The sequence below is a fragment of the Anopheles gambiae genome, chromosome 3 (genome assembly GCF_943734735.2).
Source record: "Anopheles gambiae chromosome 3, idAnoGambNW_F1_1, whole genome shotgun sequence".
In the NCBI taxonomy this organism is placed as follows: Eukaryota; Metazoa; Arthropoda; class Insecta; order Diptera; family Culicidae; genus Anopheles; species Anopheles gambiae.
In genome coordinates, this window is record NC_064602.1 from 74,292,490 (window position 1) to 74,364,578 (window position 72,089).

Here is a 72,089-nt window from a genome sequence, read left to right on the forward strand (position 1 = left end):
TGTTTTTTCGTTCCACTTTTTCATAATCCACTGGAGTGCACTTCAGTGTGGAATAAAATTATTTATAAATATGCAACCATATTATCGCATCAACCACTTGAAAAGCAACAGGCAACAACGTATAACAAAGTGTCGTGGAAATAGTTCCGATTTCCGGCATGTTTGTCGAATGGTTACAATGTTTCGGTTGTAGCGTTAGATTTATGTCAGCCGCTCGATGCTTGATTGCCTTTGGCCATCTTCGGCCAACAATGTTCGCTTAAGCGCTGTAACACAACATTGTAGCAATCAAAGCGCACGAGAGTTTTGCACACGTATGTTAGTGTGAAAACAGTGGTAGGCGAAAAAAAAAACAAAAAAAGACAAGGTCCCATTTGTGCCTGCATTTTTCACACAAAAAAACACAAAGAGCACACAATCGAACTGCGGCTGCGGAAGTGGTGCAAACCGCATCGTCGTAGCATCGGGAAACAATCGTGGTGGCGGTGACGGGCCCAACATAAATTAACTGTCCCATCAAACGCACGCAACGCGTACATCCGCACTGCCCGGGCAGTGTCTTTGATTTACGAGTGCATTCCCATGGAACATGGAGCCTGCGTTTGTTTTTTTTTTGCAATTTGTGTTAAAAAGACTCATCCTCGCGATTCATTTTCGACTGGAACTGGAGAAAGAGAGAGAGAGGAGCCGGAAAAATATAAAAATCGAATATTGATTAAAAGTCACATTCGTCATGCATCTACACGGGGGGAGCAGGGCAGGGCGGAAAGAGGGGAACAATAATTTTTCGCCAGCACAATTATTGTGTGCAACCCCAATTTCCGGAACCTTCCTCCCTTTAAAAACCTGTCAAACTAGTGGTTCGAAAAAGGCCTGCAAATTAACGTGAACAGTCAGCATTGGGTAAACGTTCAACCGGAATGGGAAGCCAATTTGCATGACTTTCTTTCCTGTAGGCAGAAACACATGCAAAGAGACACTATTTTTTTTGTAAAATTTTATTCCGCCGGATATTTCATTTGTTTCATTTGCTGTCGGTCTCACGGTAAGTAATATGATTTATTCGGTTTCGGACTGTACGGACATGGGATTGGAACATCCTGCCTATGCCATTCGCGGGTGTGAGTCTCGCTTTGTTGGTATAATTTATTCCGAAGGCATATTTAATAATTTTATCTCGCTTTTTCTCCCGTTCTGCTTTATCTAGTTGCTTCTACCGTACAAATTACAACAACGGGAAGGTGATTCGAGAAGGAACGTTAAAACGGAACGGCAGACGGCATTCCATCATCAAGAATGATGACAGTTTATGCATGAAAATTCAAAAGACGCAACGCCATTCTTTTCAGCGAGCGGGTCCTTTTTTTTTGGGAGTCCCAGCCACCTCGTATCCACCTTCTATTGGACCTCAGGAGGGTTAAAAAAATGGTAATTTCATGTACTGAACACCACACTACCACCACAACCCAACACGTTCGGGAGAGGGAAATGGCAGCGTCTGCGTGTGTGTGTGTGTCTGCTCGTTGATAATATTTAACATTTACTGCAAAAATTGAGCCCCCGGGTTCGCGTCTTTCTCGAACGAACACGAGCATGGCAAGGCAAAGGTTGTAATTTTGCAATATCTCAAGGTCCTGGTGCGCACTGGTTACAGATTTTCGGTCCGTGTTGTAACATAGGGGTGTGCGTTGTAGTAACGTGGCGCGGTTTCAGTTTAAGCAGGGGAGGCCCAGGCCAAAGCTACTTGGTATGCGATGCATTGGCGCGACAAAATTAGGAAACATAGAATACGAAATTATGATATCCAGCATGTACCAGGGAATAGTAGTAGCAGCAGCACGGACATCCCCCAAAACATCACGCGATGTGGTGTGTCGCTCTTTCCAGGGCAACATTGCACTCCTCCTCCGCTCCTTCTCATAGCGAGGCGCAATGTATGGGGTATGGCGGGATGGCTGGTGAAAATTGCGATACATTGCATGGCCTGAGGGCAAGAAAAACAAATTCAGCTTGTTTTTGTAGTCGGAAGAGGGGAGGTGGGGGTTGATTTTTCCTGCTGACAAGGTTTTTAAAATACTGCCCTTTTCTTCTCTGCTGCTGCTGTGTGCGATGTAAGGTTAGGTTTATCTTCTGTGTTACAATGGATGTTGGTGAAAAAGCGTAACGAGGGATTAACTGGAAATCTGGGCATTGCTTGTATTCAAGAATAGAGAAGCTATTTTTTGTGTAAATTTAGATTGGATGATTTCGGGTAAGATCTTTGTTGTAGTTTAACAATGGAAGAGGGGTTATTTTTTGTTATTCATGCTACGAAGTTTTAGCTTCATCTAATGAGTGATCGTGACTTATTGGCGTCCGCTCAGAAGCGTATCAAAATTGCTTATTAAAGAAGCAATTTGTAATTTTGAATCACAATGTCAAACCATTTCCAACCAGCTTTAAACGAAAGCTTTCCATGGAAAAGATAAATTTCCCTACCACACAGGGAACTTTTGCCCACTTTCAATGCTGTGTGTGTGTGTGTGCGTAGTAAAACAATTTTCAAAAACTTTGTCGTACTTGCTCCCCCGGTATCGTCGTTTCGTTTTGCGTCTCGCGGAAAATTCGTTGGGTGACAGCATCGACAGACGACTTGGAAAAGTCGTCAAAGTTTTGTGCCCAGACCAAGTGCACACGGCACGCTGTATGCTGCTGGACCACTTTCTTTGCTTGATTGCTGGTTTCTTCCTCTGCTTTTGCGTTGAATAAAGGCTGTTGGACATATTAAATGAATCCTCTGTCCACTGGGCTAGTGATGATGCAAGTATGTGTGTTGAAGCTGGTCACATACACTCACACACAATGTAAGGAATGTATTATTTTACGCAAATAGTAGTCATTTGCAGTTTAAGATGTGAGCACGAGCATTGTTGAAATAATGTATGCAGCTAAAATAAAACTTATCGTAAAATATTCAGTGGTAAGGATAGAACACGAGTAAAAAAATAATCAATTTACAAATGAAGTTTCACAATAGGTTGTTTCCTTCTACCTACTTACCGTAACTACTGTGGTGAGTCAGTGTTGGGTTTGGCTATCAGTGATTTATTAGGGTTTTCCATAGCAGAACAGTTCTGGCTGGATTTCCTCTCAAATGTAGGTTTAAGTTATGAATTATACTTATTTCGAGCATTTTGATTGCATTATACGCTTCAAAACCACTTTTAACAAACATTTTTCTAAAAAAATGCATATTGCATACTTTCAGGCGCTTTCAAAAGCTGAAAAGGTTACTAGATTAAGCGACCTCTGTTGGCAATCTTTATAAACAGAACGTACAATATGAATATACCAAGGAATCACGCTGTAGTTTTCTGTACTGCAGAATACTGCCAATGGTCCTTAATCTTACCCTAGTACGAGTCATCAGAAGAAGCAGTTTAAGATATTGGTCAAAACTTTTAAAAATCGTCAACTGATATTGATCTATTGCTTCAGGTCTGTGTAGTACATTTTCACATAAATGTGTGCGTAACATGCATGTAATGAGCATTAGGGATGTTTTTCTTTTGGGATTTTTGGGTTTAAATTGCTTATGAATATTTGTACTCAAAATCATACAAATCTGCACTACTTAATTCAGCGTTTTGTATCTACAATCCGAGCTTTCAATTAAACTGCATCGATTTCACCAGTTCAATCGACCATCGTCGGAAACCTAGAGGCATCGCAGCCGCCGTGCCGTAATAAGTGTTTTCATAATTGATCATTTTCAATAGTTATCACGTAATTACACAATAAATCCATTACGCACGATTCCCAGAACCCTGTTTACCTTTCATTACCGGTAGCTGTTGCGATTGATAGGAGGCAGATGCAAGCGGTTCCACAAAAGCGTGTGGAAACCATTTTCCAATGTTCGGAATGTTTCTTCGGTCAGTTTGCTTCGAAACCACACAACTATGCCACACACACATAAACACAGCGTTGGACACATTGCTCGGGTGACATTTGCAAAAGGTGACCGAACATTCCACGACTTGGACAAACAATATGCGCCCTTGGCTGGCCGTTTGGAAGGCGGGAAGGATAATTAATGCAACGTCGGGTCTTTGCATTTGCATAATTAAAGGTGTCCGTGTCGTGCCGGGATGCGTCTTGATGATCAAAGAAAATGGTACACACCGTCTGTGTTGGCGAACGCAAGGGCATATCCTGGTTCGGTGTCAAGAAACGAGTTAGGGTGGCGAAGGGTTAGGGGACGCGAGCGAATTCATAACAGCGAAACTATTTGAAGATGGTTTTGATGGAGCGGTGGGAAACGGGAAGCCTGTGCCCAAGGGGTGGGTAAATACTGCAATCCGAACGATAATACAACTATCTGTGCTATTTTAGCAGCAACCCGAAGTGTGGATTCTTCGATACCGTAAACTAATGCAGTATCATTATGCTTAGAGTGGAGTGGTTAGATTGAGGACAAACAGGATGAAAGATACATAGCAATATAGGCGACATGGTTTCGAGAAGAGTGTGTGTGTGTATGTGCATGCCGAACGCTCAGAAGTGGGACGTTTGATTCACAAATCTTCCGGGTAATCTTCATTTCCGGTAAAAGGGATTACGCCATCGAGACCTGCAGCAGTTGGAAGAAAGAGTCGGCAAAGCAAAGGGACCAACGGTCCCAGTTGGCATCGGGTTGGCAAGATGGGGTTGGAAAAATTGCGTCCAATTCCAAACCACTCACCAGTAATCGCAGGTGGAGGCTGAATGTTCGCCAAATCCTTTCCGAAACAAATGGCACATTCAGCTTGGCCGAGTGAACGCACCTGGAAATCTGGTCCCTCGAAGCTATGATTCACGAGAATACTAGCAAGAGAGAGAGAGAGAGAGAGAGAGAGAGAGACTGAGAGAGCATCTAACCTCATCTCTTTTCAAACAAATCGGTTGGTTTAGGCAATTTTGACCGAACCATCTACGGGTTCGTGTCGGACGGGTCCGGTGTGCCTTTTGCGCAATTGGCATCACAATTCTTCCTACACTTCACAGCGGCGCGAAGGGCGGGAATGGGAAGGCGCACCAGGGAATGTGTAGATTATGTGTTTTATGCCACCGTTTATACGTTTCCGGCAATAAAACCACATAAAGTTATACTTTTTATCTTCGGATTGCAGCTCCTTTGGACCAGACAGAACTCATCGTCCCACCTGCCTTCTCAACTCGTCGTCAGCATCATCATCATCATCATCGTTGCTCTGCCGACCCCAGCTCGGGCACGGGTATGGTATGATATGGTTAAAGGTGTGGGGCAAATTATTCGCAGGTTTGTAACCGGATCCTAGGGTTGGTTACCTTCTTGATGCCAGATGGTAGAAGACGAACGATGCGTCGGCTGGGTCCACCCTCGGCCAAGTCCCCCAAAGAGCAGGGAGGATAAGGTAAAGATATGGTTACCTTTTCTTGGGACTAAAATTCAGTGAGTACGGACGTCTTGCTGCCTTTATTTCATATTTCTAATAAGAAAAAGAACTTGAAAAGGTGTGTTGTGATATATAAGTTGAATAAAATTTGGTCAGTTTGAGTTGAAAAATTTAGATTAAATTATAGAAAAAGAAATTTCACAAAAACTGCAACATGTTTCGATAATAGTTTTCATTTTATTTTTCCATTGTTGGTTTTTGTACAAAATGACAGTTATGTTTTTTTTTGGTTTCTTCAATTTTTATTCTATTTTATTTATTTGCTGTTTTATTTTGGGTTTTAGTGGACTTCTTGTTTTAGTTTTATTCATGTTAGAAAAACGCATTTTACTTCAAATGATTGGATCCACTATTGGCAGTTTAAACTCAAAGTTTCTCATCCTTGTACATCGAAACCGATACCTGTTTTTTTCATGCAAAGCCTACAATAACTTCTTCTCATTCGAGTATCAATAGAACTCAGCTGAATGTACATCTGCTTGTTACATTTTTCAAACTAACTCCAACACAACAAATTACTTACCGTAAAAAAGTAAAATACCAATCGAGAACCGGGCCGAAAACAGAACTTAAAGTCCCACCGGTCGCCCTTTAAGGACGCTGCCCGAAACAGGAGCCCGTATGTGTGTGTGTGTTTTTGTGTATCTGTATGTGTGTTATCTACTCGTTTTGTGGGGGGTTATCTGCTCGCCGTTGAGCTCCCCGAAATTTAATTCACAGTATAATATCGGTCAGTTTTGTTCTCGTGGTTTGTTTGTTTTTTTTTTTTTATTAGTATTAGTTTTGGCTTTGTTTTGTTGCATTTTCTTCGCTTGCTCCCTCCTTCTAACCTCAACGCTTTTGCGCTTTATTTACAACGGGCTGTCGCCCTGCAAGGTTCGCGTTTTTCGGGGAAACACCTCTAACAATCCTTCCTCAATCCTTGTTTTGTGTGGTTTTCCCGCGCCACGTTCGCGAGTGTGTTAACTTATTCATGGACTCTGGACTCTGGAGTAGTGTTGGAGGAGTGTTTTGTTTTGTGTCTTTTCTCTAGTAGATGTAGATAGTGGGAAATAGCAATTAGTGTGGAAACGATAGGGATGATGTGTTGATCATGTGTTTTATGGTAATTTTTCTTACTTCCCTTTAACCGATCATTATCTCGATCACGATCGTTGCTAGTGAGGCGAAATGGAGTGGTGCAGTAGTAACTTATCGCTAGATGATGACGATGATGACACAGGTTTATACTACAGAGTGGAACTGATAAGCGATAAATGACAACAACAATGTCTTACTGCGGGTGGCATGTACAGGGATGCTGGGGGCTCAGAGAGCCCCACCAAACGCCCACCTTGCTAGACTGTAGTGCAGTGTTTAGGTTAGGATAGGAAAGATACCGCTCTGTTCGTTAAGGGATAGTGTACAGTTTACAGTAAGCATTTTAACAAGCCAGTAATTAGTGTGCTCCATTTCGTTGGGAAGAAAGAGAGACAGATGGAGAGAGACTGTAGATGAGGGAGCATAGAGAGCATCCGTCTTGTTAGTATTTCTCTTTCTCTTGCCCGTCTGGTGGAAGAGATTAGTGTGCCGCTAGCAAGTTTGCAATTAAAAGAGTCCATCGTACCATTTGTTCGGCCTCTAGAAAACTTCAGCATATTTTTACTCTTTGCCTTTTGCCTCCAAATTGTGTGGAAATATTGGCACCATTCCTGTAGATACGTGCCCGCTCACGGTATTCCTCTACTACCCCGCTTGTATCACTATGTTAACAAAACGATGTTCAAACGTTTTATTCTCTTCGTCTCTCGAATCTCCTTTTTAGTTTCTTTATAAACCAATCAATGCTTGTATGTATTCCCATTTATTTTACCTTAACTAGCACCTAATTCCCTAAAAGTTGTTTGTTTCTTTTGTTATCTCTTTCTTCCTTGATGTTTGATCTTACATGCGAAACTAGTAGGTCTGTCTTTACACAACAACGATGACGCATACGAAACGGATGCCAACCGTTATGGACACAAGTGATACAAAACAATGCTTAACTTAGGTGACGATTTGTTATCCGTTTGATGGGAGGGGGCCGTGGGAGTTAGGTTTGTTTGGCTAATATGTACAGGTTAGTGCGTCACTGCGTTTTTGTTTCTTTTGTTCTGAACAGCCACATCTCATTTCAGCCTACAATGAGCCGAAATTGAGCCAACGTTTTGGCACCAAAAAACAAAGAAATTGAAAGGAACTGTAACGAAGAACCGCAATTGAAGCACCATTATATCTTTGCTCATTTTTTGCATCAACTTGTATCATTGTCAACATCACTCTCTCTGTATCTCTCACTTTTGGTTGGGTTCTCTCAACCAGCTCATAAAATCACGGGGGGCGCGCATTTGGTAAATATATTTCGATCAAAAACTTTACTCCATTAGGTCCATTTCCAGCTCGTTTAAGGTGTTTGTTTTTCGTTCTACGCACTTTTGTGTACATTAAATGTTGGTTTGCAATAAGTTGCACCTGTTACAATGTAGTATTGGTTGGTGGAAAATGATCACCCAACGTTCCCAAAGTTCCCAGTCAGAAGGACATGGTGTACATTGTGGTTCTGGTTCGGATGTGTATAGCTCGATCGTTTCCGTGTGTGCACGTTGCGAGTGACAGAGAGATCGCCACGGGAAGGCGCACATGTACAAATGGTCTCATCTATTAGAGCTCTTTGCAACAATCAGTAGATTGACAATAACGGGAGAGGGAGAATAGCAAGGTGAAAGTTTGAAGTTTTAGAGAGATCGGTCAGGATTTAGAGCTGATACAAGAGTAAGAGACGTACGAGACGTTGATGACCCTTGATGGTCTTCAATTTAAATACCAAAAAGAGTTGCCCAAAAACTACTGGAAACGTTACAAACAGCTTCTTTAAACAACCTTTCCTCATTATATCGCACAGAGTAAGTTGTCGAAAGGGACGTTAGACGTTAGTTTGTGAAACAAGAGAGCCATCAAATTAAATTGAAAGTTACAGTTACCGCATAAGATTAGAGTTAGATCACTAGTGGACTTACTATAGACAATAATAAGGACTGCTGCTGACTGCCATCACGATGAGTGGCAAACTGCTCGCGGCAAGAACGGCCGCATGAAGCACCCATCCACGGCCACCCGCACTGCCACCCGTGCCGAAGATAGGGAAGTGTATCTCTTCCGGCTCCATCAGCTCCTCGTCATCGTCCAGCCCGTTCCCCGGCACGGTGTTGATCGTGTTGGTGTTGATCTTGTATCCCGAGCTGCCCCCGGTAACGGTGGTGCCCGAACCGGAGGATGACGAAACAGAGGAGGAAAGGGAGAAGGGACTACCGAAGGTACCGGAACCGGCACCGGACGCACCCGATCCCATCTGCTTGTGTTTGAGCGTGTAGTTGACTTTGAAGACCGCTTCCGCGACGCCGCCGGGCGAGGAAACGATGAAGTAGAACGTTCGAGGGACCTTCTCGTGCATGTGCACGTAGGTCAGACGTGCCTCCTTGCAGAATGGTGTCGGTAAGTCCTGGTTTTTGTTTTGGGAGGGAGGAAGAATGCAAAGCAATCAGAAGGATACAGTACTCGTCAGAGAAATTGAGGGAAATCTCTGACTTGGAATGAACGATCGAGATGGCACACTTTGAGTTGATTTGCAACGTCCTTCACGTCCAGCACTGATCCGGCGGGTCACGTTTGCAATCAACCGAAAGTGGATTTAAGAGTTTCGAGGTCGAAGTTTTAGACAATCTGCTCTGTTTGCGCTACTCCCTGGCCTGTTTGTGGTGATTAATTTGAACGTTTCTAAACGGCTACTTACGATGAAACCATAGGCGAGCACGTCCGTCCCGTACTGGTTGCCGGGCGTGTAGACCCGATCGCCGTGCAGCCAGCGGGCCGCATACGCCGGCGGGTTGGCACAGAACTCCACCGACAGATGGAGCGGCGAGCCCGGGTAGGCGACGGGTGTCATGTTGCGGGCACTTACACTTGGAGCTCCTGTAATTAGGCCAAAAAACAAAAAAAAAAATAGAGAGAAAGAACAGTTGAAAACTCCATTTTAACTTTATCGCTTGTACAAATGAAATGTATTTTAATATTATTGTTTTGCTTCTTTTTTCTCCCTTTCAGTCTAGCATGTCAGCACGCCAGACGGGGTGGAATGTTCCTCGCTCGCGAATGTCCAACGGGGTGGAATGTCCAACCGAAAGTAATGACTTCCATTAAATGAGACAACTCTCGAGGGACGTATTAAATGAAAAAAGTGGTCAACTGGACCGTCCCAACCGAAGAAAGATACATTAAATTTACAAAAGTACTCAGAGAAAAAGAGAGAAAGGATCTACGAACGATATTAGAATATGCGCATCCTGGGACCTTCCATGAATCATTCGAGGCCAAAAAACGGGGGGGCTGTAGGCGGCGACCGATTTGCCAGAAATAATGTTTTAATGCAACACCGGGACGATTGCATAAATTTCACCCGAAAGGTGTGTTATTAAACCCGGCCGCTTTTATCTTACTTGGTGAAACGAGGGGAGGGTAATGGTGGACTACAAGCGAAACACGGCACGCTAACTAGTGCCATTAGCGTGGTAAACGGTTTTGTACGAATTCCGATTTCCAGAATGCTGACAATTTGCCCTTACCAGGAATCCCGGTGTTGCGCTGTTAAATGTTTTATCCTTTTTTTTTCGTTTTGTTCGTTTGGTTGTTGCGGGCGCGTGTGTAATAACTCCATTTGAAATGGAAAGAGTGCAACAAGGGAGGGTGGAGGAACAAACCACCACTCGTCGGTCAACCAAAGCTGTCAAATTCATTTATTCAACAACGATCATAAATATTCAATTCGCGCTCGGTTTGACATCGCGCGGTAAACCGCCGCGAGTTTTGCGTGATGGAGTGTGCTGGAGTGCAGCGTTTTGACAAAAAAGAAATAAGAGAAAGAAAATGGGGAAAAAATTATACCAGCAAACCCGAGAAACATTTGCTAGCTATGTATGTGGCGGTGCATTGCAATTTTAATGATTGTATTGAGTAGAGCGCATTGTGTATTGTCGAGCTATACAAGAGGCGTATAAGTCAATGGCAATGATTGGCGAAGGGGCTTTTTTGTTGTTGGGAAAGTGCATGAAATTCTTATGCGCACTCCGGTGCTCCATCGAATGCATCGGCTTCTGGGGTTTGAAATTTTAATCCACTTGGTATCGGAGGTGGTGTACGCTAGACCTCTCCATTCGGTTTATTGTGTATTGTTGTTAAGCACTCTAAGCTTTTGAGATATTTTTAAACCTTTTTTGGTTGTCTCTGTCTAGTTTCATGTCAGCAGCACACACACAAATGGAAGAAAAGCGCACTCTACATTGATGGCAGAAAGCAAATATATCATGTGTCAAACGTGGAATGTGACAGGAAGGGCCCACATGTCCTCAATGTCCTCGCACACACGCACACACACACTCTCAAAAAATACACACCTCGAAATTGTGTTAAAGCAAACACTTCGCAGCGACGATTCGATTTGTCAAATTTGCTCACCGTCTGTTTGCTCTAAGCTCGCACACAGAGTATTGGTGCAAGCGAACACACGCGTACCAGCTAGCATGGGTGGTGGAAAACTTCCCCAAAAAAATGCCACCTTCTGCACATCTCGACATCTAAATGCGTTTGTGTCCAATGGGTTCAATCATTGGGTAAAAAACGCAACAAAACAGCGCAAGAAATCCCAAACACATTACGGACATTGGAATGAAATTGTCTGTGGCGCGTTAAACAATAGTGCGTGCGTGCTTCTGCCCGGTCAAGCGCTGTGTCGAATCGTTTTTTTTGTGCCTGTGTGTGTGTGTGTGTGTGTGTGTGTGTGTGTGTGTGTGTGTGTGTGTGTGTTATCTTCGCCCCAGTTTTGCCACCCACTCCCGCTCTGGTGATTCAATTTTCTCCTTCAATGTTGACTTTACTATGTGAAATGGAAATTGAATTTCGCACAACAAAAGCCGAGCCCAGGGTGTTGTGGTGGATTATTTGCTGGCAACATCAGGGCAACATAGGCATAAAACAATGGCATGTGTGTCCAAGAGCGGTGCGCGTGTGTGCGTGATATATTTATTTTAATCTTTATTTTATTTGTCAAGCTTTTGTTTGGGTGGATGGTCTTTGCTCAGCGGAATGATGAACATAAAAAACTGGCCTTTATTTGGTTTTGCTGTCAACGATTCAACGATTCTGGCACGTATTTGCATCTAATTTCATTTGATGAATACGCCACAAAGAGCTATAAGTTTGGCTGAATTCCTTGTTTTTTTTAGGTTCTTTTTATTAAGTTTTGCGGTGGTAATATATATTTTTGTGAATTATTATGCTTCTTCTCTATGTTTTTTTTAAAATATATTTTCTTTGTTACTCACGATATTTTGAGTGTTTATTATGTTATGTGTGTGATATCCTCTTTTTAACTCTTTCATATGTTTGTGGTTATCTTCTAATTTGAAGACTGATCACCATCTGTGACATTCATCGTAAGTTACATCAGCAAAGTTGCTATTTCCTGAGCCTGAGAAGCAAACAATCTAAACAACAAAACAATACAAATCCCTTTTATCACAACAGTGCCGCTCGAAAGCAAACGCCAGCGCTTAAAACAAACGCACCCCAAACACATCCACTTGGGTGCCGTTGTGTCTGATTTGTAACCGCAAAACTAATTTACCACCAAGCGTTTGGTACCGCTGCACCGAACGGACGGGCCACGAGAAAGTGCTAGTAAATAAATACGAACAGTGCCAGTACCCGCGGAACGTGAACAAATTCGGACACCGTTTTGCACCGTTCTGCTGCACCCAGCCAGGCCGGGCATGTTCAGCCGGGCACACATCCTGTTGAACATTTGCCCACAACTTTCCACCGAAAACACCACCGTCGGGGGTACTGTACTGCACCGAAACGTTCGGGCGCAGGTGACGACGGCTGGTGAAACATTCACTCGCATGTCAGCGACAGTCGCTTCAGACTCGCCGGTGCCACACGCACGCCCGCGTGTGCGGAGATGTAGCAGCCCGCTACAGCGCCGGATATCCGACTGCGAAGCAATGGCATACTGCCGCCATTCGTCAGGACGCATCCCAAAGCCATCCGGCCGTGGCGATGGCGGCACACAAGGCACAACAACGGAAAACGGAACTCTGCCACAACGTAAACAACGCGGTTTGCAAGTGTGCGCCTTTGCCGGGGTGCTTTGGAGCGCAAAATTCAGCAGCTGGAAGGTCGGTTGGGCCGGTTGGCAGCCACCAGTTAGCAAGGGCGGGTGCGGGATGCTGGGAGGGCTTCAGGGAGGGAAGTTGTAAAGCAGAGTTTCAATTATCGTAATGGTGTGCAGATTCGAGAGCGATTGAAAGTGAACATTTCGGGCGACACTTTCGAGAGTTTCGAGTTGGGAGCTTTTTTCGAGGGACGGCCAAAATTTGGATAGCGTGAAACAGCGTACTTTGGACTGTGAAGGGGAACTCGTTTTTCCCGGTCGTAATTGTATCCTCATGAGATGGATGGAGGTAAAAGTTTAAATGGTCTCGCCGAGAGCGTTTGCAAGTGTGTTGAAAACTTTGCGAACGTAGCCTGACTCCGGCTAAAATAGATGGCTTGGGGTAGTTTAATGGGACTACAAGGATGTAATTTACTGCAGTTTTTAAATCCGGATGATTTTAATTATAGATTATTGGATGTAGTAGTACGATTTAAATGGATGGATACATACAGAGTTTTTCTTACCATTTGAACTTTGTTCATAGTGAGTTAAATGTCAGATCATTAAAGATAAAATGTTTGCTCAACATCTCAACATCACAGAAATAGCTAGAGCAAAACTCTACAACTAAGGATATTAGGATTTTAGGTATATATAAGGTAAAAGTATCCTCATTCCCAGCAGCAATGAATCGTTTAAACTTAAATTACTTACAGGAAATAATCAACCCAAGTAACATTTTAAATCTTATCATAGTTTTAACGATGTTGTTAAGGTTATTCCATTAAGCCTCCCTTTTTCATTTGAATGTCTTGTATGACCTAATAAGACTATAATAAACTCTCTTAAGACTGATAGGGCCCATCTACAGAACTCTGTTGAGACATTTCTAGACCTTTAAGATGTGAGGCGTAAATAAATTATCAAAATTACAGCTTATTGCTATGGATATGTTCTTGAGACGGAAAAAAAGTAATGATTCTGAAGTCATAATAATGGTTGAGAATTATTTGATAATTATGATGTTGTCTTCATTTTTTTCTGATTTTGAAATCGCTCGCGTAAGAGCAGATATCCATGCCAAGAAAATTTCACTTTTGAAATACAATATAATAATTTAAAAAATATCAAATGGCCTTAATAATCAGCAACTTTTTAGTATGAAAATAAATTATTTCAAAAATATAGTTTTCATTGAAACGCCCTCAATTTGCACAAAAAGCTTTTACAAGGCCGTGGCATCTTAAAAAATGACGGGTAAAACTTTTGGAAAATTGCCATTTTTCTATTTGCCTTGTAAAATATGAATTGGTTTATAAACATGACTGACTCATTTTGGATACACAAATCAATAATCGTAAGCATTAAAATGGATTCCATTGGCTTAAGATCAAGAGGACTTTCTTGATCACAAGTTCAGTTGATTTGTAGTGCTGTTTGTGTGGCTAAGATAGTTTAAACAGCACATAGCTTTAGTAAGCACTTGTACAGACTAACAAGTTTTAAGACTCTCCACGTACATGTAGTGTCCGAGATACTGATTCTGGTATATGCAAATTTACACAATCGTGGGTTTCTGAATTTGACAGTTCTTTGCACACATTTGATTGATTTGATACAATATCAGTTAATAGCAACATGATTGAATAATAACCACTCACTGCAAGCAAAAGGAAAAGAAACTTAAATATATAATGGCTAAAACTGCTTCTTCACAATTTGCGTTAATAGCGTATCTCACATACAGCCTGTATAGTTTGTTCCAAGTTCCCTTCATTCAAGACTTAACGCATTTTATAAGATCATTTGATCTTGGTGTCCCAGTCTCAAATAACGAGTCTTAAAATATGCTTACGAATACGTTTACTGGATGGTTAAAGCCAGACATCTTTTAAATCTTATAAGACAGTCTTATAATCGCCTTCAGAACGTTTTAACACCTTTAAAGACTGTTAAGCATCTTTAAAAGACATGTTAAAACTATGTGACTCCTATTATAGTTTTAACAGACAGTCTTATAATCGCCTTCAGAACGTTTTAAAGTTTCAACAACTTTGAAGACTGTTAAGCATCTTCAAAATACATGTTAAAACTATGTGGCTCAGTACACTCATAGTAAAGCATTCTTTAGACATGTTTAAGTGTAAAAGCTATAGGAAATGTTTCTTGGGAACTCTGACATAGATTATTAAGGAAGAATGCTAAATTCATAACCTACAGATGTAAGATACTACAGGACTTTGTCGAAATGCTTCAATTGCCAATGATCGGAATTTGACATTCTCAATTTAATGTACGTCCCAATCATTGCAGACACGTACTTAAAATAGGACCAATCAATGGCACAGCGACAAAGGAATGGAAAAAAATCTTGCAGGGCAATTTCTCATCCATAAGTCAATTATTTGCTTGAATAGCTCTTCCGAAATAGCTTTTGTTTCAGATTTCCAGCAGTTTCCCTTGGAGTTTCAATAAAAAATTACATCCTGAAGAGAACCACCATCGTTCGAAATGGCTCTTGTGCGTGTATGTGTGGATGAGTCCGTCCCATTGTGATTGCAAATTATGGTCGATTTTATAATTTATTATTTAACCGTCAACCGTCAAACGTTTTGACATTTGCTGCACAGTGGCATCGGTATAGCTTGCTCCAATAAGCTCGCCAGCCCGGCTTCATTTTTTACGATCCATCAAATTACGACCCGTCCAACCGATTCTCGGCGTCGTTTATGGCGGCGGATGGATTGAAGTAATTTGGAGCTGAATAATTGAAGCATTAATTTTTGAACACGAAGAAGACGCTAGAACTTGAACTGTGATTGGAGCAACCGCTTCCAGGCACATTGATTAGTGTTTGTGTGAGTATGTGTCTGTTTGTGAGCAAGGAAACTTCCCAATCAATTGCCTATAAACGGCTACATTAATCAAGCAGATAGGACAAATTGTATTAATATTGCAGCAAATTGTTCGCGCTCGCAGCGCAATGTGACCAAGATAGCAGCAGCAGCACCACCACCAGACTCGAGGCTCTTCGATGAATAAAACAGTAGCGAGAAATCAGTTCTTGTTGGGTGGCAGCTAGCACCGAGTTCGGTAAATAATTGTGTCTATTATCGAAATTGAAGGCATGCAGGAGAGTACACACACGCGATCGCGCTTTAGCTCAGCTCTTACCTTTGACGGCAATGGAGACGGTTTGCAGCACTTCGAGCTTTTTGCGATTGTTTGCATTCTGGCCAACGCATTTGTACGTCCCGGCGTCCTGGTACACGACATCCTTGAGGGAAAACTGCCCCGTGGGTGTGTAGATACCGGCCCCGAGCCCTTTCAGCCGGGCCGTCATTGGATCCAGATGGGACCAGCAACCGAGCGAACCTGGAGGAGTGCAAGCGAGAGATGGTAAGCGGGAACATGGGGCCAGTCATTTAGCTAGTAATTGTGTGCTACAAACCTTGTGGACACTGCAGGGTCACGGAGCCACCGAGCTCAACTTCCATCTGACCAGCTTTGAAGGGATTGGTTCCGGTTTGATCTGTGCCAGCGGCGCCCGGCTGGGAGACGGCTCCGTTGGGGGATCCTCCCGGAAGAGAGCTCCCGGGCGATGGCATCGAGACGGACGATGAGGAAGACGACGAGGAGGAGGAGGCGGAGGACGAGGAGGAACTGGAGGAAGACGGTGACATTGGAAGATCCTGCTCGACCGGTTCGGATGTTACGTCGACTGGTTCGTCTGAGAAATGGGAGAATTGATTGTTAGAATTCAATGTGTTGGAAGAAATTCCAGAGTATTTGCGGAAGTTTGTACATAACATTTAATCGAATTTAGGCTGGTGTACGGCAAAAATAATACGAAATTCTAATTGTGATTGTTACTTTCCTATCAGAAACTATCGACGAGGTCTTGAAGACTTCAAACAATTCAACAATGAATGAAAATTCTAATTGTGATTGTTACTTTCCTATCAGAAACTATCAACGAGGTCTTGAAGACTTCAAACAATTCCGGAAATGTATCCAAGAAAAAAGACACCCGGTTTCGCAACCCATCAATTGGATGCAATCGAGAAGCTACTTTTCATGAGTAAACCGGAGGGGCAAAACTACAAACAAAAAACACGAACAATCGTACATGCAAAATATTGGAAACGAAACGAAAGACAAAACCGACAACCGCTACTCACATCGCACGCTGAGATAATATCCGATGCTCGAGTACTGAAAGTTGAGATGCCTCGAGGTGCACTTGTACCAGCCGGAGTGTTCGCGCCGGATCGAGCTAAAGTTGAGAAAGCCGTCGCCCGTCTGCGGCACCGGCGGATCACCATCGTCCTTCTGCCACAGCGGCGTGCTCGGTGGGTTCGAATCGACATCGCACTTGAGCGAAACTTCGATCCCTTCCCGCAGCGGATAGCCGAACCCGGGCGTGCGCGTGATGGCGAACGAGGGAGTGTCTGGAGTAAGGAGATAAAAAGGGGTGGAAGTGGCGTAAAGTTAGCAAAAGGGAAAATTGCATGTTGCCCCTGCATCAAACGAGCAGTGGCGGTAGGGCTAATGAAAAATTCCACTCACACTGCACATCGAGCAGGATCGATGCGTTTTGGCGCACTTTCAGCGTCGGATGCTCCATGATGCAGAGGATGCGGGCGTTGTGGTGCACCCGGAAGACGGCGGGCAGCTTCACCTCCGACACGGCGCCGGCATTGATCTTGTACGGTTCCTTATCCTGCTGGGAAGGGAGCATCAACGAAAAAAAAAGAAAATGAAACTTTTGGACCAGCCCTGCAAGGCACGGGTACGGTGTCGAACAAGCGAAATTGAAAATACTTTCCCTGTGTGTTCTCTGTTCTCTCTTCACATTGCTCACTCTTTGTCTATGTTGCTCTGTGCTGACTAATTTCCATTTCACATCCATCATGCATCAGACACAAGCACGACTTAATTCAGGCGACAAGCTCACTGTACAAGCCTACGCCACTACACACACTCAGCGTTTCTTACAACCCCTTTTAGTCTATAGACTCACCTTATCCTTCTGGATCTCCTGCAGCTCCAGTACTTCGCTGGAAATTTTCTGTGCATGCCGGTCGATGCCGGGGCTGAGCAGCACCTCCCACGTGAGGGTGGGCTTCGGGTTGCCGCCCTCGCTGACGCAGGCAAGCGCTAGCTCGGAGTTTTCCTTCACCGGGATGAACATGTTGCCCGCATCGAGCCGGCGGGAATCGATCAGCAGGTACGGTTCCTTCGGTGGATCTGCAACAAATGATAGGTTCGGGTGAGCGGTCCGTGTCGTGCGTCAATGCCGCGCTGTGATTGAAGTGTCCCAAGTGGGAAAGAAATGCTACCACTACTACTACCACTACTACTACCACAACTACAGTGCAATCTCCTGCGTGCCTTGCGTGGGCAGGAATGCTAAATTTATGTTACCATTTGTTGGCAACGGAACGGAGGGCGTTTGCCGTGTGCAAACTTTGTCCCTCGTTCCTGATTGATGGCAGAGATAGATTGTGTGCACGGTATTTGTGTGTGTATGTGTTTGTGTGGACCAATATATCTCTAACATCAAATGGATCGTTGCAGCTACGGCAATGGTTTCCTTCGACCGAGCAATCTTCGTCTGTTCTGCTCTCATGTCAAGTGCGACATTTGATGGCGCTTCGAGGAGCGTCTTTTCGAAAAATAAATTGAATATATAGTTTATCACAAGAGCATCACGCTTGAATAGTAAGTTATCACGAACTGCAGGCGCACTCTTTCCCCTTAAGATCGAACGGAATGCAGCGTAGAACTTACCCAGCACGATCAGCTTTATCGGCCGGCCGTTGAAGAAGAAGCCGCGCGCATTCTCCGCCTCACACTGCCACACGCCATCGTCCTCCAGCATCACGTTCGCGATGGTCAGCCCGCCGAGCGGCTCCCGCACGAACCGGATGTCCGCGGTGCGTGACTTTTTGTCCATCACGTGCACTATCTGGCCATCCTTGAGCCACACGCTCGAGGTGACGTCGGCATCGACCTCACAGTTCAGCCGGACCGTTTCGTGCTGGTCGGCGTACACCACCACCACGTTGTCCTCCTCCACATTGTGCTCATCGGACGGGCCGCGGATAATCGGCCGCAGTGGCAGCGCTTGCGGCTCGTCCGCCACGTAACCCCCGCCAACGATCTCCACCTCACGGGCGACTTCCCGTGCCACCTTCCCTACCGACTGGCCCTGCTCGGCGCTGCCCGGCTCCAGCAGATCCGGTCCATTGAGAAAGATAATTTGCTCGTCGAAGTTTTCGCGACCGAAAATGTTCCCGCTCGCGTCAAGCGTCAGGTCGGTGCCGAGGGTGGGCAAGCGTGCCGATGCGCCTCCGCCACTGTCATTGCGCAGACCGTGGGCGGGCGCAATGTAGACGCTGTCGTCGAGCAGATTGAAACTGTCGATGCCGATGGCGGCCGGATGTGGTGCAGCAGCACGGTGTGGTGAAGGGGACGCTGACGACGACGACGACGGCGACGGTGGCAACGCCATAATTGTTCGCTCGGTCGTACCGGTCACGGTTGAAAGGTGTTCGACTTTGGCACTGGTCGGCCCACTCGCCGAGCCGTTGTCGTTGGTGTTACGCGGCACGGTAGGCGCCGATGCCTTGCCTGGATTGCCTGAAGAAACACCGGACGTTCGGGGCAGGTTAGGATGTGCACTGGAATTAGCATCCACGGTTGGTTGTGGTGCGTGGTTTGGTTGCGGTTTCTTGGAAGCTTCTTCGACCTCGGCCGGCTTTTCGCCCTCCGACTCCTTCAACCGGATCGAGCGCCTTCTCAGCAACGATCGGCGATGCCGGCGATAGGCGGGAAAGTGATCGACCGGTGCGACCCGGTGCGGGACGGTACCGTGCGTCTCGGCATCACGCAGCACGGCGCTAAGGCCCTCCCGCTCGAACAGCGCTCGCTGCTCGTGCACGTCCTCGAGTGCGGCTCGGTCGCTGTCCGCTGCGGGCTCGTCCAGGCCGCTCATTACGCTATCTACGCTGGAGGGTTTGGGGACAGGGCTGCGGTGGCTGGGCTCCAGATTAATCTTACGATTGTTGTTGACGCGCTGTGTGGACGTGGAGTCCTGCCAGCGAGATGATGTGGCGGCGGCGGAGGCGGCCAGCCGGTCCCGTGCCTCACTGTGCCGGTTGAACCGGACGTTGGCATGGGAGCTAAATTCGTTGTCATCTAGAATTCGGTGGTATAGATCTTCTACATTGCTTGCTGGCTGCTGCTGCTGCTGCTGTTGATGTGGGTTGTGATGCTCCGGATCGGCAATGGTGCTGGCCAGCACCACCGTAAAGGGGAGGATGTGTGTTAACGAGCCTGAAGATAGAAGACAGCCAAAGAGAGAAAGATATAAGATATTTTTAAACTAGTGCGTAGTTTAATGGATGACATCGCTGCCATCACGAAGCAGCTTCATTCCAGGAACTACCGCCTTCTTCCAATAATTCTCTCCAAATGAGTTTGTTCAAAAGTGACACAAGGGGCGAAAAAAAAACTATTCAACTTTCTAGAATAGACACGCTACGAACATCCGACAATAACATGTCTCGGAAATGTGTTCTTACTTGCCCATCGCTCTTCGCTCTTCCTCCCACAGTGATAGCCATTTTTGCTTCCTGGTCTACGGGACGCCGACAAGAACCGGCTCGTTCGGGTAATCTATCAAAACGAATCTACCGAAAGCGAACAAAGAAAAGGCGTGGCTCAGGTCCAATAAATTCTAGCTCCAAACTCCTGCAACAAATCCTGCAGCATCGAAGGGGTGCTCCTGGTGGGGTGAAGAAGTTGAAGCAACGCGTACACTAGAATTATATCCATATCCATCTCCCTCGAAACGAAAAACCCAACCATTTCATAAAACTTTTTCCCTAAACACTCGGTAGACTACGATGTGTGTGTGTGTGCTCTATCTCCCCACTTTGCCCCTTCACGGGAGTGAATTTACGTAAGAAAAAGAAAGCAACCATCAGCGAAAGCACTTATATGCTGGGTGAAATGTTATGCGTTCGTCTCGTGGCTGGGGCATAGGGGAAAAAGGAATTGTAATGGCGAACAACATTTATGCACGTGTTATGTTCTCATGCTCATACAGACAGACATACACACACATACATAACTAATGGGATGATGGGTTGTCCGGCTGGACTTGTGGTTCCCGTACTTGCGGAAGAATATATTATGTAAAATCTGACAGAATCGAACTTCAATTGGGAGAGTTAGCACCCTGAACGATAGTTATAGAATAGTTTTTGATTTATTTTATTGCTTGTAAATGGTTTCAGCGTGAATAACTTTGATTTGAGACACATTTCTGCTAAGTGCTTTGGAGCAGTCCTGTCAGCATGCGCTGCAAGTCCAATGTACCAACATTCGCAGCGCAGCATTCGTTTCCTCCATTGGGCACTAATTGTTTCGCCCATTTCAACCCATAATTTGTATCCTGCTATTAGTCAAGAAGATTGTCCCCGAATTGTCCCCCAAACGGACCCAAAGCTCATAGACAGGCTTGATTTTAGAAAGAAAAAAAAGGGGAAAGAGAGACGGCAAAACAGACAAGATAAGGTAAAGGTTCTACTGCCCTCCAATAAAAGCCCTTTTCCGTAAGCATCTTTCGCAAACGATCAACTTTCAAACAAGGGACACATACACGTGACGGTAGCCGGGAGGGTGGGTAAGTAGAAAAGTTTTTAAGGTCCAGCTCAGAAGAAGAAGGCGACGGAAAAAACGAGACGTTACGAGGCCGAAATCGTTCCAACAGAACAATTTGCTTCCGGTGAACTTTTCTCTCGCTTCTTGGGCAAAGGAATGGCGTGGAGAAGAAGCTGTGAAGTAGCCTTACCGATTCGGGTTGCCATTGAAGGCACACGCACACACACACATGTACACATTCCACATGATACGGGGTTGTCCGTAGACGCGGCGGACGGTGGAGTAAGTTCAAGATTTGTTCTTCGAATGACTTGGCCATTTTCTTTCCCCCTTTTATTCGAGACCTTCTACGGTAAGAGTTCTACCCAGCGAACCTTGGGTTTGGGAAAATTTCTGTTACAAATATGTCCATCGCACGAATTGGACACCTTCCTTCCCTTTATCAGCATCTGCTTCGTTTCCCTTTTTTGTGAAACGGGAAGTTTCCCGGGTGAGTTTGTGTGTGTGTGTGTTTTTATAGCGTCTCCCAAAGACAACGATATTATCGGCGAATTTTGGAAAACCTTTTTTTTTGGTTTTGGTGTGTCCCAACAGCATCTGTGTCGTATTTTTCCCCGTTCCCCGCGTTCCTATCAACCTTCAGGGTGCCTAGTCTTCGGGCAGCTTGGTCATCCTTGAAAAAGCATAAAAGCGCTAAAGGAACCATCACCCCCTCCCGTTGGGACAAGACCCTGTTTGGGTTGCGCGAATGTGTGTATCGAGAAGCGCGCTAGGAAGACGCCTCGCATGGATCGTAAAAATCGAATCATTTTATTAGAGAGCAGAAGTCAAAAACACTCGTTAATGGTGCTTCTCGTTTTCCTTTGCTTCTTCTTTTTCGAGAGTCGTGAGTCAGCGATGAGTTGAAGAAGGAAATTTGGTGGGAGATTTGGATGATGTTGTGTTGCGAGGTGCAAGTGTACTTGAAAGCATGCGGTCCAGAAGGCTCTGGCCGGTTCCTGTTCGGTTGTATTTTTTGAGAACTGTTTTCGCTGATAAGACACAAAGATCTTCAATTGAAGATGATGAAGGTAATGATGATGATGATGGTGGTCGCAGTCACGGGTAGCTTATGTTGTAAGTGGAGGTCAAAGGGACCGACCGTACAGACACGTTAACCAGCGTCTTAAAGTTATTAAACAGGATAATCCAACCCGAACGAGGCCGAATCGGTGACCTAATTTATTTATACCTATTTATTTGCATTATTTACGAAGTTGATGTACTGGTGTGAACCGTGCTCGTGTTGTAAAGACTTCAGAGACTTTCAAAATCTCTTCGAAGCTGAAGCGTTTTGTAATTTTTTTGTTGTTGTAAGGTATTAAAGCTTTTTATTTGCATAAAATTCAACCCCATTTTTGTAACTAGGATTTAAACATGAACAAAAAAGCTTCATTTCATCTTATCTACCAAACCGTTCATTGCTTCTATACATAGGGTGGGGAAGCAAAAGCAGAACCTGTGGTCGTGGGAAGAGAGAGAGGGTGCCGAAATCGCTCCATTTGCTCATTTGTGCGCATAAAACCCTCGGCTCGGGCCAAGAACAATGTAATCTCCCGGTGCGAGATTGCGAGTGCACAATTGCACAATGCAAAATGACGTTTTCGGGGAACCAACGCAATGGAGGTTTGGTACTGGGAGCAGGGACGACGACCACACACACACACACAAAGACACCGCGAACTGACGCCCCATTTGCCAGTGGTTGCCGGTGGTCGGTGATGGTTGATCCATAGCGATAAGCTCAGCTCGCCGGATGAAGCAGATAGTGTGTGGGGTTCGTTTTTTTTCCTCTTCTGGTTGGTTGGAGGTTTTTAAAATCCAACTGAGCGTAGAACAGAGGTAAAACAAAAAAAGTTAAAAAAGGGAAAACAAGTGAAGGGATGGATTTGTGATGTGTTCTGTTTTTTTTGCTCTTCTCTTCAATCGTCGCTTTTACTTCTAGCCCGTGGTTAGTGTTGCTGCATCTGCTGCTGCAACTGCACATCGACCGTTGCAAGGGTGCACAAAACGGCCCACAAAAGGGACGAACCCTCCTTTGAAAAACCAGTGGGGGTTTCGGTTGTAGTGCATTCGTCCGAATGGCCGGTCGGTTGGCTTGACAATGATTTTTCTGCTCGAAAATCTACCTACCGGCAGAGCTTTCACCCCTCCGCTTGCTGCTACCGTTGTCAGCGATCGGGCGTAAGTTTTTGCATCGCTCTGCCGTGTGTTTATTGTGCTTTATCTGCTGCTACTCGAAGCTGTTCGCTTGGGTGTATGTGTGCCTTTTCCCCCCTATAAATGGTTTTTCACATGCAATGCTCGTTAGGATCGTTACTGGCCGCTTAAAGCGGGATTAAATGAGATGGTGTCAACGATGGTAAACGGGAAGTAGGTGTGGAAAAAAACACAATCGGTGCGCGATTCTGTGTGTTGTAGGGTAGCTTCCCAAAAATCCCGTAATCTCCAAGGACCAGGTCCAGACAGAAGAGCAGAAAAAGGTAAGTTTCAACGTGTACTTGTTCGGTGTGTAAGTAAAGGAGCATTCTTTTTGTGAATGCATTTTTGTTGTGCCCGTGGTCGGTGGATAATTGTAGCCACAGATACGATTACAATGCAGCCCCGATAACCATCCCAGCAAAAATGGGTGGCTGGCTGGCGAAATTGCATCGTTTTTAACTGTCGAATGCACCACATTCCGCCCGAGGTGGGGGCAAAGACAATGAAATGAAGCTGCGATAAACGTATTTTGCAAGCCAAAAATGTATTCAATTGGAAGGAAGAATGTTGATTTTCTTTTACCGTAACTGGCGTTGGGGTGTAATGGTTTCGGGTTGGTTGGACAAAGCTGCGCGGCTTTTGGGTGCTTTTGGTAATTGTGAGTAAAAGACACTTATTGTAATGTTAAGGTCTGAGTTTTCCACGGTAAGCGATAAGCATTACCTTAGAATAGGCAGCAACAAATAATGGAAAGAAGTGAACAAATGAATTGAAATTTCTGCATAAAGGCAAAGGAATACTTCGGTTTTGATCTGATCTAATCAAAAGAAGCTTAATCTGGAAAGAAATAGCAATTAAATAATGATTTATTCTAAGTACAGTCAGTCCAAAAAGTATTCGTCTAGCTGAATATTTTACAGAAAAAGACGAATTATGGCCTCAATACGTATGGAGCGATAAAAGTAATGATGAGGTTTGATAAAAAGACCATCAATACACACGTTTTGCTAAAAAAAAAGCATTAAAATAGTGCAATAGCAACCAAAATACATAAAAAACTAAAAAAAAGTCGTTTAATGGGTGCGCAAAAAGTATTCGTCAATCTAGCTTTTTAATTATTTACACTGGACAAACACTACGTAGACGTGAATTAAATGTATGATTATCAATCTGCTGGTGACTTCCTTCTAAATTAATGCATTTCTGTTGTTTCAATTGCACTTCAAGCGGTCAGAGAGGCACTAAAGGTGGGAGAGTAAAATGATTGGAGCATGATGGTGAAAATCATTTCTTTAACTTATGCATAACCTATCCTACCCATTTTTGAAGGTTATAAAATGTGTTGTAGGCCTCGTTCCTTCATTTGATCAGAGTTTGGCCATTTTTCTGACACTAATTGTGTGACAAACTGCCATGTAAGCAGCCATCCTTAACGGTTAATCTAACGAAAGAAGCGGTTTTATGTCCAAAAAAATTAAATTTTACCAAGGAATCAGTGCATTTTTTGATGGCCAATAAGATCAGGAAAAGAGATGGGTCACATTTGGTTGATGGGCCATGCTGCATTTCATCGTAGCTGGTTATGTAATAACTTGAATGAGTGAGTTGTTACAAACATGTTTTGTTTGAATAATACCATACACAGAAAGTGGCCAAATCTGTTAAGGTGCATCAAATAATTCAGGAATTTATTTTAAATTAGGCTCTACTAACATATTAAAACATGTTTAAATCGCCATGGTCAAACGGCCACCGTCTAGTATAGCGAAAACAGTCTACTAAGATGCAACATCAAAATCTCGTGTAACGGTAGCATCATGAAGTCATGATACTAGGGCTCAGTGAGGTAAGGTGAGCTAGAAAAATGATTCAAAATGATATGAGACGAGATGGGGAAATATATTAATGCAGTTTTTAAGTACTTTGAGTCCCATTTCTGAGAAATTTTACTTAAAATGTATCACATGTTTCAAGAACAGTCGAGCTGGAGAACATACAGAGCATTGTGGTTTGCCCGAAACACCAAACCAGCTGAAACCAAAATGATGAAAATGATTTAGTAGACTCTCAATATGATATCAGTTGCCATTTTTTCAACGGAACTTGACCACGTAGTCCGGAAATGAAATATTTCTACCAGAGAATAATTGAAACAAGTTTTGTAGGATGAGTTGATCAAAAATACGCCTTTTTAAAGGTTCAAATGAGTTTTTGTGTTGTGCAAGTAGCCACCAATAGTCATAAATGCAATAAGAAACAAGATTAGGACATTTTTTGATTCCATAACCTTTGTTTTCATACGCATATTACGCCAAAAATCTAATAGACGAATACTTTTTGCGTTCCCTTCAAACTACTTTTTTTAGTTTAGTTGGTTGCTATTGCACTATTTAAATGCTTATTTTTAGCAGTACGTATGTATTGATAGTTCCTTTATCAAACCTCATCTTTACTTTTACCATCTCATGCCTATTGCGGCCATAATTCGCCTTTTTCTGCAAAATATTCAACTAGACGAAAATTTTTGCACTGACTGTATTTAAACATTGAAGGATTCAACAAACAATTTTAGATATTATTTGAAAGCCTCCTTTGATCAGATACCTTAAAAATCAAAATAATGCAACTCTATGTCAAACATAAAAACTACGATCACAAAAAATAAGCGATAAGTCTTAAAAATGTTAAAACATATGCTTTTGGGAAGATAATCAATCATTCTTTAAGTTCTGATAAATGTTCAGCCCTCCAAATACTTTACCGACAACTACAGCCCCCTAACCTACATGTACACATACTTAATTGATTAGAAACGCTCTTCACGTGAAACCGTGTCCGTACCCTGCGGCGGTCCCCCGCAGCGCGTCCCGTTAGCGCCAAATCGTTCCGCTGCCAATAAAGCGCAAGTGATGAAGTAAAGTTGCCCCGTGAAGTTAATTATAAAAGTTCATTTCGCTCCGCTTGTTCATTTGATTACCGGTGTGTTTCGCTCTTATTAATCTTTTTATCAACGAACCGGGCACCGAGCACCCAACCCAGCAAAACCGCCCATTTGTGCACATGCGACCGTACGCGTTGATCGACCTTCCTACCTTCACACGGGAAGATAAATGTTTGATAAGATCCTGTCGGAATCTAATTTACGCCCGTCAGAAAGCTTCCCTTTTGCGTTCGGTTTCGGCAGGGCAGAAAGGGGAGGGGGGGGGGGTGAAAAAAAAGGGACAGCATAAGAACATCGTACAAGCCGTTGTACACGCCGTCGTGGGCTGAAGGCTCTAGGCGGGTCGCACAAAAAAAAAATACGGAGTCTCCCCAGGTTGTGGAGAATGTAGTATCGTTTTTCCGCCAACTTTACCATGAGCTTCCGTGAGGTTGTGAGTGCGTGCGTGTGTGCTTTTCTTTACCGGCACTTTCTACGCAAAACTTCCCACGGTACCACGGTAGCTTTCCACGTACATGCGTGCGAACACAAGACCAAAACGCCGGGCTAGGGAAAGAGTTTTTTTTCTTTTCGAGGAGTAAGTTTGTTCGGTGTTTCCTTTTTTTTTCTTCGTTTTGCTTTGTTAGCGAGGAACATTCTCAGGTTCATTTAGCCTCGATGGAAACTAATTCCGGTGCAGGCAACAAAAAAGGGGCGAAAAATATAGGAAGCTTGCGAAGTTTGCTCCAGTTTGGGGAAAAGCGTTCACAGTTCGAAGCCGGGCTGCTGCCCCCTGCATCACTGACGCGATGGTGGTGATGATGAAGCAAACAATAAAAAACTATTACATGCATGCGGGAGGGAAAACTAGCGCACCGCGGACGTGCTAACGTGGCGGTCGGAATGAAAACGCTTTCGCCACAAATGTTTAGCAATTTGGGCTTCTTTTTGCTCGCGACTTTGCCCGTTTATCGTAACGGTGAATGTTCATTAAACGATAAAATAATAATAAATTCTTTCTTGAAGACGAAGGCGCTTTGTGGAATCGTGTGAAATGCTCCTTTGGCTGCAATTATTATATATTACAGCATGTATATGTTCACACAATTAATGTGTGAAAATGAAGTGAAACTCATGACAACTAGTGGACAAGTAATGAAGACGGACAAAGCCAGCTGATGAATGACGGTAAAGTATATCTTTTGGAGTTTGGGTTGTGATGTTGCTTCCTTCAAATTTATTCAAAATTATTCTTTAAATATTCTTCTTGTTGAATGTCTCACATTTCGTTTCATATTTCTAGTAAAGTAAGTATTAAAGGCCTTTAAGGCTGCAATCAATTTGTAGTTGGAACTGGTTTGGAAGATTGATCTCAAATTTCGTCAAGGACTATGGAGCATACTGCTTTAAAGCTCATTCAATATGTTGAGATTTGAATTTAAATTTCGGTTTCAATTATGTAGCCTAAAACTGTTCTCCAATCTGAACAGATTACTTGAGAATTAATTTGCAACTCCTCCAAAGGACTCCCATACGCCTGCAGGCTTATTCACCCACGGCCCCACACCGACACCATTACGCCTTCTGACGCCAGCGCAAATGTTAATGTTCCTTGAGAAAATCCCTCATTAAACGTGTCCGCATTAATTCAAACACAGCGCAGGTATGCTCCCACACACTGCGACTCTGCTCACCAAACACGATGACGATGTTGTTGCCATTGCTGCTGCTGCTGCTGTTGATGATGATGATGTCGATGGTAATAATGTTATTGATTGCAGTCGCTCTGCTCTCAGGCCTCGGCTGCCAAATCGGGTAACCATTGTTTGCACAATCCCGCAAGCTAACCCACCGCTCACCCTTCCCCCCATCCCCCTTTGCAGCTAACTGACAACGGGAGGGCTCTCTTACGCAACAACCACACTAATGACCGTGGCAGTGACAGACGTCAAGGGAAAAGAAAAAGCGCCACTTCAGCGCGGGGACCGAAGAAATAACAAAAGCGTGCGACTGACAGTTCCTTGGGCGAAAGTAATTGATGATCCACGGGAATGTGCGGCGGAGGAAAGGGACAGCGGTAGCAAAATAATCATCCGAACATCCGGGATGAGCCAGAATCCCGCGGTGGTGGTGGCGACGGCGACTGATACACGTCCGCTTACCGCTCATAATGATGACGACTGTCCGGAATCGGAGACAGTTTGTCAGTGTGCCGATGGCGCGTGCAAGGGGAGTGGTGCGAGGGGAGGCACAGTGGCAAACATTACTACTCGAGGACATCTTTTGCAAAACTCCCTGGCCTCGGGACTTTTTTTTTAGCTGTTACTGGTAAATCTTGCCGATTTGGTTTTGATAGAGGGAGAGAGAGAGTGTGTGTTGGGCGGGAGGACAAAACGTGGCACAGATATCATTCACAGTTGGACCACCGTTTTTATTGACAGCGCTCGTAACGGACGCTCTGTGTGTGTGGGGGGAAGTTGTTGTTTCGTCGCACGCTGACGTCAGTTGTGAAGGATAATTCAGTCCGCGTTCGCGTCAACTACGAAGGTCAGCGTCAGGAATAGGACAGCGGCAAGGAAGGAGGAAGAACAAAAAATCCACACCCATTTTTCGCCGGCGACATTTTGGAAAGATACGTTAAGGGGACGAGGACGAGCAGCGAGTGATTTATGGTTAGGCGGGCAGATAGGGAATCCGAAATCCAAACGGCAGCGCGACACTTTGCTGATATGGGGAATCATTAAAATTAATGGCTTTTCATCGATACATTGGTTCGGATTAGTGGGCGGTGTAGAGTAAGAGAAAGAATGAAGGGTAGGGGGAGGGATTCTCTTTTGTGACTTAATTCGATTGTTGTCAATTCGTAACTTTGAGAGAAAAAATCATCAAAAATAATAGTAAATATTATTTACAAATCATCTCAAAAGCAAAAATTAACAACCAACAAGAAGACCTCTCAAACGCTTCTACCTCAATTTCGACCTCGCGAGTGTCATCTCTATATAGGGAACGGAAGAGCAATAAAAGAAATAAAACGAACAAGCCTCCCTCACTCACACACACACACGTCATTGGCGAGACTATGGCAACAAATGGCAAACGGCAAAACCTTCCCAGCGCAAAACGCAAACTGGGGCTGCCAGGCTCCAGCAGAAAAGGGCCATAAAAAGCATGTTGTTGATGTACGAATTTATTGAAAGTTATGCACATAAAATAAACACACATTTTGCCCGCGTTTTTATATTCCCTCCCTTTTCCCGACCCTTGCTTGCGTTGCCTGTAGACACATTCCACACGCCCTCGATGCCACCCTTCGGATCGGTTCACTTATTTTTATAAATATACATATTTGAGACGGCAGAGTATCGAGACATGTGTGCTGCGGTGGGAAATTGCTGGAATTGGGGAAATGCTAGACTATGTACGAAGTGCTGAGGACGCATCGGCTTGGAGTTTTTTCTCTTTCGACTTTCGCCCCTAGCATGTATGCAACGTTTTTACACAAGTATGCGCGACGTTTCACATACCATTCGGGGGCGCATTATGGTAGGCGTTGATGACGTGAGCGTACGTTCGATGCAAAAAAGGAAAAAAAAACAAGAGTCATGAAAGGTCGACGTACACGTTTATTCTACGCGAGCCTGCACACTCGGCCCACTATTCGAGAGGGACAAATTTTGACAGATGCTTCGATGATGCTTCCTTGTCTTTGGGACAATCTTGGGCGTCTCGTCAACGCTGGAAGAGCCTGCAGGCGTGTGCGAGGGACAAAAACGGGAAGGAAATTCAAGATATATTACCCACCGATGGAGGGAAGCAATGGGATTCGTTTAACTTCCACCTCGATCGATCGATCGGATATGGTGAAAACGGATGCTCGAAAGCAGGGAAACGCAATTGCAATAAGCGATAGCGGTAAACCTTCTCACCCTCCGCTTGCGTGTTTCATCCGGCAGCAGTAGCAGCCTCGTACATGAATGAACGTTTTTCCAACACACACACACAACTCCGTATGTTTCTAACATAAAATTGGGAGGACAGTTTCTCGTTACGTTTACGGGAGTACGCGCTATCGTGCCCGTACGAAGATGACGAAGAAAAATGGACTGCTTTGAAATGCAAATTGCAGCCAAATGTTCCGAAATAGATTGTGTTCTTTGCGGTGGTTCTGGCTGATGGTGCTGTGTTGTATATAACACAAGCGTACGAAGGACACCCACCGTTTTCGTTTCGTTGCGGCAGTAATTGCTATCGCTTTGGCCGCAGGATAACATCCCCCCGGGCACGGTGTGTGCTTTAGTGGGAGCGGTATGGAAGTTTCGGAAAAGTTTGACAGCAGTCCGCGCTTGAGGCAGTCAGTCTTGAAGTAATCCTCACCGTAACTCCCTCTCCTGAAAGGAGGTTGGTAGCATCTGCTGCGAGTGTGCGCAAGGGAATTCCGGCAGCGTTTTGTTTGAAGTCCTGAAACTAATTTGCCATCACTCGCCATCACTCACTCGTCCTCGTTCCGGTTTGGAGTGTGAAGCTTGTCGCGGAATTGTTCGATCTCAGCACAAAACGGGACCCACAGGACCCTTAACCAATGGGGACAAAGCACAAACCATGCGCCATGCGACGGATGACTATTTACTTAACGTTCGAGATTTTTCCCTACCTCCGGGTGGGAGGACAATCGCAAACGCACCCAAAACCCACCACCGACAACAGCCACAACAGCGCGCGAGGAGCAACGACGGCGATGGACCGTTGTCGTGTTTATTCCTCCAATCAATTCACCAGTTTGATTGCGAAAAGGAAATAAACAGAGCAAACATCGCAGCATCTGTGGCTGACGATGGATGATGCTTCTTCCTGTCCTGGCTGCTCTTTGTGTCTGTGTGTGTGTTTGTGTGAAGAATGCGTCCTTTCTGCTTGGTTGTCAGTTTTTTTGTTGCTATCTTCCCAACTTCTCCTCACCTTCCCCTGAAGGGTGGTGTAAAAACTTGCTATCTACGCTGCCTTCCCATGACACTGCTGACGAAACACTTCGCCATCGACAGTAAGGAGCTGCTCGTTAATGTCGCACAGGAACTAACGAACCGTCCCTACCGTACCTTAGCAGCGCAGTTCGGCATCGGCTTCTCCATCCTCCCAACTGCACACAATGAACACAATGATGGGCAAGTGCCCGGGGTTTTTGTTTGTTTATGGTGTTCAGATGTTTCGCGCAGAGAAGCGTTTCTTTATATCGCTTCGAAAGCGGGGCAAACTGTCGGTTTGATCGTCTTGATTGTCACTAGTGGAGGTTTATGTGTGCCCTTGCTTTTGTGACAGAGTAAAAGCGCTTACAAGGGATGAAATTGTTTGTGTGAAAAGAGAGAGAAAGAAGAAAACAAAAGCAGCATCCTTAGAGTGACGAAAAACATCAAAGGTAATCAATGGTTTTTGGGGGGGAAGGTAATGATTTGATTAGTACTTTCGAGGAATGTTTTGTTTCGCCGGGTAGCATAACTTCAGGCGTTTATCTTCAGTGGTAGCTACCGTTTTGAAGAATTTCGCTTCCATTTGACCATGTCTAATTCTGCTGTTGCCCTCAGAAGCTGATTTTATTAGCTTGAGCACACAGATATAACTCAACAGTCATCCCCGGCAAAGCTAATCCTAGGATCTCGTAATCCATGGTTTGATGGCACAGTCCCACAGTTTTCCGATTAACTGATCCCACTGCCATCGATTCGTCACGCTCAATGGTTCCCGGTCTCCCCGTCAAATTGGTTCCGAATTAAATCATCCTACTCGAGACAAACGCTTCATTCCAAAACTGCCCGTAGGCCTTCTGTGCTTCCCCGTTCATCCCAGCAGTCGGACAGTTGGGTGATCGAATTCCTTACCTCGTGATAATACTGTACCAACTGTCAAGTGGTAAACCAACAAAAACCCGACCATCGTCGGCTGGCGAGAACAATCATTTGACACTCATTAACCCACCCCTCGGGCGCCACAGCAGCACAGGGTAGTCTCACTGGACGCCGTTTTCGCTCATGAGGCTGCGCCTCGTACATGCTAAATCCAAACCACATGAGCTCATTTGCAGCCGAGCGCCGGTGGCTACGGGATGGAAATTCAATCCCATTTTGAAGCACGGAGTCCACGGAAGTACGATCAAGTCCCTATTGTGTGTGTGTGTGTGTGTGTGTGTGTGTGTATGTTTCAGGTTGAAATCGATTCCCGACGGCCCAATCCCCAGACGTGGTAGAATGAATGTCACATTTAAGCTTCCGCTTTTCCAACGTTCGTGCTCGATAATAGGCCCACCGTCTGACGTGTGGACGCTTTGCGGAAACAATCACAGGAACCTATAAATTAATTCTGATGCATGAACTCTCGGAGGCAATTCTACGGCACAGGCGAATACATTACCGTAGGTCGTAGGTACGACGAAAAGATGCCCTCGTTTTGGACGACCGATATCGCATTCTAATCCGACATGGTTGATATCGCTAATAATTATAACTTCCACAACATGAAACACCCATGTTTATGGTGGGCAGGGGTGGAAAGGCTCCTTCCTAATCTAGCGTAAAAATCAATCATCTAAATGTGCTAATCCTCGGTTGTATATGAGCCCGACAAAACGTCCCCTTCTTCCTGAAAGCAGTAACCCACCAACCAAAGAAAAACAGAAACTTTTGCTCACCGAGCACCGAAAGCCCTGTTCCATCACACCATCACGACAAAGCGAAACTTCTCTTCCTTATATCCCAACGTCCCAACAGGTCCCTAAACTGACCTGAATCTTGTAGCCGACGCACCACAACGGTCCAACCAGTGTCCCGACGCCGCTTAGCCGGCGGGTCTTTGGAGAATTCTCTGCCGATTTGTCCGTCGATAGCGAACCTTCTGCTATCGGGAAGGGGGGCCTATGGGGATAGAATACACTCGGCAGACGACCACGGCTGGGTGGGATTTCGATTTAGTCGTCAAATATCCTCAAGGTATTTGTTTAAATCCTTTTGCTGTCTCACCGGCCGGTCGGGCAACTAAACCACGGGTAGACAATGGGAATATCTTCCTACCCCCAGAGGCGCAAACCGTTTAGTATCTCAGTCGAGTAGTATCGCTTTTCCAGGAAGAGGGATCCATCCTGAGATTGCTTTCCGTGCAAAGCCATGTTTGCAACACTTTCCGATACGCAAGGGCACTGGAGCTGTGGAGTGGTGGGCCATATTTTTCATAAATACTAAATGCGCGCTCTACGTTAAACCACCTCGGCCTAGCCGGGCATCCGGCATCGGCCACCGTTTATTATCGGTCAATTCAGGCTGCCAGCATCAGTATCAGTACGCTCCAGCTCGCTCAATGCTTGCATGATCCGGTGCGGTAGAGACTGTAATTATTCCATCTAAAACATGCCCTCTGGGTGGTGTTGTTTTTTGCTGTTGCTGCTGCTGCTGCTGCTGCCATCACGTTCTGCCGTTCTGGTACCGGCCAATGAAATAGATTGGATGGCTGGGCGAACGAGACGCAACCACCGACACGTAATCAGAATCGGAGGCTTTGAAGACGGCCAGAAGCCCAATTGCCCTCGGGGAATTGCCGAAGTTCATTCATCTCGCCTGTCTGGGGCGTCTATTGAAAGGGATGGTATGAGTTGCGAGAGCGCCTGAGTGGCTATATCAGGTCTATTCTAGCGAAGCAATCATATCTAGGAAGTTATCTTTCTCTTCTTAAACTGTCATTTCAATCGAAAAAAACGTCGCTTTTCGCGTAAAACGATATCTAATGCATTTAAATCACTCTTTCAGACTACATTTACAAAAAAGATTCCGAGGACAGGCATTATTGAGCCTCTGCTGAACTGAATCATTTCTACGATATCATGGACAGATAAGAAGGCTAGAATTTTTTCGCGGATTAAGCATGTTGATAAACGCTTTTCGCGTTGTTTATCTTCAACATTTATCCGTCGGTCGATGCTTTGATCTTGTTGCAGGAAGAAGAGAACGCAAAAAAGGCCATCAGAGGCTGAGGCAGTGTTACAAGAGCGTGGTTTTTTTATTTGGAAGGTGATAAAAACATAAACCAAAGCAATCCCGTATTATTTAAGCGGTTTTTTTCGCTATTCTCTTTCGTTTGACACGATTTCATTTCGTTTGTTTCATGAGCGGCGCGCTTCCAGAAGAGAAAATAAAAACCTTTGGACACAAGATACATTAAACGCCGTTGGACTAAGCCCCTGTTTTATAGCCTCTTGCGAAACAGCTCCAAAACCGCTTCTTTTTTTAGAGGGGGAAGGCGTTTCCTTACACCATCACCAGACGCGATCGGAAAATGACTCACGCAAGCGACAAAAAAAATGGAGGAAAAACACAACCACCCACCCAGGAAACCGATACCGATAAACGAAAGCGATGAACGGCGATGAGGAGCCAAGCCAAATGCAACCGACGAAACGATACGAATCTGAAGCATTACTCTGGCCCCATTTACTTCCGCTGTTGGGGCCATGAGTTTGTTTCTTCGTAGTCTTCCCTCCCCAAGAGACTTTCTCGTGGCAAAACAGAAGAAATGGCAGAGCGAAAGCAAAAAACCCCAAACGATCTTGCTCAGCTTTCTCAGCCTCAGCAATGAGTCTTGCTGCAGAGCACAGCAGACAACGAAAAGCGTACGCTTTTCTTACGGAGGGGAGCAAGGCCACGCAATTCGGAAATGTTTTAGGCCGCCTTTTTCATTCGATTATCCTCACACTTTTGTTCCCTCGTGGTTTCTTGGTTTGGTGTGGTTCCCTTTTGGGCTGTTGTGCGAAATGTCACCCCGCACTTATTTCTTATTTGCGAAGCCGACAACCCCACCGCCACGGCGTCCACGAGGACCGAACAGCAGCAAAGGGAGTAAGTAAGCGGCTCAGCATAATAAAAGTAGACAAAGCACGAAGAAGATGCCCTCCCTTATTTTTTTTTTGTTGCTGGATAAATGAAGCGATTTGAATTTATTCATTTTTAGATTATGCCTCGAGTTTGGTACACATTCGGCAAACCTCCCCATTGCTCGGTGGAAGTCTTATCGATCGTGGCGCTTGCCATGTTTGCCATCACCAGTATTCTACAGACGTGGATGGGGTGGAGTGTGTTGGGCGCTCACCGGGACGCTCTGATGGAATGTTATTGCTTCCTTTTGTTTCCTTGCTTTGTGTTTCCCCGTTTTGGCCACCGCTTGGGAGCGATGGTTTCATGTGGAGATGAAAATTTATTTCACCCAGCCAGTCTCAGTGGTTTTTGCACGCGTGCATGCTGCTGCTGCTGCTGCTGCTTTTTGGATACTTTCTGGCAGATGATTGCAATCGATAGTAAGGCCAAGGGACTTTCTTTGTCGACTTTCGTAAAAGCGGTCGGGTCTGTTTAAATTTCTCCAGGACGCGTCCTGCTTTAAGCCGTGAAACGTATTCATTGTGCTGATGGCAAAAGCGATCGCTTTGCAGCACGTCTCCCGGCAACTTAAATCCAAAGGAAATGGAGGGTGGTTTTATTAAATTACTTCACCCGGGATAAAGTGAGCTGAAATACTCTTTTCGAAATGAAAATGTTCTAAAATGAGAGGGTTTTTTCTCTTTCTTTTACTATAAATTTCCTGTGACTGTGGCTTTCTACTTTGGATTTCGATTAGGGCAGGTTGGAAAGAAAGGAACTCTACTGAGCTAATATTTCACCTTCTCGCGAGCCAAACTATCAACTTCTAAGCGAAGCTTCTGCACAATTACCGTTCGTTACGGTGCCGTAATCGTTTCGCAGCAAACAGCGGTAACAGCGCGGCCAATCGCTCTCGTTACGCGTTGGCCTTGGCCGCTGTCAACGTGCACTTGCTGAGCGTCATCGTCGTCGTCTTACAACCCTACTAACGAGAAACCGCACCCACCGGGCTGGAAAAAGGCGAGTGCGGGCGCAATATCTTTGCGTCGATGATGAAGGAATTTTTAAATTTTCTACAACCCGCCTCACTACCCGTTCCCACAGCAGTGTCTTGCACGCAAAACCTGCAGCTCGGCCGTGTCTTGCGAGCAATCCGCCCCACAGGATGCTCGTAAAAAAGCGGGCGTAGCGGCCCTTCGAAACGGGCGATAGCGCGCCAACATTAAGCCACTGGAGTGGCATGTGTTTGTGTGTTTGTGTACATCTCTCCCCCTCTCTCCCTTGGCTGCCTCTGACAGGGCGCAAACGAGCACGCTCACATTCATACTAATGACGCCATAAATCAACCTGCGTCTGGTTGAGGATGTAATTTAGATAACTCCAGGCTCGTGTCCTTCGTGTGTCTTTTTTTTTCGCTTCGTCTTTTGCTCCTTCAGTTAGCTGCACTTCTCCTGGGAGTGTTTGTGACTCAGCGTTGGAGGCTTTATGGTCTTTTTTTTTATCCACCCACAGTGCCCTAGTTAGTTGTTGGGAGGTGGTAAACGAGGTCCAACTCACACACACCAAAAAAATGCCACACAGTAAACCATCCAGAGGAACACGTTTTTTTTTCTGTGCTGAGAAGCCAACTCTGTACCCGGAACAAATATACGTGAGCAGAAGAATCTGTCATAAGATGAAAAATTTGCCCGATAACACCGCCTTAAGGTTCATTGCACGTGCGACGCTCAAACAGGGAGCTGCCAAAAAACAAACGCTTCCGACCGATAAGACCATTATGCTTCAAACGAGTAACAATCGTTTAATTTCATTTCATTGTGTATTTTAGCATAAAATCCTTTTTGGGGGTTTGGAATGGGTTTTTTGCACTTTGTTTTTAGATAATAAGAATTTGGTCCGATTAAAAATCAGAGTTTAGTAGCTCCACAACTGATGTTGTCCTCTCATTGTTTCAGGTTGCAAGAATGGATCGCAAATTCGTCGTATTTGAAAGACAACCTTGTTGGACAATATCGTTGCAATGATTATTGCTTTTAAAAAGCATTTGAATTTGATTGTTTCCAGTAAATGGAACAATTCTGGATTCCTCGTTTTAGTTAAATTTGTCGCTTCTATCCTCTGTACATTCTTGAAAGAGACTGGATCGAAGGATTCGTGGTACACTCTTTATGGGAGATCTATTCAAAGGAACGGTTTTGTCTCCAATGATGTTCCTGTTGGATTCAGCAAAATCTTTCTTATTCAGGATAATCCTGAATCGAATAACTAATCGAACAAAGACATTGAGACATTCGTGGTACTCGAGTGTTTCCATGCGATAAAAGCGTATTAAACATTCCAGTTATAAGGCTACACCATCTAAAACATCCGAAAGTGTCATCCGAGCACTTAACGTCAATGTTTCATGAATACATAAAATCAAACAATTACTTTCCCTTACTATATTGTACTCAACAAAAGATATATTAAGTACCGCTCGCTAAAGTACCAACACCCAATGTACTTACAACGCGCATTAGCAATCGATAACGAGATCGTTCGCATCGAGCCCAATAAAACCAGGGAGTGCCCTAGCAGGCACCCGGATTTAAACTATGACATTATCAAATTATTGTCCAAGCAGTTTCCTCTTTTTAGCAAACGGCAAAGGGGAAGGGAAGGTACACGTCGGCAGCAATAAATAACGCACCCCATGCTGGCACAGTTCGGGAGACTCGGGGGACAAGCAGCCCTCATAATCCCTGTGCGCAAATCCGGGCACCGTTTTAATTCGAAATTGAATGTGCGACACGCATTAACAAATGCTTTGCCGAAGTGGTAAGTGGGAAAGAGGGGATTTTACATGAGCCCGGTAGAACATGTTTTATTCTCTTGTTTAATGTATCGGGCGCAGGATTAGCAAAAAAGGGGTCCTCGCTGAGAGCGATTGCAGGCGCCCGGTGTTGAATCCGGGGCAATGTCACCGAGCATCCCTTGTAGAGCCTAACCATTAGCGCTAGGAGAAAGAGAGATAGAGAAAGATAGAATTTAGATGAGTTCAGAAGAGAGATAATTCTTTCCAGTAGATTTAATTGATATCGGTTCCGAGCGATAGATAATTCCCATCCGGCAACGCAGATAGCAATAATCGTTCATCTAGCACGGCTTAGTGGTTTCTTGTTGCGAAGCGTCGCTGCCTTCCGGGGGACATCTTTTTACTTTTGCGATGCATTTTCTGTTGCACCCCGTGGCCACTTCCCAGAGGAACTAGGTGAAAAGAACCAAAAAAAAAAGAAGGAATGAAAAAAAGGAGGGTTTAACGCACAATTGAACCTTTCACACATGCACCTTCAGCATCCGATTCCGAAACCGGTTGTAGAATATCCTGCGGCTTAATTGTGTTCACCCCACTTCAGATATTGTCCTCGATACACGACAATTGCACATAAACACACGCAAAGGACCTTCTACTGCAGCGACGCTTGTCACAAAACAGAGGACAGAGAACAGCGCAGGGGCAGAACAGCGCAAAGGTAGCGCAAAGGCTCGGGCTGTCGGCAGGGTAACAACGTATTATATTGCCAACGTCATCACCATCAAGCATGATTGTTGGGTGCGATTTCGGTTCCCAAAAGCCTGCCACTGCAAAGGTAACATGTTTGACAACAATGGGCGAATATGTGTCACAACATTAGGCGGGGGCATTGCTTTTGATACGGGAATGGTAAGTAATGGGCACGCAGCGAGAGCTAGAGAGACAAGGGTTAGAGCCTGTGAAAATTGGGAACAACTGCCGGCAGCCGGAAGTCACGCGGTTCTTTTTTTCGATCTACAGCTGATGCTACCTGCTGATTTGTAATGACGATTGCTGTCAGGGTTTGGGGTTGAGCTTCGTGTGGAGAACACTGTTACAGAGCGAGTAAGGGAGAGCTCATGTACGAAATTAATCACATGTAAGCTGGGACGGTGTAGTTTTCATCAATTACTAGAACTTGTTAGGATAATGCAAAGGTATTATTGATGTTGAAGTTTTAATGCTTCAGATCAGAGGGTTTGATATCGAACAAATGTTCTTGTTTAGGCATCAGTTAAAGGATGCCTGGTGTAATCCAGGCTCCTCTACATCACTGAGCATCTTATTTGTTTGTAAGTTCTACTGAAACAGTCATTGAATTCTTCAGCTAAAACTCTAATTGTAATATCTGCAATCAATACCATTTTTATGAATATTTTTGTCCCTTAAATCTCATCAAGTTCTTCAATATTTCATTTTTTGGGTGGATAACTTAAGGTTTAAGATGCATTCTTCAAAATATAACACAATGTGTATTTCACAGGTTTTCTTCTTTTGGTTAAATGTAGTGTAGCAGTAAACATCAATTCAAGTGTAAGTTAAAACAAACAAAACAGTAATTGAAACCAACTAGTAGTTAAGGTCGTCAGGAATGTACAACAGTCTGTTTTACAGAACAGGCAGCAATGATCGCAAGCATAGTGGAAAACATGATATTAACGAGCAATTCCAGCTTCTGCAAGACATGATCCATCTACCTTTCTTCAACCAAATCGAGCTAATATTGATCATTGTAAATAATGCATCACTTAGCCACGTATTGTGCACGTTTTGTTTATCAAAACAATCAGATCATCTTAACCAAACAAATCCAACACAGCACAGCCAGCTGGAGTGGTGGACGATTATTGCGCCCTGCTGCGTCCATATCGTTCCAATACAAATCCCCTTATCGCCGAACCACGGAAGATCATTGCACGCCAAGCCACCGGGCGCCGTTCGTCAGCAAACGCCATCAGTCGCGTGCCGTGTTTGTTTGCGCTAAAGATAATCATAAATCAGCGTATCATTAAACAACACACCGACACGACAAGATCGGTGTATGAAATGATCTCTTACTCGTGTCCTTCAGCATTCAGCTTTACTCCCCGTCGTCGGAAGCTGAGCTCTCTCTCTCTCTCTCTCTCTCTCTCTCTCTCTATCTCTCTCTCTTTCTCTCTCTCTCTCACCAGACGGTTCGTAGCAATGTTTGCCGTATCGTCGTCAATACTTTTTATCCATCATCCTTTTTGATGGTTGGGGTTTTCCCTTCTTGTCTGTCTCTTGTGGCTGCTGGCGTGGGATGAATGGTTGGAATCGATGGATTAGCGGCACAGCTATCATCCACCCAGAACATGACGCTTTGTGTGTGTATGTGTGGCATTCAAATTATTGCGAGACAAAACGGCCAAGATGTGCGATAAATCGGGTGGAAGCAAAAGGTCCCCCGAGGACCCGAGCGCACGGCAAGCAGCAGCGTACGCGAAAGAAGGGAGAGCAAACCAGGGGCTCACAACATACCGTGACTAACCCTCGTCACATTTCATTAAGTACCGACACGTGTTGGTTTGGTCGCTCCGAGCCCGGCGGCCCGGGATGGTGCGTCGGGCAAACTAATCGTGTCCTGAATATTTATTGCCATTTTCCTTTCTTCAGAGCGAGCGCGGGTTCTGGCCTCGAATGCTGTGGGTTTTCCCGCTCGCCACCGTTCGAAAAATTAAGCCCCTGCGGCGACCTTTTTTCCCGCGCGTTGCCTCCCTTCGTACCAAAATCGCTTCGGACGGTTATGATGCGTTGAAGTTTATTAGAGAGAAAGTTTGCTTCTCTCCCATTCTTCTCGCTCGGTGTGTACGTTTTGGGTGCACAGCCGCACAAATTTATCGTTAACCGTTTTCCCTCGTACTGAGAACGCATTTTTCACCACGTGCAGGGAGAAACAAAGGAAGAACAAGGGAAGGCAAACGGGAAAATGTAACAAAAACCAATGGAAAACCAATTTCAGCTGAAGCAGATACAAATACGCCAGAGATGTCGTGGTTGACGACGGCTCGAAAGTGTACGCGTGTGTGTGTGTGTATGTGTCCAAGCTGTGGCTCACCCCAGGAAAATGGTCCGAATCGAATTGTAAGCAGTTTATTGGCCCCACAATGGCCGTTTGGTTTCGGGGCTTGTTTTTGTCGAGGGAAGCGACCGTCGAGCATTAAACAACTGTCGACATTTTCGAGTGGAATGCGTTGCGTATGATTCCTTTAGTTTCCCATTTTTATTTCCTTACATCCGTGTTGGTTTTTGTACTTCTGGATATCTTGTTAACAACATCTTTAACTACGTTTTGAAGGCAAAATACTGTTCAAGAACGGTTGTTGTTTGTTTGTTCCCCTTCTTCGATGTTTAGCGCTAACACCGGCACCGGATGTTTGTATGTTTGAGCCCAAAGCATTTGAAGCGAATTATTACGCGCGCTTCCGGTGCTTTAATGTTGCCTGCTCGGTGGCGCTATCCGCGACCGAACAAGAGAGATGAATGCTGCCTACTTGGTATCTTTTTTGTTTGGATCAACGCGAGAAGAATCCTTTCCGAACCACCACCAGAACGGAGTACACGTGGTGATCTGCACGTGAGTCGGAAAGCAAAACAATACCTACTTTCGTGATTCTTTTATCCGTGAACCTCGCTGGCATGCTGAAATGGTCGTAATTTATCGTGCATAACGGCATCAACAACAAAAAAAGAGGGCTCAAAAAAGTAAAACAAAACGCGCCGAACAAAGTGGAAAAAATGAGCGCATAACGGAGATTTATGTTTCGGGCTGTGCGTGTATGTATGGAGCATGGTTGGTGTTCATTTTTGCGACTACTTTGTTTTCAGCCCGAAACGAGAGCTGATTCCTTCGCCTGGTTAGCCTTTCCTTTGTGTATCTTTTCCTGCTCAAAGTGGGAAAAGGTTTTATTGTTGTGCTCTGTTGTTTCTCCTCTTCCCGTTTACTGTTGGGCAGGTTGGTCGGTAGGAAGATTTTGATTTCCGACAAAACAAACCGCTTCCCTTCCCGGTTTTACGCTCCATCATCATCAGGGATAATCTATTCGCCGACTCGCGCGTCCCGTAATTCGTCATTTTTTGGTCTTCCGTGCTGCTGGGAGCATGGAAAGGCTTTGCTTTGCCCTGCCTTTTTTGTTAAGGGGGAAAAATCTTCTCTCGGCCGTCTTTTATCGACGCAATAAAAACCAAAAGAAGCTCTCTCGGTCCGTCTATACGTCCTGGAAATGATGCACAGTGTGCTGTTACATTATGTATAGTTGAGTACTTGAGTGCAGAGATTCGAGCTTTTTTGTGGTGGAGACTACTACATTCTTTGTTACATCATTACTTATAGCCGCCTGTAAACGAACTTGATGAGATGTTTTAATATTAATATGAATGTGTGTTATTATTTGTGTAACTCTCCGTCACCGTATTTGTCACACATTCACGTGCTTTCTTCATTTTGCAAGCGCCACTCCCTCCACTCCCCTAATACTTTACAAACAGCTACAAACACTCGCTTCTTTGCGAACAAAGTTCCTGGAGTTCACGCTGTTTTCAGACCTTCTTGCTTTGTACTTTTGCACACCTTGCCTGGTGACTGTGTGTCACCACACACACATACACACAGGGTTAATTAATATGAATCTCTACGCTACACCACACTCTGCCGGCTGGTGTAATGGGTTTAAGAGCTTTCGAGCTCGGCGCTGCCTCCCCCGACGACTGCCAGCTTATTTTTTCTCCACCATCCCTAGCCACTTGTTACGCAGCTTTCTAGCAGACGAATAATAAATCCAGCACACGACACGACGCTGCGAGGAAAAGACGCGGCGTAGTAAGTTGAAAACTCTACACCGGCGAAACGTAACTGTCGGCTTACGGGCTTGAGGTTCAAAAGTGTAACCACAATCATCAGGGAGCGCGAGCGTCGGTTGAAGAGGATGCTTGCAATGTCCGGGTACGGCCTACACCGTTGTGCAAGTGGCACTTACGTAGCCGGTGAAAAACGAATTGAAGTGTCAGGAGACGTTTGCCGGCAGCGCAACTGACGGCAGGATGACTACTCAGCTGATGTTAATTACAGAGCGAATGGGGTTGATGTACGTGTAAATAAGGCTGCAAATAGGCTGGGACTGTTTCGTTTGTGGAAGGTTGGATGAGAGGACAATTTTACGTTAATTGAAGCGTAAGTTTGCGAAAAGTCCATATTTCCTTAAATAATTTGATAGTCTCATCATTTGATTGTTAATGACATCAAATTTAATTATCATTATTTATTTAAAATAACATTTCAGATTTAGGTTATATAATTAAACGTCTCAGCTATGGCTGTCAGGTGAACTGATATAATTTATGGTTTATGGTACATCATTTAACCGACAAATATACAATTGGACAAGCATCAACAATTCCTAGAAGAGACAAACATTGCTTAGCGCCTGAAGGTATGCAATGCAAGGTTTTATAATATGTTTTCTAGTTTAATAATTATTTTGACTAAGTTTGGTAGTTCTAGCCTTTTTTACACATGTCCTGAGTAATTTTTACACTTTTATTGAAACAGGTTTCCAAATGCAAACCGTAAAATAATTGCTCCCATGTTTTACAATCTCTTTATTGAATGAGATAAAAACACACTACAGAAAAAAACTTATTTGTTTTTCATAAACTTTGCTACTGTACATAAACCCTTTGGAAGGAGGGCAATTAAAAAAAAACCTCAAGCCTTGTTCAAACCTTATCTCTCGCCGTGCCGCTCCTAAATCCCGCCACAACATGACCGGAACACATGCAACTAACATTGTCAGTTCAATTAATCAGGCCTAATGAAAAGAGATGCACGTTCCATTGAGCTCCAACAGAAGACACACACAAAAAAAAACAACCTGATCATTCATTCTGAAGCTTGTTCCTGATTTTTTTACATCCAGCCTATTCTCTTTTTTTCACTCTATTTTCCCCGTCAAGTACACTGATCTGTATGTGTGTGTCCTGAGTTTGGTCGGGCCTAGGCCAGAGCCTTTTCTCTGTGTGGCGCTGCAAACATCAATTACGCGTGTAAAGCACGTGATCACGGGCCGTGCGAACGCTCGTTCAACAAAAAGGCTCACAACCCTATCGGGTTTCCGGTACGGTCAACGGGTTTCCCTTACTTGTCGAACCTGCACAGCCCCCGTTCGGACGAAAGCAAACGAATGTGTACCTAAACGGAAGACTCCCGAGGGGAGGGGAGACGCATTCCTATCGATGGTGAACGCCAGCAAACAGCAGCCGCCATTCGATATGTTTCAGTTTCGCCGTCGCAGTTTTCCAACTGCGTAGTGCAGCGGAGTGATTTGAGGCGTTCGATGCTCCGGGGAAGTAACGAATACATGTTTGGCGATCGACTCGACCCGCCACTATCACGGAGCGTTTGGAGAATCACAGCAAATCGCACCGTTGGAGTGTTTCAGCAATTCCAGCGTGAGCATGGGAAAGCGATGTCGACCGATGGAACGTCGGTTTACAAATATAAGGCTCGGTATCGAAAATACGATTTGATTGCGAAACGGATCACTTGGAATGATGTTTTTAGGGTGTGCATTGAAGTGAGAATATTTCGTGTGATATTAGTTTCTGTGCAATATTATTGTGGGTTTCCTGTATGAAGCTGATATTCCTGGAAAAGAGTAAAATTACATACTGGTTTTGCTATTTTTCTCGACCATTACTCTACCAAATATTCCTCATACATTTAAAGCATTACAAAAACAAGTTAGAAACTACTTTTGCATGCCTATAGTTCCAACAAACTACACCACAAGCGAGCGATGTGAGATGGAAATCCAAACAACCAACAATCTAACACCTCTCGCCCTTCCAATGCACCTTCTAGAACACTCCAAACGACTGCTCGTACAGCGAGAATGCATGCACATCATCATTATTTTCATCGCCTCACATCTCCATGAGCCCATGAGCGTCCCCTTTTACCCACGAGAGACGTTCCACACGGTATGCCATCCATCCATCCGTCCTGGTCTCGGTTCCGGATAGTCAAATTGTTGCTGCCACCGTCCTGTGCAGACGAGCACATGTGTCTGCAGAATGGTGTACACGAGTACGTTGCTGCCTTCCTGGGGGACCGACTGACTCTGTGCCCGTGCTTTGGTACGCTTTGGAAAAGCTGTTGCGCTTTGTGCCGTTCCACAGGGAATGTAGGAAAAACAAAAACAAAAAAAAAACACACACACAAGAAGGGAAACGCATCATACACGCCTGAATGATCGAATCAATTTGTGCTGTGCAAATTGTACTGCAATCTGATGCGCTGGTGCAGTTAAGCAGATAAGAAGGATGGCTAGCGGTGGGTGAGGGTGGGTGAAAATGAAACGCATCATTTTCTGAAATGCAGGGAAGGCACTGGTTGTTAGAGGGGAGCGAGTTGTGCTTTGTGGCATAAAAATCAACCATAATTACAACGCACTGAGGTGTAAATGATTTATGTGGTAGTGCGTTGATGTTGAAAGTTTTCCATTATCTTGCTTCTCTTTTTCCGCTCGTAAACTAAAACGAAAGGGGCACGTGGTACATTTGTTGGCATGAAAATACAGCAACAGAACGAAAGGATACCCGTTGACTCGTAAGAAATGAAGGCACAAAACTGCTAAAAAATTCATAACATTTGCAGCAAAACTTTCTCAGATTTTAGTGATTATGAGCTTCAACACCGGCGCTACTTTACATCTTAACGTTGACCCACTTTCTGGTGTTTCTAAGAAAAGGGAATCCTTCGGTCACTACTTTCTCAGCTTCAAGCACTTAAAGCGGGACGCAAAGGTAATGGCGGGAGCGGCAGCGGAAAATGGAGCCTAATAGAATTAATTCATTATCAAAAGTGGAGTGAAGCGAAAAAGCATCCAAATGCAAATGTTTGCCCGAGGTTTCGACCCGACCCAACCCAACCCTGCGTGATGATTAGGGAGCGTTTTAACAATTCAGAAGAGAACAGAAGAGGAACGGAGAGGATTTACTAATGTTGAGTAACAGAAATGATTTACATTGAAGTTGTCTGTTTCCAAGAAAATGGGCGATATTTTTTTTTAATTTATAAGCAAACTATCCAGCAGTCATACTTACATTGTAAAAGAAGATACGAAAGAAACATAATCCAAACGCGTCGGTCAATCGTTGCTATCATGACGTCATGGGTCCTGCTTTATCCCTCGTTTTGGTTTTCCATTCGTGGCCGAATGTTTTTTAATCACTAGCAAAGCAGAGGGAGGAGAAAACACTCTTCACTTTTCTTCACTCGAGCGCCGTATCATCGTTAAAGGTGCACTTTATTTATTTATTTTTTCATATAAGTTGCTACTTTTCCCTACCAACACGGAACACACTCTTTCACCCGGAGTACATTTAGGATACAGATTTGCAGCACTGCTTTTCTTCTTTCTTTTTTTTTTAATAAAATTTATTTACTCCATCTGATGCTTCATTTGCATGATTTTCTACACAAAACTAATAGAAAAAAAGGGAACAGGAGTTATAATGTTACTCTACCAAGAAATCAACAAGAAAGTAGTGGAGAAGATAAGTCTAATGGGCACTAATTAAGTTTGCACTGATAAACAACGCACAAAGATACACAGTAAACAAGTTCATTAGAATAGATATAAGACGGGGAAAGAATGAGAACGAAAACAATAAGAAACATAAAAACAAAAATCTTCCGCTTCGAGCCGAGCGAAAAACAAGGAAACTATTCACAGCACGTCCAGTTTTGCGCAGCACGTTGAATCTTTCTCCCCAGAAAATTCAATCTCCCTTTTCCAGTAGCTTTTTTTCTGTAGAAGAAAATGAGAGAAAGAGAAGGGGGAAACATTGTTAAATTGCATCCATTATAATTATTACCTTTTGTTTTATTATTTAAAGTAATGTAGGAAAAAAAACGGAAAAGGTTCTACAAATGCATTCAAAAGGAGACTGTGGAAAAGCGGGGGAAAATCATTCCTAATCTAACTCCAAGCCACCGTAACAACCCGCTCACAGGTGCTGCTTTGCATCTTGCTTTTGCTCCCGTGAAACTCCACCAACTCATCGGAAATGCAAATTTTCTGTTTCCATCCATCGTACGAAAAAAATAAAGAATGACTACGCAATCGCTATTCAAAGAATATAGAAGCTTCGAAAAAAAAGGAAAAAGCCTACAGATCTTACAACACGCAACACTCTTCCGACCGACACTTACTGGGTATAAGGCGAGCCTAAAAAAAAGCGTGGTATTTTCAGAATTTCGGCTCTCTATAATTTAATGTATTCGGTAATTATGCCTTAAAGAACGAGCGAACATAAATACAACCCCTCCCCCCCCTCCCTACACTGATCTGACGCTCAACCCCGGGGCACGTTTCAATTCCGTCAGCCGCAGGGCGATGTTGTTGTAAGCGTGACGGCTTCCTCTGTGTCTGTGTGTGTGTGTGTGTGGGTATGTTTGGTTTCCAAAAACCTAGGGACCGATTTTGGGAAAGCCACGTTGCCCCACCTTCCCCGCCCTAACCCCGAGGCAGCTCGGCAATGGAACGAAAATGGAACGAAAGCACTCGACCCAAATCTTAAAGCCTCATTATAATTTTCCACCGGAGCTAAAACCGGTTCCATCCACGGCTCCCCCGTGCGCGGTGAAAACTAATGGAAATAATTTAATTTTCTACATCAGGCAGGCCCCGTGCGTCAGGACATGGGGAAGTGTCGCGGGGAGGGCCCATTTTCGGAAGCGGCATCGGGCCGCGCGCTCTGCCAATGTTAATGGAGCCGCCCGGTAGCTTGTGGCGGAACGACCACGGTTTGAAGGATGTGTACGGAGCGCGATGTGGCTTTTGAAGGGTCGATGAAACATCGAAAGCCATTGTAGATCGAGCTGCAAACGAGGCTACAGTCGCCTTAAAGCGGAACTATGGAAATATGCACCGATCAGAGTGAGTGTTAAAACAAAAAATTGATTGTGCTACTGAAACGATCGAAAGAAAACGGGCTTGAAGGTTAATAAGCGCTTAATTAAACGTTATTAATAGCCGAAAGACAAAAAAAAAAAACATTTCTCATACACAACAAATATCTGGGTTAGTCCGAACGGTTCACAAATTGACACAGATTAACCGTAATCATTCAATGGGGAAACTTTTCCCCATAAAGCACCGCGCAAGAAAGCAGAGCAGAACGGCAGAAAGCTTCAACGCCGGCACAATGCACGTCCCACGGAAGCACGGCATGCTGAGAATATTTTCCACGCTCTAACACCTTCCTTACATACCTCGCGCGCACACACACACACACACCCATTTGCCTTCCATTCGTTCCGTCGTTAAATTGCGAGCGAAATGCCAGCACGGGAAAGCGATGGCACGAATTCATCAATTAGTCATTCCCAGTTCATTTGCTTCCTCTCGGTACATCCGGTCGGTAACAACGGACGGATCAGGAACGTGCCCGCCGGAAACGGGCGGCAGTTGGCAGTAAACTATCGCTCTCGGAGTAATAGTTTTCCCGCTTTTTTGTGGGCGGTGGAGGCGATGGAGACGATGGTAGTATGAGCGGAAGAAAAGTCACACCCAAACTACCGGTGGCTCATTTTTCATCGAATGGAATGTGGTGGAAGAAATGAAGGGGGAAAATGTGGCACTGGAACTGCTCATTATAGCTGGAGCGTGTGGTGGCATGCAAGGTGGCGAAAGGAAAAGGGGTTTTGAGGTAGAGCAGGTAATGCTGAACAAATTGTGATTCGGCATGGAAACTTTGATAAGGTTCGGTTTATGGCTTATTCCTTTCTTTGCCGCTTTTTTACATCATTTGCCCACTTAAAGTGTTGTAATCTTGTTATTATCTGGAATTACGTTTTCGGTGAAAGTTTTGTCACTATACTCCATGCCAAAGGGAATCAAGTTTCTATTGTTGTACGTAAAAGTTCGAACTGTTAAGGCCCAATTTACTTAGGTCAACTGCTTCCTAATTTACGTTCTTTGCTGTTTTCTGAGGTTAAAAATGTCCACACAAAAATTATCCCTGGAAGCTATTTCATCTCCATTAATTATGGTGCTGGCGTTAAGCTCGTCCTTGTTCTCCCTTGTTGCCTGTCCACTGGTGTTGAGCTTTCTTCTCACAAGTGAAAAGAAAAACCATTCTCCATTTGTTGTTTTTTCGCTGTCAGCAGGATGAAGGTCGCTACGGAGGACTTTTTTTTAAGCTTGAAGCGTTTTTACGATCGTTAGCCAGTGATGGGCATTAATGATGTGAAGGTAGCGCAGAAAGATATTATTGTTTCATTAGGGCATGTTGGGATGGGATGATTGTTTTTGCTTTATTGTGCTAAAAACAATTTACAGTGTGCAGGGAAAAACAAAGCTTAAAAAAAGGTAGACATAATTTTAATCATATTAGAACTAATTTATATTTCATTGAAGTATCAATTCCTACGATAGAAACGATATTTGTTTGAAGCCACCTAATCACCTTAAAGAAGCGTTCTGAGCACCTTTAACACATTTGTTTCACCAATTTATTTGCAACAAGCCAAAACAAACGTTCGCTCATTATGCTTCCCTCGTTTCACTCGCTCATTGGACGGTCTATTTCCAGCGGACAATAGTTGGCATCATTTTGGGGTGCGATTCAGCGTTAGCATCGTGACTGGGCCACATTTCGCCCGGAGAATGCGCCTTGTTTGTGTGCGAACACAGACACAGAACAAGGATACAAGGGGGGGGGGGGAAGAAGAGAACGAGCTCCCTCCCTATGTTCGCCTATCGATCGATGAAAATTGGGTTAAATCCAACAGTCATCTTGGCACAGACGATTATTGATCGTTCACCAGGCGTGGCGTAGAAACATTCACACACATACACACTCACACACACACACACACAGAGAAAAAAAGGACAGAGAAGCTAAAAGGCATCCGCATTGAATGCTGTTATGCTGGCACTGCCACAAAGAGCGACTTGCTGGCACTGCCACGCAGTTCAGACACTCAGACAACATTTGATCATAAATGTCAACCGGTTTGGTTCCAACTGTCGCACACGATTGCAAGTTGCTGGTGGCCCTCTCTGCCTTAAAGAAGGTAAATATTTCAGGCCAAACATTTGCTGGCTCGAAACGAAACCGGAGCAACTATTATGGGGAGTGTGTGATGGTAGACGAACACTCTCACACAAAGACCCCACAAAGTGCCTAAAACTGGGAATAGATGCAGGAAGGGAAGTAGTAAAAGCATTTGGATTTATTTCTAAAATCGCATCACAAATCACCGATAGTGCAAGAACTGGTGCATTTGAGCTGCTTCTCCTTTTGTTTTATTACTCTCATCTCGACGGGAAAAACTGTTCGATAAACGTTCGCACCGCTTTCACATTCCGCTGTATCGTAATCGTAAGCCTTTGATTCGTTTCTGAGCGGAGTCCTGTATGGAGTGTTTCCAACTCTAAAGCTTACCTCAACGCGTCTCGTGCTAGCAATAACAGCAATCTAACAGCGGGCTTGGTCTCGCGCGCACTGCGTGCGTAATAATCGTGCAGGGACTGCCGGCAGGTCCCCTTTGGGCGCGTACGCAGCGAAGCGCGTATTTACATCGCGGTTACGGGTGCGCCCAACCGAGCCCAACCGAGCATGCATAATCTCTCCCGCACCCGCAGCATCAAAGCAAGGGAGGGAGGAGCTGGCCCGGTGGTCGCGAATGAATCTCGCAAATTTTGGGCGCACGTGGCGAGATACGATGTTACCGTGAAGGCGCGCGAAAAAAAAAGATATTAAAGGGTTATTTCCCCAAAAAACAAATGTGTATTCGTACGGAACGAGTGCTTTTGGGAGGAAATAGAAGGGGTGCACACACGTGCCACTGCGACCGGGGAGGGTTGTGTTGTGGTATTACTTCGAAGCTACTTAAACGCACACCGGCGCACCGCGTGTGCGTTTCCTCTGAGTGGCGTGACGGGCCGGAATCAAAATCCTCTTAGAAGGCTTCGGTGTGTGTGCGGTATGTGTATGTGTGTTTGTGTGTATTTTTGGCGCACGCAGTCTGTGTGCTGGAGTTGGTGGAGGATAACGACAAAACGAGTAAAACCGCACGCGAACATTTAATTACCATATCGAACTGATAGTAGACCAGACAGTAACCAACAGCTCATTTTCACACCCCATGCTTCGTGTTTTATGGGTCTGGCAGGGTTTCGAACGGTAAAAATAAACGGGCAGGCCTAGTCCGCTTGTTTTCCATGGCCAAAAAACAACTTGGACGCAAATTACCCAATAGGGAGCTCGTGTGCCGAGGGGAGCAACCTTCGCCCCAGTTTCCCACAGTAAACAGCTCACGGACGGCAATAGTCACGACATTTTTACTGTGCAAAATGGCAAATAGGGGGATGGGAGCCGAATAATTTCGACAAAAGCGGGGTCTTTTGGAAGCTTTCGTGGAGAGGGTGGGAAAGCTACAGCGGTAACAAACAAAGTAGGGAGAAAAAATAAGGAAGTGTCGAGTTGTGTACCTCGTTCCGGTGGTTATAAAATGAGACACGAGACGGCCGCTTTTGGTGTGAAACTTTCGTGCGGGGTGAAGTTTGTAAGCCTTTTTGGTCCCGTTTTCCGCGAGCGGGAGCAAATATGCTAAGCGAGGCGTGCCGTAAATGGGGATTCGAAGAAAGTGAAAAGTTTCGGTTTTTATGGTCGGCTCGGGTCGGGGGACAAGCGCACGCAGCTTCATGGGTTTGTGCATCGGTAGGGTATTACTGAGATTTGTGCAAGTGTGAAACTCGTAAGATGTTGATATTCATTGGGGAGTGTTTGAAGGTTTAAAGGCTAATTAATCTAAATTAAGAATTTTACATATTTCTAATGCTAAACAGACAGTTTTTCGAACAAATTATGACTAATTCACCTTCTTTCCTTCTGAATAATTCAGAAATTCACCAAGAGGACGACATTCAATACTTTAACGGAATGTTTGGAATTGAAGTTTCAACTTTAACAGGATTTGTATTTCCATGTTAATATTGAAAACTATTGGTATTTTCATTAATTAATTTGGTGATGTCGTCTGATGATAACTAGATCCTATAAGAAATCTTTTTCGGGCAAACGTAACATCATAATCCCATGATTTGAAAAGAACTTGGCAGGCATCTATCGTTAAAAAACATGCTTTGTTACACTTCAGGCACTAAAAACAGTTCATGTAGAATTATCATGCATTGAAGATAATAGGAAAATATGAAAAAATTGATGAGTTTTACTGGATCTGCTCTCAGTGCATTAAGAGCCTTGTATTCAAATATTTGCTGGATGATTGGGATCAACACTTCTTGATAGTGTAAAGTATGTACGTCAGGAAAGAGGGCTACAGAATCAGAGTACTCTGTTGCAACGAGGATACTTCAATGTCTTTGAGAACATCGAGGACATGATCTGTCACTCAGTCAGGCTTTTGAGGCTGACATATCCAAATATAAAAAAAAACTGATAATTGCATAAAAAATATGATAAATTTATTCATTGCGTGACCCTTACATCAATCTTATGTCTTCTTCTTCTTCTTTGGCTCAACAACCGATGTCGGTCAAGGCCTGCCTGTACCCACTTGTGGGCTTGGCTTTCAGTGACTAATTGATTCCCCCCCATAGCAGGATAGTCAGTCCTACGTATGGCGGCGCGGTCTATTTGGGGATTGAACCCATGACGGGCATGTTGTTAAATCGTACGAGTTGACGACTGTACTACGAGACCGACATCAATCTTATGTAAAGTTGTTAAATATAAGGGTTTTACTAGTCAGTTTCGAAAGTAAACATTGTTATTCACCGCAAAAACTTCAAAAACTGTTAAACTCAATCCAACTTGAGTCGTGTTGAAAATCATGTTGGAGAAATTAAAAATTATTGTGATGGAAATAAAATGTCAGATTGATGTGCGATGTATAACAATGTTAACATTCGAAAGTGTCTTGGAAAACCCTGTAAACTACCAGCCATAATCTCTTTTAACTCTTCTTTCTTATTCAATGTCCGCAAAAACTATACATTTGCTGAATATGCATAATTGCATAAAACTCGTACGAAACGCTATCCCCAGAGCAGAGGCAGATGTGCCTCTACCGAACAAGCGCTTAGAAAATACGTCTAAACATTCTGAAATAATACCACACCATTGCGACATTGGCTTAGATAGCTGATCGCTCCTGTCTCGTATGTTCCGTCGCAATTGCAAATCCCTCGCTCCAATGCAACCTGATCCTCCGGCCCGATACACGGCGTGCACGGTGTGGTGTAATATCCGTACCAGCAATTAAGTCCATACGCTGCCATTGTTTGTGGCCAGTCTACCTACATTCCAACACTCCGCTGCACACTCACTCACACACAGCCTGCATAAACGGCATTGCAGGGCAAGCACGCCTGGTCTGCCAAACGCGTACCCCAACGCCACACAATGCGTCCTTGGTTTTGGGGTTCAGGGTAGCAGTAAACCGGCCAGCTGCAATGAATGGGCTCCCGGTCCTGCCCGAAATCGTTCGGTTTTTCGGCAAATGTGTCAAATTCCATGCGCTGTCGCGCTGGATATGTATTTTAAACCAAATGCCCGGTACATGATGCAACGACGACGACGACGACATTATTGCTTTTGGCCAAAAGCGATCGTCGCACGTCGTCGGCGGGATGCAACCCCCATTCTCGGGGGAACGGTTAATCAGATTTTTGACAGGACGTAAATGCATGAACCCCTGTGTACAATCGAGCCCCAACGTGTCAACCGATATGCATTATACCTGCACGCTGTGCGAGGGTGCGCAGGTGAGTTTGATTGGAATTTCGGGTGTGTAAAACTGGGCCAGGAATGATGGTTTTATTCACGATTTTATTGGATGCGTTGTTGTGGTTCCTAATCGAAAGGGCTTTTTTGTAATAACAAGCACGAGCTCCGCTGTTGGTAGCAAGAGACAACGTTGTATATTAATTATATGAGGTACTAAATGAGAACATTGAAGCGAACCCTAAGCTTCTTCCATCGCTTGGCTTGATATATATAATCGGCCGCAAGGCGTTCCTAATCAGCTCGCTCGTTATTACAACGTGCGATGAGCACTGGAAGCGAGATTATACACTCTACTAGAATCGCTCTAATGAAGCGCAGTGAATTGAATTCTCTTCATCATTCGCTGGAGTGAAATGTGACATGGAAAAGCTTAGCGCCTAGCATCATTAGCGAGCAGCAAGATAATCAAGCCATCATCCGCTTCGCCATAATGTGGCTCGCCTTAGTCTCCTGGAGCTGCTGTGACAACAAATGTGTCCAAAGAGTGACAGCGAAACGGTTCTTGGATTGTAGGTCACAACTAGAAGGGTTGCGCAAGTCTTTCATGAAGCTAAAGTCGAGATGAAGTTATTATTTTGTGTAATTAACGAAACAGAAGCATGTTTGAAAGCTGCAACAATAAAACCGTAAAGTCACGCGCAGCGAAAGGAAAGGAATATCATGTGAACTATTTGACAAGTAACGCTTCATGTCAAACCAAACGTTTTGTTGATCATTTGGAGCAGACTTGGCGTTGTATAAGTTCTGAAAAGCGTTGATTGTTCGAAGCGGAACTTTTACTGATAAGAAAAAGTGAATATTAGCAAGAAGCTCGTTTTTAAGCCAACAGCATTTGCTTGCCAAGAGCCTCATCTGCTGGTAGTGAAGAGTTGCTGTCGATTTTTAGCTTCGATTTTTAAGCTACAAAATATGTGCTAAAATGCATTAAAACATAATTAACCCCTCCATTAAATAATATAAAAAAAAAACTCATAAAAACCTGTACTCTCTGATACGCTCCTAATTTCTAGACAAGTCTAAATTAATTCTAACCAACACCTTAACATCATACAGTGCCTCTTGCCATCCTCCCCCCGGTACACAGATTGAAGGCTTAAATATTTCAAATATCATCCCAAAATTGCTGTGGTTTTTTCTTCTTTTCCCCCATGTAGCTGCAAAAGGTCCCTACCGCATCCGGATGCCGGATAGTGACTAAGGAGAAAAGTACTGGTGAGACGGTGCTCTACTGCTTGTCTACCTGCAGCTACACCCAAATACCGCAGCAATAACATCAAACCATTGCACCAAAGGACGATACTTTGGCACCCTTCGTTTTGGAGAAGTGGAAAAAAGGAAAACAACCCAGCGTGTAGGTAATGTCGGCTTCTATTCCCTTTATTTCTCTTCCCTCACCAGTACAGAGCTGTAGCGTTGTGCCATGTTTCATCACATGCAGGTGCTTCTTGGTGAGAGAATGTTTTTTTTTTTGCTGTTGTGTCGAATCGCTCGTTTGACTAACTTTTAACTCCACTGGCAAACAAAACTCCAACCGACTAAAAAAACACACAACAACTCGCGCACAGCTGCGTCAGCTTCGGCTCCTGCCTTCGAAGTGGGCGCAAAAGCAGAGGTAGCGAAAGGATCGCATCCATCGAAACGCGGCAAAGCAAAAATAGATAGCTGTGTGGATGGCCACCACCCCAAGCCAAACTCCACCAAATCGGGTCGGTGAATTAGAGGAAAAAGTTTGCATTTTTCCACACCACGGTCGGAAGGGCGTTGCAAATCCACACGGCTGAAAATATAGCAGCGTAGAGCGATGAAAACTGGTCCAGCGTTGTATTGAAATTCCTTCTTTTTTGCCCACTTATGTCTGTGTGGCTCATACATCCCTGCCACCAAACAGGGACAGATCTGCGAATGTGTTCAATGGATAGAACGGTGCGATAAAGGTCCCCACACAGTGCGTGGAGGAGGAGGAAACAGACAGCAAAAAACAAGATGGGACAAAACATAATCCCGCTTCTTTTCCCGTGGCGCTGCCGCGCCATCCCGGGCTGGGTGTGATTGTGCTATGTAAAACAAGCGAATGATTGTTTATGAACAACTTTTTCCGGCTACACTACACCTATGATCACACACGAACTGGTGGAATACTGGTGGTGTTTTGCTGGTTTAGTCTAACCTCATCGCGCTAAGCGCTACCTTTTTGAACGCGGGAGGAATCGATAGAAACTATGCTTCAAAGCCGGCTGCTAGCAAGGGATGTAGAAGCAAACCAAAGCTTGAAAAAAGAACCAAAAATAGAAAGAAAAACCATGTGAAATAACACCAATGATGAGAGAAAGAGAGAGAGGAATGGCAGATATTTCAACTTCATTTGGTTTTTGATTTTTTGATGCCCCAAACTTTCCAGTGCTGCCGGTGAAACAGTACACAACACAGACACAACTTTGAAACAATTCCGGGAAGTTGAACCCCCCACCGAACCTAACAACGTGGGAGTAGGGGGAAGAGAAGGAGGAGGGGTAAAATTTAACATTAATTCTGGGGAAAGCTTTCCGCATTAATTAGGGAGAGTTAGTGAAATTGTTTTTGCCGAGTTTGTTTTTGCGAATGGTGCTGGCAATACCTCCCCGATCCGATGAAGCCGATTACCGGTGGAGAGGGTGGCGTAAGCTTATTAAATGGGTTCGAAATTGGGGCTGACGAGCACAGCACAGCAAATACACAGAAAAGGCAACAAAAACAAGAAGTTACGATTAGTTCGAATGGAGGTAACAGTTTGAGTTTGCAAAAGCTCAAAATTGTTTGTTTGCTCGCAGATTGATTTGAGTCGAGCAAATATGGTGTGGGAGTGAGAGAAGGGTTTGCTAAAAAATCGTCTCGTTTATCTGTGTTTTATATTTATAGCATCATACTGGGTTTTTCACAATTAATTTAAAGGCTCATCTCACCGCTCGACGAGCGATTAGGCTCGCTTCACTTGACTGCAGCTGGCACAGACGGTCTGCACCAAACATCCGACGGACCGACTTTTCGGTTTCCTCTGGCCGTTTTCTCATTTTCTCTCGCAAACACACACACACACACAAACAAAACCTGCGGCACATGCCTGCGCCTAACCTCTTTTAATTTAATTTGTTTGCTTCATTTCTTTCTGTAGTTTATGCTTCTCTTCTCCCACAAGATTCTTGTTACCGGGGATAGCAGCACTAGTTTCCAGATCCTACACCACCATTCCAAACGCAACCTTCCTCAAGCGGTTGGAGCAAACATTTTGGGCCGAAAGCTGCTGATTTGCTCCCATCCTCCAGAATGGACGCCTTTTTTCCACAAGCACGTGCACGTGTTTTTCTCTCCAGTCCACCCTGCTCCGCTGTCGGAGCCTGCTGGGATCGTTTCTGTCAGCATTGATTTCAACCCGACGACGACGACGACGACGCAGACGACGCAGACGATGGCAGCGACGAACAGGCACGCACCCCCATTTTCCCCCCGTTTTGCAACCCATGCACTGTGTTTACGGTGGGATTCTTTTGTGTCCAGCTCCAGAAGAGGGAATACAGGGGCGTGGAACGACGGGAAGGGAATGGGCGAGATATACAGGCCGGTGAAGAAACTTCCGCCTTTGCGCGAAAGGCAAAAGTTCTTCAGCGGAAGGCGCACACGCTACGGCATTTTCATCGGTATGCGCGTAATGAGAAGAAAAACTTCTCGCTCCACGTTTGGTGTGCACGCTTCCTTCTTCTTTTTATTTTTTTGTTGGAGTGGAAGACCCAGCTGGACCAGAGGAAGGGAAGGGAGCGTGGTTCCTGTTTTTGTGAACGCTGTATAAGTGCTAAGACGAATCAGGAAAAGAAGGAAAAGGCGAAACTTTCTTTTCGAGAAGAATGTGGGCACTGTTTTTTTTTTGTTGATGGGCAAAGAAAGGGCAGCGACAACACACGACGACACACACAAAACTTTAGCAACACGCATACACATGCGAGGCAGATAAGCGGGTGGAACGAAAGGTCCCCCAACAAACACACACACACACATTCATACAGGATCTAATGGGATGAGGATGAGTTGAGGAAAACGAAACGTCTTATGAGTATCGCTGTTCGGCTGACTGCTGACTACTTACGGATTGGTTAAATTGGAAGAAAAACTGCACACTTAAGGATGGATTGCGGAGCTTAAATCGTGCGAATCACGAGTCGAGGGAGTTGTCGGCGAGCTCAGCGTTGGTGATGTGTTTGAAAACACAGATGATGAGCCTTAACATATTTCTGGTACAGAATCAATCGGGTTTTTTATACTAGAACACGGTTTTAACCATTGTAAATCATCATAATCAGAACACACGCTCAAAATTCCTCATGTGTACTTTTAGTGGACACTCTGCGCGTTATTATCGTAACATACCGCTCGTACCAACACTTCAAAGACTGTATTACACAACGCGTCACCACCGAAAAAACGGGGCCAACACACTGACCACAACATTCACTTCTTTTCCGGTCACTAGCAGACTTTTCCAACAGCCCAAACACCACCATTCACTGCAGCAAAGTCGAATATGGCTATGTCCATCGCCAATGGCAAGGCTCCTCCTGCACGAACAAAAATCTACCCAGCAATATCACTATTTTAACCTACGTTTTCCGGAACACGCTAGACGGAAAATTCCACCGTACGGTCGAAGTATCCGCAAATCCCCGTCTCTGTGTATGTGTATGTGTCTGTTCAGCCAAACCATAGGGAAAAAAACTCAATGAATGTGGGAATGATGATAATAATGATGATGACAGTGCGAGATAGAGATAGAGAGGAAAGAACGCGCGCGCGTAAGGTCCATCCCCTGCGAAGGACACTCCGAAACTGATATATCCTTGCGGAACGCGACCGTGCTCGCTGCACGTAGTTCGTGCGCTCCGGCGAGAGCGAGCGCTCTGGCTCTCTCCTTCAAGAGTTTGGCTGTGCGTATCCTTCGATCTCCGCTCTCAGCGAACCGAACAACAAAGCATCCTTTTTCTTTCTCTGAGCTGAGTGCTCTGAACGCAGCTTCACCGCGCCGTGTTGAGTTCCGCACACAGCAAAATAGGGGAACGATTCGCACAAGAGGGTTCATTTGGTTTCGCATGTGGCCAGGGGACGATTTGGTTCCGTTCTTTTGTTTGTTGTTGTACCGCTTTCATCTGCAAAAGCAAAAAAAACCCTCCCCGAAGCACGGTGAGTCTGAGAATGCTCATTGTTATTTGGGGTTTGGGAATGTGCTGGCGAGGTTGATGCGCGGGCGGGAATAAGGGGCGTGAAGAATGATGTGTCGTTTTGCCTGAAAACGAGGTCAATGGATCCTAATGACCTTTTTTTATTTTTATTTCCGAACGAAAGGCAAAGAGGCGACGAAAGAATGGGCCAATTGACGTATTGCCGGAAGTGAAGCGAGACTGGTGAAGCGAGTGGTTGATTTTGTGTGTTATTCTTCTCCCGGGGGAAGAAGGAGTTTTCAATTGTTTTGATTACGGGCAGTGGGATAAGATTACAGCGCTTCAAAGAGCACGATTGTTCGTCAAACTTTTAATTGAATGTTAATCCGATCTGAAGGTGTCACACACACAAACAAAAAAAAAACGTAGCTTTATAAATTACAACCCACAAAACATGACAATGTAATACTTTGTAGTTGTTTCTTGGCTTCGGCGCTCTAATTTTGAACATCGTTTCCCGAAATTCCGGTGCTTATCTCATTTCAGCTGGTCGTTTCACATTCCACTGCCAATAAATCTTAAAGCCCGCCGGAAAGCCGGCACGATGATGAGTGATTTATGCGTCGCGTGTCCAAAATCGTACTAATGCTCCGGAAAAGCTACGAGCTTTCCATTCGAGCGTTGGAGCATGCGGGGGTGCGAGGCCTCTGTCCGTCACTTCCTTTCTGGTCAAATCGAAGCGGATATGTTTCGGAAGGGTGCTTAAGATGAGAATCGCAATCACGAGCCCGCTCTTCACGTGCGACCATGTGAAGTGAGCTGATGAAGGAGTGGAGCGGTGTTTTATCGTTTTCGTCTTCTTCTTCTCTTACACGGTGGATTTTGGAAATGTTTGATGCCTTAAAGGGTGATTGGGAAGAAGTGTATGTGTATGTCTGTGTCTGCAGTGAGCGATTAATAGAAAAGCTAGAAGAGAACGAGAGCGAATAGCGCTACGAGAGTATCGGCGTGGAAATGGGTTAGTACGCGTGCGCGCACCCGCTCACATGCGGATGCAAAAGTCAAAACAAAAACACGCTTCACAAGGCCATGAGCGTTTCGCCCGGCTAGCTGGTCCGGGGGAGGGTTGTGTGCAGGAAGCAGGGAGCGAACACTCTCGAGGGACGGTATGTCGGTTGCCACGGAAACCGGCAACGAAAGTTTTTCCTTCACTGGGGATGAGATTGTGGTGAGAGATGAAGAAAACTCACTACGCGATGAATCATGGGAATGATTCAAATGAATGTCGCCTTCCAGTGAATCGAAATGAATTCCTGGTGTTGCCTTTTCGCCTGGAATGAAATGAATCAAGTGTATAAATTCTTACTTTCTCAACATATTGCTACTGGCTTTGGGCTAAATAAACTTACCAACAAATCAACCTACTGACCTTCTTCGGTTATTAAGTTCCTTCTATTGCAGTTGTTGTTTATCCCTATTTCGATCGGTTCGCCCTCGTTCGATTGTCCCCTATTCATCAACCCGACCGACCGAACGACCGTTCGGCAAAGCCACAACAATGTGGAAATCATTAGCGACGTATTGTTGCCCGCCGAAAGCAGCATCCGAGGTGAAAGGAGAAAAGTCGGTACGGCAGCGAAGACCGAAAACACCCTCTTTCCAAATTGTCAATGGAATACGGAATGTCTTTTCATATTTATTATTATTAACATTTCCGTTTTCTGCCCTGATGCAGCCACCAGTGGATAAGGAAGGAATTGCAATTCACTTCCCGCCGAATTATTGGGTCCATTTTGCCTGGGAGGCGGAAAATTTAGCGCGCAGCTCGTTCGTAAGAAAAAGGAAGTCGCTGAGTGATGAAGAGCGACGGGAAAAAGGAAAAAAAGGACGAAATGTGACTTTATTTTCTTTTCCATTTTGCTTCGACTCTCCATCGTTTCTTGTTGTCAATGCAAATTATTCAAGGGGTTTAGAGCGTCAGGGAAGAGAAAGCCTCCCTTAGAAGGGAGAGAGGATAGAGAAAGCGTTGAAGACGAGCAGAAGACAGAATGTAGCCGTGGGGGAGTTCGAGAATATGTTTGTGCTGCGCGTCCGATCGGGTGGAAGTAATTGTGGTGGGATTTTGTGTGAACGGAAATCTAATGAAACTGGTCAACATTGGGAAAGCCGTGAGAGAGCAAGCATTGACAAAAGAAGGACCAAAAGAAGAAGACACACACCATCCGGTTTGTGGTCCGAACCCGGAAGGATTTCGGGGCACGCCGGTGGAATTTCCAATCGCGTTGATTCACGGCCCGGAAGCTGAATTTGATTGGTGATTGGACGTTGGAAAGAGAGAAAAAGGGAGTGATCGGTTCAGACCGAAATTCGAATGTGTTGATCGAGCAGAGGATGCCTGGACAAATATAAATAACTTTTACTTTCGTCGTGGAGATGGTTTATTGCTTATTCGAAATGATTGTTGGAATATATTTGGAATATAATAATATGATATAAATATCAAAATTCTTTTCTTAATTGAATAGGATTCTGTTATACTTTCATTTGCCTAAAACTGCCATTTTGACCGCCTCACTTCACTCGGAAGAAGTCGAATCAAATTAAGCCACCACAGTTTGGCACGACCAAAATCATAAAACCAATGACAAAATAAACAGAACCGGGAACACTTTGCCCGCTCCAAACTATTTTATTCGGGCATCTCAGTCTTTTATTTTTCTAGACCGTTGCCTTTCAAGACCTTCGCAAAAGATCTTTTGACCCACACACACACACTCAGTCAGGAAGAGGCACAAAACTATAAAAGAACAATCAACCAAATGAAGGAATTAAACTTTGATTTCTCTTGGCGAGGTTTCTGTCGTAGCCGCTTCGCGAGTTTGGGTCAAAGTTTTGCTCCCTTCTCATGCTCCCGGTGCCGCTTTCCATCAATACAAAAAAGCAATATGAGCAATGGAGAATGAAAAATCAAATTAAAAATAACACCAAAACTCTAGAAACTTGAAAGCACAAATAGTTATCGATAGAAAGCTTGTTTTTTTTTTGCTTTTTAAACGCGAAGAGGGCGAATCGGGTTTGTTTTCATCCTCTTTCCCGAGTTCGATTGAAAGTGGATGGCTCTCCTTCGCGTTTCTGCATTGATGGACGGCAATTCAATCGCAAATGATTCGAAAGTAAATAATTCAATTTGAGCACAGGCGCGAACCGGTGCCCTGGCTAAACAGGGCGAAATCAAATCACCTGCAAAAATGGAACGAACGCCTTAACAAGAAAAAAACCACTTGCCTTCGTTTGCATTTTATTTTTTTTATTATTTTTCCCTTCATTTTTCTTGGCTTTTCGAGCCTTTGTTCTGGGGTGGGTCATTTTGCCGCGAAGAGAGGTTGGAAGGAGCCCATTCGTGCCCTCTCTTTTCCAACGCTTTCCATTTTTCCTGGACGGTCCTTCGGTAGCACGAAGGCATCCCGAGAGCTGAAAGCTAATTTCACGGGCAATTAGGCGAGCAAGTAATTAGACAACATCTATAATAACAATTATTGCTACGGTCGCGCGGACGAGTCGGACCCCCCCTCCCCTGTAATCCCTCGCGGATTGGCTTATAATTCAAGCGAAACCTTCTTCCCCTTGCACACTTTGCACTGCGCACGAGATGTATATTCCTTTCCAGGATAATTCCCCGTGTTCGCTATCGCTCCATCGCCCGTTCATTCGGACCAAAACACTACAAAAAAATAGCGACCACCACAAAAGCTTATAATCGGTTAACTTTTTCACGCGAAATGAAACGAACGATGATGATGATGTTGTTGGAGAAGTTAGCAGACGTAATTGTTAAACTTTCGTGCTTGCGGAAGTGCGAGTTGCGCAAGTGAGCCCGCTGGATGGGCGAGGGCTTTCTAACCGGCATCTGCCAGCACCGCTTAGGATAATTAGGAAATGATTTAAGCGAGTGGAAAAAGTGGAAAAATGCTTATCGAAATATTTCCCACCGATAATTGAAAGACGCGTTCCGCAATTATTGGCCAGCGCCACACAGCAAGTGGACGGAGAGAGAGTTTGGATTGGCGAAACTTTAAATGTGGCATTCTTGTTTGCATTTGCTGGAACCGGTTCCGAAATGGAATGCTGGAACTTTAATTGAAAAATGGAAAGCGATTTTGAAGAAACGGCGGTCCATTCCTCGGTGAGGGAGCGTGATTTAGCCCTCGATCGGTATCGGTGCTATCAATGACCTACATTTCATGCCTTCTGCGACGCCTCTGCAAGGAAGGAAGGGAAATGAAATCAAACACAAACATCTTCGGTGGCCAGTGGTGGCTTTTTAAATTAGATTTTTATCATACATCCGATGCGATGCGATGCCCTGGCAGTGTGCGATTGGTATGCGCTGATAGCTGAAACCTCCTGCAACCGGCGGGCCACACGCTGTTAAGACGCTTTGCTATGGAAATGTGTGTCTGCAACAATGATCCCAGACCAAAGCCTTCTTTTAAATGTATTCGTGTTTGTCGTGTTTGTGTGTGAGCACTATTTTTTTTTTTTTTGTTCTTTTTCATTTCACACAGTCGTAAAGATATAAAATTTCCTCTATTTATCAGATACCATCAGGGGTTTTGTAACCTTCTTATGGCCAGCGGTATTAAACTTTACCCATCGTGTCGTCACATTCAGTCGTTATCGTTTCATGGTACCGTGCCCGCCATCTGTGCTGGAAAAACCCCGTTTGCAGAATCGTTTTGAACGTGAGCCAACACTCGGGAGCTAGTTAACAAACATACGGCCAAAAGGCGGCTTTTGGTTGGAAGCTTGTTTTTTCCTTTCCTTTTTCCAAATTCTCCTGTCGTTTGAAAGAATATGTTCAGCTTCTGTGTTTGGGTGGTGTATCTAGGGTCAGTGGTGGTCGAAAAGGATTGCTTCCGCAAGGAAATGAAGAAAAAGCGCCAACCATCTCGAAGGCTTGGATCGGATTTTTAATATTCCGATGAAATATTGAAATTGAAATATTTCAGTGAAATATTTCGTTCTATTAAATTGCGCTCGAAAATAGTTTACTGCCGGTGGAGTTTTGTTTGCATCGTGCCTAAACGACCTATATTTCATAAAGAATTTAAGAAAAAAACCTTAAACGAAAAAAGTATCACAAAAATAAATACAAAGAACGACACTCTGACGAAAAATCTCAACACACAAAAACCGATGCCAAACAAAGCAGCACCGGGAGGCTTCAAAGCAGGGCAGCATGAACAAATGCTAAGCCACTAATACTCTGCACGAAACAAAAAATTAGCTCCGGAAAGCTTACAGTATGGCTTTCGGGGACAGCCCCCGGGCCCGAGTGCTGCAACGGAAGCTTCATGATAGTAATAAAAATAAATGTTATAATAAAAGTTTGTAATCCTTTCTCGCAAAAAAAAAAACATAAATACACACACACATACTGCAACCTCTCTGTATGCCAATTCCCACACAAAGCGAACGCTTTGATCCTCTGGGGCGGGGTGGGGGAGGTGGTAGTGTACTTATTGTCTCAGTGCCAAAGTTCGTGCATTTATCCAAACAGCTCACTTTTGCCACGAAAAGCGGGGATAATGTTTGATAGTTTTCACACCTCTCAATTTCCGCCCGTTTGTGGAGGGATTTAGGACATGAGATAGGGGGGAGGTTTTGAGGACGAGTACTCGAAGCATCGAGCAGAAAAGAAATCGAGCACACGCAGCACAAAACAGCACTCTGCTCAAGAAGGGCAAACTTTCGCTCCCGGTGTGGTCCGTTGTGAGCGAAAGGATTTGCGAAATACTTTAGCAGCTTGGGCACGGCGCACGGCGTGTGGCTCCGTGAGGGGGTGTGCTACTGATGAGAATCAAACCCCTGCTAGAAGCCAAAGCACTGGGAACTAGGGGAGAGGCGCATAAAAATTAACTCTTACCATCCGTTCTTCGTAAACTTAAAGCTGCTTCTTGCCCTGCAACTGGCACTGCATTGCTGGAGAAGTTGTGCCGAAAAGGATCTCGGTTGAGGTATAATCTTTGCTCCCTGGCATCGGTAAAGTTTTTCAGTGGAGCATGTGAAAGGACACACATACCGACAAGCAATGGGGCATTAGAAGCAGGGATTAGCGATCACCCAGGGCAGGATGTCAACGAGACAAGCTGAGAAACGTGTGAGGGTGGGTCTTAATGAGGTGATCTGGTTGTACGACAGACGAGATTTGGGGAATGAGAACCTCTCGAAGTAAGATTAGGAAAAAGGAGCATAAGATGTGTACACCGAAATTCGTTTGATTTTCGAAACTCTTAGCGAGCAAAGCTTGAACTTGTCTTGCGGTTTGTCACTTCGCTTCCTTCAAAGTAAAATCTTTATCATCGCTTTTTCCACCTTCAAGGCTCGCAACACAATTCCCATGCATGGAAATGAGCGCACGCCTGATACCCGTTCTAATTCGAAATTAATTGTCATGTTCTGCGGTCTGCTTCCCCACGCGCCCTGTCATCACCACATTGCCCGACAGCACGTCGGAGGGAAAATGTGGGACAATCCAGAAATCAATTTCAAACGCCACCCCGCCGCTACGCTGTATGTTTAATCGACGCCACACGCATGTAACCCGTGCTCCGAGGAGTTGTGTTAATATTAAATTTCAATCAAACCGACCCACAAACAGTCGTGTTCGCCGAGCACCCCAATCCAACCCGATTAAGTGCTGGTGGAAACGAGAGCGATTTAATTGATTGTTTGATGGTACGGTGCTGTTGCTCGTGTTGCTTTCAGCGCGACTGTCGTTTGAAGTACCGCCCGTTTTGGCCGTGGTCACCACCAGCGAACGACTGCGCGCCTCGCAAAACTAATTTAAAACAAGCGTCCCACTAATCGTGTGTCATTCTGCGTACGAATGAATCGTCTTGTATCGATTCGGCCTTTAAGAGCTCGTTGGAAAGAGAGGCACACACACACTCTCACGCTGTAAGGAGTTGGAGAAGGTTCAACGACAAGCATCATCGGTATTTACATACCGATTGGGTACGACCTTCTTTTTGCTGAAAAAAGGATTGAAATTTGGAAGACGATACGGGTTGATGGAAACCTTAATCGATTTTCTGACTCTTCCGCTGGATGCCGACTGTTACGAACTATTTCGACCGCTTGACCGTAAATCAATCAATTACGGGACACTCTACTCGGAAGCCGTTTCAATTTCCAGCTGATAGGCAAATTTTACAAATTAGTTTTACCCCTCACCCCTTTTGCCATACATTTCCCTTCCCATGGAGAAAGGAATCAATATTTCTTCCTTTTTTTCGGCGAGGTGACATTTAAATAAATTCCAATATTCAAATTAACAATCCACAGTTTCGGTTCAATGCAGGAATTCAGCTTTATTTGAAGTGACATCGTCCCGACGACAACGACGACGACTGTCCGGCTTTTGGGACAACTTGCAATCATGCAGATCGAACCAACACGAAAACCAACCGGCCACAATTTAAGGTGAACCATCAAACTAACCCTTCCCACCTGCCGATAACTTCGTTTCATTTACGTCGATTGTCACTGGCATGCAGAAGCAGATTGCGTCCAAACGGTGCGTCCATCCATCCGTCCAGTCGAATGGGTTCGGATCGGTTTGTCCTGTTGATGAAAGTTCTGACACACACACACACACACAAGCAATCGATCTGGGGGGGTTTCGATTATACATAACTAAGTTCCAAGAGCGTTTCGTCCTTGAACAACTTGGCATGGGGAATGTGAGACTTGGGCTTGGAAGATGATTCGGTTTCGAGCGGCGCCCGGGAGCTGTCAAGCGCTGTCCAGTGCAGAACCGGATTTGCTGGAGCTATTGTCTTTGGCGTGTCCAGTGGCACGAGCGCTTTGGTGAGTGAGTTTGAACTAGGTGTCCACTTGAAAAATGTCAGCTCAACTCGATGACCCAATTTGTTCTGGATCAGGGATCAGGTTCTGGTTGTCCGGGAGCGGCAACATCTTGTTCGTAAATAATCTTCAGTGTTCGATAAGCTTTTGCGAGAACGCTGTTTGCGTACCGGAGGTTCGGTGAGTTTATTTGCATGGCTCGTCTAACGCTTCAATGGTTCAGCAAATGCGTCAATGTATGTTGCAAATGGAAATGCTTTAAATTGTTGGACTCTATTCTGTACTCGATCGAAGCTCTCCTCTTTGGTTGATTGGATTGTTTAAAAAGTTCTTTCTTCGTGCAGCTCGATTGGGGGCAGTTCAACGCGCAAGAAAAGCTACCGAAAAGTGATAACGATGCAAGCCTGATTTGAATTCTGATTTGCTTAAGCAATGCAGAAACGACTTCGACCACATCGAATGGATGGAAATAGAGTAGCAAAGGAACGGACACGAGAAGAGGCTAACACTTTCCCAATCCAAATGCCATGAATAGCTGATGCTTGTTAAAACAAACAGAGCTCGAAATCGAACTACAAAACAAACTCCAAGCAACACAGTTGCCTGAATCGGTGTGTGATTGTAGAGGAAACACACAGCTGCAAAGACAGCAACAGAAGAAGAACAAAAAAAATGGGCTCCCTTCCTTTGCTTCCTTCCGAGCGCATTCTCAGCTTTTCGAATGCAATTTCTTCCCTTTTGTAAATGCAGCTGCCGCAATACAATGCACAAAACAAAAGAGCGAACTCTTCCTTGCATTCCCTGCATTCTCTGCAGCTGATGATGATGGCGATGAGATTGGAAGCAACTAAGTAACGGGTGGGACGGCCGGCGGCCAGATGATTTTGCTTCTCCCAGACAAGAAAGTCTCCCTGCTTCTGGGCGGAAAAATGGCTAACAGATGTAAAATAAATAAAGCAAAGCAGAAGCGAGTGTTTGCTGCCCTCATACTCCGCCTTTTCTTTTGGTTTGCCCCTGTAGTGTTTTTCCCCGTGTTTGGGAGAGAGAAAGAGAATCGGATTGAAATACATGCTAGGGACCGTTTGTCTGCAAGTTAACTAACATTTATTTCGTGTCTCTCGTCCCACTCGTCCGATTGTGCCCATGTCCTGGGAAGGGATGGAGTAGGTTCCATTGCTTTTCCGTTTTTCTCGACAGGGCGGGCACACGGGGAACGATTATGATGTACTAAGAACCAGTTTGCAAGAAGGTAACATTTGCCGGCAGAACCCGAATGAAAGGATGACGCTGCTGCTGCTGGTTGCCTAGTTGCGCCCGTTGCTTTGTTCGAAGACCGGCAACTAAAAGGCACTTCGAGCTCCGACCAGATGTGGCCAAACGAAAGGGCGATCACCCGCCCGGTAGAGTGGTCCATGCACAAAGTACACTTTTTGAATGATTGCAGCTTGATAAATACAATATTCATGAACCTGTGCAATCAGTTCACCGTGGATGGAGGTTTTGTGTTTCTGTGTTGTAGCGGGGGTGAAAGGCGGGAAAGAAGTTTTGAATTATGGAAGTACAAAACAAAAGCTTCGAGAAGTGGCGAAGAAAGAAATCAGGACCATGTTTAATAATGGTAAGATGAGATTGAATCGAGCATCGGTACATAAGTCATTGAGAGTTTCGTCTGTTTTGGGAAATGGGAGTTCTTCAATAGGAAATTCCGATGGTTTGAATTTATTTTGAATTTATGCAGACTGAAATCGGTACTAATATGTTTATAATTACAATATTGCTTCACATCACTAGTCTATTCTGTGTAAGGGAATTGGGGAGAGCACATTAAGCTTTTGTAATTCCCCAATGTGCATTCCCCAATGTACAAGTCATATGGCACATAAATTATCTTTTAAAAGCTCTCTCAGCCATTGGAAGATTTCTACAAGTATTGATATTAAACTGTTTTACTTAATATATATCGAGTTTGAAAATGCACGTCATCTAGACCTCTTATGTCTTATGGTCTAACGACCATAACTCAATCAATGAACTTTCAAGAGCTCCAATATCGCTCAAAAGTTGTTTAGGACACTACAACTCAATACTATTGATGGTGCAACACATCAACAATTGCAATCTTCATTGCGTTTCCTACAACTTTAATCAAAAAATTAACAATAAAGCAAACTAAAGGATATATTCCGTGCAACAATAATCCTTAATTCTATTGTGCACCTTGAGAGGACCTGCAGATTAAAAAGACGTGTATCAAAAACTGAACATGCTTTGTTGCTATGGAGTATCCAAGAGTTGAGTTATGACATCCTTGGACTGCTGGAAAACACATTTCTTCTGTGAACTGTGAAAGCTTGAAGTATCTCTAAAGCCAAATTGTATACACAACTTTGAAAAATTTGCATTAACAAGATATTTATCTAATATAGAAAAAAAAGTTATCATCAAAGAGATTGCGCTACAGCGACTCCAATGCGCTGTCAAATTAATGACGACGAGACATAATTAGACAAATTTGCTGGACTGTACCATTCTATTCACAGAAATTTTGTAAAAAAATTAAGACAATGCTAATTACTTGCTGTATTTATCATTACACGAAGCAAGATGAATTATGTCGACAAGCTTCTCGCAATAAAGGGTATGAAAATGGCATATCCTCATTGTTATCGTTACTCCCTACACCCGCCATCACTACCAGGAACCATTCAATACTTTCTCAACCAACTACAGATATTGAAGCTATTCCCATTTTCCTCCACAAACCGGGAACATCCAACCCAGTTCCACCGTTTCCTGCCTCTTGCCCATGCACATCCGCTGCACCGCGTTCAATAGCTGCCCGCAGTGGACGGCAGGGCGGGGGCCCGGGATCGGTGAGATTTATTGAAAAGTGCATCGATGCTGACGGTGTGGTGCAGGCGCTGAAAAATGACTTTCCAGTTCCGCTCCAGTTCGCCGGGCTATGCTGGGGATGGGGCTGTGCCTTTGTAGCTTCTTGGCGCATTGTTTCGGTGCCACCGCCTGTACCGTACTGCTTAATTTAATTTCAGCTAATTATGTTTTGTGTTTCATAATGCTCGTTTCGCCACTGTCGCTCGTTTGCGTTATGGATGGGCCTTGGGCTTGTGGGCGCGCGATCGTGTCAGCAGCGTCATCCTCATCCCCCGGCAGTGGCGGTGGCAAGGAAGCGAGAACGATGACAATGTGTTGTTTGCGTTGCTGCCATGGTAGATACAACACGCGGCAAAGGGTTAACACGCGCTGAAGGGTGTTTGGTGGCACTTTATAGATGTATGCCACTGTCACGTTGCTCGCAGCAGCAGCATCATCATCATCATTTTCATCCACCGTTTGGGGCTTTTTATCGGAAGCCGGGCTTCAACTCTTGAGGGATTTGATGGATTTTCCTGCTGCTGTGTGCTCTTGCTGCTGTGAAGCGCCTTGGTCACACTTCTTATAGCGGTGCTTACGGACACATAGACACATCGTTGGGATTCCCTTTTTTTTTGCACCGCGGCCCTGGCATCTCTCGAGAATACTTTTATAATACAATTTACTCCTCCACTCTCCTGCAGCAGCTGCTGTGCAGCGCTTTTCTACAGCAGCGGAAAGAAAGTAAATGGAAAAATGGATAGGATAATTCATTTTTCTTTGGTGAGTTTGTGTGCCTGTGTGTGAGCATGGAGCAACAAAGCAAAAACGCACCCGAAGGACGGATACAAAAAGTGGTAAATAAAATCGGATGTAGTCGAAAGCAGCGCAAGACAACTGCCAACCCCCTTTCGCAAACGTCTCAGCTTCAAGGAGAGGACTTTATAATTCTGCACTAGTAGTCCGAGAAAGCTTGACGGAAAAGTAAACAAGCAAAGGCAATGAGCAGCAGAAGTAGCGGACAGAAAAGAATGGTGTAGCGAAAGGGCGAACGAAAAGTTTTAACGAAATAGAGTAAACAAAATGAAAAGAAAATTCGTTGGTTTGTTTTGACGAAGGAAAAAAAATAAATAAAAGACAGCTGAAAACAAACCCTACACAACAGCCCCGTACCAAACCAAAGACGAAACAGCGCTTTTTTCTCGTCTGGGTGCAAATCAAAAACGAACTACACATAGCCCCCATTGGGCCGTCCGCCAGCAACTATCGTGAAGTGGATCCACCGCGTACAGAGGCTCGGACGAAATTAATTAAATTGAAATTTAATTTCACTATTGTAGCCATTTTTCACTCTCTATCTCTTGTGCGGGCTTGTGGGTCGGAGGCTCGAAGCAAACTGCACATTGGCTACGCAGTTCGGGGATGTCTGAGCTGACTGGAGCTACACACCCATTTAATTTCATCCCGCTGGCGATGCCAGGCGGATTGAACAAATGCATTACAAAAAGGACCCCCACTCACTACTCAAGGGGCACTCTTCAATGGGCAAGGGGAGTTCCTGGGGGTTGGAAAGAGCGGAAACAAAGCTGGTTAATTTGATGAAAAAAGAGTCGTAAATAAAATGTTGTGCCAACAAAGCAGGAGAGCATGTGCTAAAACATATTGAAAAACATAAATTTGGGGAAAGATTTACAAATAAAACCATTGTGAATACGGGAGCGAACGCTCGAAATGTCATCAAAACTTTTAATTTAATGTGAAGCATAGAATGAATGTTTTCCTTTATTATCGTTTGCTGAATAACTGCGGATGTTTTTCTTTTGATTCGTTGATGATGTTTGATACACTTTGTTTTAGTTTCTTTAAGTTGTGTTATTCTATAGATTGTATCTTATGGTGTTTGATTTTTCAATACACTGATTGTCTTTTTTTCCAGGCAGATCAAGGCAATCACCACAGCAGCAGCACAGCAGTAACAACAGCGACAGCATCGGCGTAGACGACCAAAGGTGCCTCCACCTTCTCTGGATGAGATTGCCAGCGCCATCAAGCATCTTAAGAGCCTTGAGTCTGCGTCTGCGTGAGTCAATGAGCGA

General features: G+C 44.6%; 1 protein-coding gene across 2 annotated transcripts; it reads right to left on the reverse strand.

Annotated features, from left to right (window-relative positions):
* Window positions 1-7,369: 7,369 nt before the first annotated feature.
* Window positions 7,370-58,943, reverse strand: LOC1270833 (uncharacterized). Of its 2 annotated transcripts, none has more exons than XM_061656920.1 (10): window positions 58,703-58,943; window positions 46,355-46,735; window positions 18,475-20,022; window positions 17,705-17,931; window positions 17,251-17,404; window positions 16,863-17,132; window positions 16,133-16,411; window positions 15,856-16,056; window positions 9,265-9,443; window positions 7,370-8,973 (listed from the first exon to the last, which is right to left on the reverse strand). In XM_061656920.1, exons 2-10 carry the CDS (start codon window positions 46,413-46,415, stop codon window positions 8,491-8,493), a joined length of 3,402 nt encoding a protein of 1,133 aa, XP_061512904.1. In that variant the 5' UTR covers window positions 46,416-46,735; window positions 58,703-58,943; the 3' UTR covers window positions 7,370-8,490. The 2 variants fall into 2 exon arrangements, with proteins under 2 accessions (XP_061512904.1, XP_061512903.1); XM_061656919.1 differs by having other exon boundaries at window positions 17,251-17,407.
* Window positions 58,944-72,089: the final 13,146 nt, after the last annotated feature.

Bases quoted from the DNA above. Each gene is read 5' to 3' on its own strand.
- LOC1270833 (XM_061656919.1), bottom strand. From the start codon at position 46,415: ATGATAGCAACGATTGACCGACGCGTTTGGATTATGTTTCTTTCGTAT. The intron at 9,444-15,855 runs GTAAGAGCTGAG...GCCTAATTACAG, and splicing joins CGTCTCCATTGCCGTCAAAG to GAGCTCCAAGTGTAAGTGCC. The intron at 8,974-9,264 runs GTAAGTAGCCGT...AACAAAAACCAG, and splicing joins TGCTCGCCTATGGTTTCATC to GACTTACCGACACCATTCTG.